General features: G+C 34.6%; 6 protein-coding genes across 7 annotated transcripts; 2 read left to right on the top strand and 4 right to left on the bottom strand.

The window, feature by feature from the left end:
• Positions 1 to 9,010: 9,010 nt before the first annotated feature.
• Positions 9,011 to 33,466, top strand: LOC141835248 (uncharacterized). Of its 2 annotated transcripts, none has more exons than XM_074722683.1 (9): positions 9,011 to 9,174; positions 10,066 to 10,117; positions 12,029 to 12,102; positions 12,953 to 13,039; positions 14,785 to 14,928; positions 15,461 to 15,512; positions 29,715 to 29,788; positions 33,015 to 33,125; positions 33,244 to 33,466. In XM_074722683.1, exons 1-9 carry the CDS (start codon positions 9,047 to 9,049, stop codon positions 33,254 to 33,256), a joined length of 735 nt encoding a protein of 244 aa, XP_074578784.1. In that variant the 5' UTR covers positions 9,011 to 9,046; the 3' UTR covers positions 33,257 to 33,466. The 2 variants fall into 2 exon arrangements, with proteins under 2 accessions (XP_074578784.1, XP_074578785.1); XM_074722684.1 differs by having other exon boundaries at positions 33,015 to 33,146.
• A 3,874-nt stretch (positions 33,467 to 37,340) lies between these two features.
• Positions 37,341 to 40,048, top strand: LOC141835364 (putative WRKY transcription factor 72). Its single transcript, XM_074722808.1, has 4 exons — positions 37,341 to 37,509; positions 38,205 to 38,768; positions 38,847 to 39,316; positions 39,402 to 40,048. Exons 1-4 carry the CDS (start codon positions 37,414 to 37,416, stop codon positions 39,808 to 39,810), a joined length of 1,539 nt encoding a protein of 512 aa, XP_074578909.1. The 5' UTR covers positions 37,341 to 37,413; the 3' UTR covers positions 39,811 to 40,048.
• Positions 40,049 to 40,324: 276 nt separating this feature from the next.
• LOC141835165 (pectate lyase-like) lies at positions 40,325 to 42,006 on the bottom strand. The gene is made up of 5 exons (XM_074722596.1): positions 41,816 to 42,006; positions 41,039 to 41,720; positions 40,846 to 40,949; positions 40,635 to 40,773; positions 40,325 to 40,549 (listed from the first exon to the last, which is right to left on the bottom strand). Exons 1-5 carry the CDS (start codon positions 42,004 to 42,006, stop codon positions 40,325 to 40,327), a joined length of 1,341 nt encoding a protein of 446 aa, XP_074578697.1.
• Positions 42,007 to 43,559: 1,553 nt separating this feature from the next.
• Positions 43,560 to 44,704, bottom strand: LOC141835166 (homeobox-leucine zipper protein HAT5-like). Its single transcript, XM_074722597.1, has 2 exons — positions 44,355 to 44,704; positions 43,560 to 44,182 (listed from the first exon to the last, which is right to left on the bottom strand). Exons 1-2 carry the CDS (start codon positions 44,440 to 44,442, stop codon positions 43,602 to 43,604), a joined length of 669 nt encoding a protein of 222 aa, XP_074578698.1. The 5' UTR covers positions 44,443 to 44,704; the 3' UTR covers positions 43,560 to 43,601.
• Positions 44,705 to 46,596: 1,892 nt separating this feature from the next.
• LOC141835167 (ubiquitin-conjugating enzyme E2 2-like) lies at positions 46,597 to 54,132 on the bottom strand. The gene is made up of 6 exons (XM_074722598.1): positions 53,911 to 54,132; positions 53,257 to 53,390; positions 53,141 to 53,166; positions 49,877 to 49,966; positions 48,623 to 48,711; positions 46,597 to 46,954 (listed from the first exon to the last, which is right to left on the bottom strand). The coding sequence occupies exons 2-6, from the start codon at positions 53,379 to 53,381 to the stop codon at positions 46,826 to 46,828; spliced, it is 459 nt and encodes a 152-aa protein (XP_074578699.1). The 5' UTR covers positions 53,382 to 53,390; positions 53,911 to 54,132; the 3' UTR covers positions 46,597 to 46,825.
• A 3,323-nt stretch (positions 54,133 to 57,455) lies between these two features.
• Positions 57,456 to 64,234, bottom strand: LOC141834791 (lysine--tRNA ligase). Its single transcript, XM_074722160.1, has 17 exons — positions 64,092 to 64,234; positions 63,927 to 64,002; positions 63,700 to 63,762; positions 63,430 to 63,595; positions 63,250 to 63,343; positions 61,841 to 61,926; positions 60,629 to 60,744; positions 60,440 to 60,520; positions 59,804 to 59,929; positions 59,434 to 59,716; positions 59,249 to 59,345; positions 59,001 to 59,157; positions 58,534 to 58,677; positions 58,390 to 58,458; positions 58,155 to 58,298; positions 58,000 to 58,051; positions 57,456 to 57,638 (listed from the first exon to the last, which is right to left on the bottom strand). Exons 1-17 carry the CDS (start codon positions 64,166 to 64,168, stop codon positions 57,634 to 57,636), a joined length of 1,836 nt encoding a protein of 611 aa, XP_074578261.1. The 5' UTR covers positions 64,169 to 64,234; the 3' UTR covers positions 57,456 to 57,633.
• Between the last annotated feature and the right edge of the window lie 138 nt (positions 64,235 to 64,372).

Below are 64,372 nucleotides of genomic sequence, written 5' to 3'. Positions count from 1 at the left end.
AGTGCGTCCCGATCTAATCCAAAAAAATTAAATTAGAGTTGAGATTTTTTGAATTCGGATTAGAGATTTTGAATTGGTTTAAATTCGGATAGGGTCAAATTGGGTTCGGATCGACTCAAGTTGATTCGGATTTAAGATTTAAGAGATTTTTTTAGAGGTTAAATCAAATATTATTTTAAAAATTAAAATATTTTATGTAATATTAGTATAATAATGATAAAATATTGAGATAAAAATAAAAAATATTTAAAAAAATTGGATTAGGCAGATTAAACAGGTTATACGGGTTCATGTTCAGGTTGATTTTAAATTCAAATCGGATTCAAATTAAGATTTTTTAATAATATTTTTATTCCAATCCAATCCATCCGAATTGACACCGCTATAAAAGATCAAAAATTCATTATGTAATCTTTAATTCTTCTTGTTCTACTCTGTGAACTTGGTGAAGAGGGAACACGGAAAAGAAACGATTTAAGTGCTAAACTAATTAAATAAGAGAAATATTTTGGCGGATTTCCAAAAGAAAATTTATAAGTTTAGCTCATTTCTTTCGTACTCAAAGTCCACCTTTGATTTAATTTCTGAATCATATGTCTGAATACATGCATATTATTCCTCTCCTTAATTTTAAAACTTTTTAAAGTGTTTTTTTTCCTTTTAAACTGTGCAACCATAAATAATTTAAGTCAGAAAATAAATTATAATAGATGACAAATAAGTTAAAATAGATGACACAGCAATTAAGTACTGGTTCATCTTCTGTTGCTTGGCATTAAAGTTGCACAGTGCAAAATGATCGGAATAAGACATCGTTCACACGTATTTTCATACACATTTATGGCTATATATATATATATATATATATCACCACATTTGATCACCTTTTCTGTTCTTCGAAACCCTAAACTTTTGTTGTATCACTCGGCTCATGTATTTATTGTTCTCAAAGTCAACTTTGTCCAGCATCCATACATTTCTTAAATGATTCAACTTTTGTTTCAATAATAAATTAATGGTTTGCAAATTGATGATGAATTTGTAGATAATTGATTTGGGTCGAGCATAGGTTGACTTGGGTTGAGCCATGATCTCGTCCCATGCGATCTCGGCGGAGAGGACTTCTTCTCAAATTGATAGAGCACTCTCGATATTTTCTAGGGTTGTTGACCGATATAATCTCCACGGGGAGGAGACAATTCAATGTCATACGCCCTTGTTGGTCGTGCAGTGAACTCACTCACTTTTGAGTGCTTTACCAACACAATGACCTAACATGCAATAGAGGTCGATGGAGCTCTTTTCTACAATTCTTACGATGGCATTATATATCACTCCAACACTAGCTACAATGGATCTACTAGGGTGTTACAAATACGCCACTAGCCGCTACTTTCAAGCCTTTTATATTGTATTTTCTCAATGACTTCGAGAAGATATATAAAATAAATTCAAAAGCAAAGATAGTATGAGTTATACTTCAAGCCAAAAAGAAAATTATGAGACTGCAAATGCACAATTGCAAACTTACTAAAATATAATTGCTATGATCAAGCTTAATTATCGACTAAACTTTTAGACTAAAACAACAAATTCGAATTTGAAGCATTTAGACGCCAAAAGTAATAATGTCAAAGCTTCCATAATTTAATTTTAGAAGATAAAGATAGTTCAAAATTTATTATTGAGTGTAATCAATATATAATGGCCCAATTTAAAGTAAAAAAAATATCATTTAAATTTTTTTTCAAAAATTTTGAATAATTTTTATCATTATATTAATGTTTTTGAGACTATTTAAATATTTATTTAATTATTATTAAATTTTATTTTTTATTTTAAATTAATTTTATTCAATTAAATTTAAAGATAATTTTTTATATATTTTAATGATTTTTGATATCTTCTATCTGAAACATCACAGTCGATTGCCTTTATAGTTGACATGTGCTATGCACGATTTCAAGCTAAGAGGGAATACAAAAAGTAAGATAACATAATTTTATTTCAAAAGATGACAAATAAAAGTTAAATTAATAGAAAGGTGGGCAAGATATAAAACATTATCATGAAATTAATAATGATGGAGGTGTTTGAGGTGTAATAGTCAATGAATCATTTTTTTTTCCAAAGGGAAGAGTTTGTACGTTGATCACGAGATTTGATCGCTTCTCAAAGTTTGTAAGTTATCCGTCATGTGATGAGTAGCTCTTAGAATAAAAATGTTAGATCTGATGAAATTTATATATCTATAAAACGGTATGATACATGATTTTTATTTTTAGACTTTATCCAAAAAATTTTCATACTGATATAGATATCTCCATTTGATAACCCCTTCTAAAAATAGACTTAATATTTTGATTGATCTTATTTAAAAGAGAAAAAAAATGTTTTCTACTAGATAAAAAAATGAAGAATTTACATATGCTTAGAATGCATTCCAAATAATTATCAGTACTAAACTTGAAAAAATGCTAAGACTAAAAAAATAAATATTAATATTAAAAAATTAAAAAAAAATCTTTTTTTTTCTAGAGATTTTTTTAAAAAAATTAAATCTGAAACTTTGGTTCTTCCTAGAACATCCCAATCAAATTATTTCACTTTGATTATGATCACAACAATCTACCCCTTAAAACTATATATCCTAACAATTTACCCCTCAAATAAAGGACTATTAGAACCCCTCAAAATTCGATGAAATCCACATATATATATATCAAAATGGTATAATATTGTCTACTTTGGGCTAACGTCCTCATGATTTTATTTTTAGACGTTTTATCCAAAATGCATCATATCAATATAGATATCTCCATCTTATAACCTCAAGATCTTTTCCATGTATTTCCAATATGGAACTTTGATTATATTTGTACAAAAAAATCTTATAGCTTTAGAGTTTTTTTTTTGAAAAAAAAAATTTAAAAGTTATAGTTTGTAGGATCGTGATCCTATATAAAATTGATTTGGGTCAAGATCTGATCGATCGAGATCGGATCGTAGAATCATACAATCCTATAAAAAATAACTCTTAAAATTTTATGATACATGATTAATAATTAGAAAAAATATCTAAAATAATAATTTATATATAAATAAATTAATAATTTTATATATACATATAACCGTCAACACTCACAACACAGATGACATTATTATCTCATATCAAATAAAATAATGATTATTCTGTAGAGTAGTTCTAATAGAGATTTTTTCAAGGAAGACATAGGAAATCACCCATTCTTCTCTTGATTTAATTGAATAATACTAACCCAAATAAAAATAATATCCTAAAAGTAAATAAATAATTATTTAAATAATCTTAAAATTTTAACAATATAAAAGATGAAAATAACCTTAATAAAATGATTAAGATTTTTTGGAGCGTCCAAAAAGACTTTAAACGATATTTTTTGACCTTAGATTAGGTCGTTGTAAGTTGCACCCAATAACAATGTAGATCTTTAAACAAGTTTCGACTTAATATATTATGAATCTTGTAATTCAATCCGAATAAAAAATTATGACCTCTCAATGTATATAATTATTGTATATAGGATTATATTGCACCGATCACTCCATTACAAAACACAATTCCAAACGCTCCTAGATTGTTTTGCTAGCGCTAGAAAGGAAGCTTACAATATAAGCATAGTTTGAACTTCTTATTTAGAGGGGGATACTTTTGACGATCTTCAATTAGATGACTCTTTCTCGTCTAAGCTCATAGCATATAAAGTATAAAGAATGTGTAAGAATTAACAAATCGCCAAACTAGAGTCTTGCAAAATGCTTTTTGATAACAAAAAGTTACATTATATTCCTAGCTAAACAAGAAAGAAAATTAAATGACAATTTGGGAGCACTTATATTCTATATCGCAAATGGATTCAAGTTGCCTCCAAAGACATGGTGCAATGGTTAATAGATCAGACATCTAGAGTTTAAAATTAATTATGATGAATATATAAGTTTTTTTTAATGAATAACAGATTCGAAAACACTGATAATAGACTATGGAAACACAGCACTTGAAGCTAAATAGCATACAGAAACCTTGCGTTTGAACAATGCTGCGCACCCTCAGAATAAATATTAATTAATCAAGAAACCCATTCACTTCATATTCATCACATGTTTCTCAAGTTTAGCAAGAGATCTTGTCCTTTCTAGCTACTGAGATTTTATTCTGATGCATGCACTCTATGTTTCATTAGGGCTAATTAAGTGGGATAAATCAATCATCTTTAAAATATAATGGCATCCTAAAAGTAAAATACTTAAATTATTATTAAAAAAATAGAGTTAAATCTGCTGACTATAAAAAAAATGAAGTATTGCACTAGTTGTTTTCTCATTTAATTCTTCTAATTTTCTTTTGCATACTTGTTTCCTAATGGACAGGCTATGTTTGTTTTTTTTATTACTTAGCCTGGGCACACAGACACAGGCGAAGGCAACACTTAATTAATGTTGCAGTATCTTGCGTTTGAAGAAATCAAATGACTGCCGTTCCTTTAAATATTCATGCATGCGTGTTTCTGAATTGAATTGATTGGTGAATTGATTGGTCAGTACTCAGTGGCAATGCCTGTCCTGTCCTACAAACTGCAGAAAGGAACATGAGTGAGAAAGGTTGGCGTGTGAATTGTGATAGATGTGACACAGATCCAGCAACCATTGCAGCTGCATTTCTGAAGAGGGAGAGGGCTTGCAAAACTGAAATGGCAGCAACAGTGGTTCCTGTATGTATGTCTTGTACCAGCTGCTGGTAATGGTATCAGCACTGCAGGGAATGGATCACTTTGTTCATCTTGTTCAAGTACAACATCGACCTGAGTAGGGCACATCCTAAAGTCTAAGTATAAGTATTTAAATAAAATATTATTAGAAAATAAAATGTAGGTCTTTTTATATAAGTTTTTTTTTTAGAAAATAAAATGTAGTCTTCACTCTTGTATCATCTTTGCTACTGTGAAAAAAAAAAGGTATAGTTCCTATTTTTCAATTAAAGTTTGATTAGTATTTTATTTTTAATTAAAATCAAATGGATATTACATTTGACTTGAATGATTCAAAATATCTTTATCATTAAGTCAGGTAAAAATTAATTATGATAAAATAATATTCATTTAAAATATAATAAATAAAATATTATAAAATTTTCATAATTTATTTTATTTATTAAAATATTATTTTAAAAAATAAAAATTAAAATAATATAAAATTGATGTTGTAGAAGTTAGATGTCAACTTCTACAATATGTAAAAGTTACAAGTTAGTTTCTACACAATTGAATGATGAGAGGGATTGTAAGGATGTTTCGGACAGTTCATTCATTTAATTTTAATTATAAATGGAGTGTTTATATGATAAAAATATAAATTATGGACACCCTTTTAATTTTTACCCAATCATTTATCTAACTTTTATTAATATTAAAATTATATATTATATTTTTATATTTATCGAATCATATATCTCTTTTTAAAAATACTTCTCCCTTTATACACGTACTTCTTCGACCCACTCAAATACTGAAATGCATTTAAAATCTCATAAAATAAATTAATTTTATAAGATTTTAAAAACACTACGTCTCTCTTAAAATAATATATTTTTTTAAAATCTCATAGCAGATTAAATATAAAGTGAAATTAAAATTAAAAGATGTGATTATATTCTAGAGAGTCTCAATAATATATATAATGATCATTTGGATCAAATTTGATAAGTCTAAAATCATTAATAAATTTTAATTAATGCACTCCCAAAAACTTCCTAAATTTCATCATGCCCTTCAACTTTGATTTCAGTCTTACATAAGTTATTTTGAATTTTTAAAATTTATATAATTTTGAATAAATTTGACACAAACTCACCATTAAACTTAGGCATATCATATTTACTTAACAATAATATCAATATATTTATGAGACTCTCCCAACTATAACCATGTCTAAAATTTAAAATCCAAATATTATACGACCAACAATGAATTTTAACCAAAATTCACTGATAACTTTAGACACATTAGAATCAATTTAAATCAAGACCAATACACGTTTAGGAGCCTTTTTGAGTCTCAATATACTCCCAAACTTTAATTCCACAGTTTAAATAACATGTTATAAGTTTTTGAAATTAAAATAATTTATATGATTTTGACACAAATTCATTATTAAACTTAGACATATCATATTTATTCAATAATAATATCAATGTATTCTTGGGATTCTCCTGACTCTGACCATATCCAAAATTTTAAAATTCAGATACTGTACGATCATAAGTGAGTTTTGACTAAACTCACTAATGATATTAGATTTATTAGAATCAACTCAAACCAGAACTAATGCCCTTCTAGGAGCCTCCTAAATCTCACCATGCTCTTAAACTTTAATTTCATAGCTTAGATAACCAACTGTAAATTTCTAAAAGTTAGATAATTTTATATGATTTTGATACAAATTCACTGTTGAATTTAAATATATTATATCTACCAATGTGTTCATGTGGCTTTCTTGACTTAAACCATAGTTAAAAATTTTAAATTTAGATATTTTACAACTATTAATGAGTTTTAACTTAAAACTCACTAATGATTTTAGACACATCAAACTCATCCCAAATCAGAACCAATGTACTCTTAGGAGTATTGTAAGTCTCATTATACTCTTAAACCTTAATTGTATATCTTAGATAACTTATTGTGAGTTTCTAAAATTTAGATAGTTTTTACATTTTTGACACAAATTCACCGTTGAACTTAGATATATCATATTCACTTAACAATACCACTAATGTCTTCTGAACTCTCTTAACTCTAACTATTTCTAAAATTTTAGAATTTGAACATTATATGACTATAAGTGAGTTTTGGTAAAACTCATTGATGATTTACTCAAAACTCATTGATGCTTTTAAACATATCAAAATCAACTCAAATTAGAATCAATACATTTCTAGGAGCCTCTTGAGTCTCTCCATGTCTAAAATTTCATATTTTGGAATCTTTACAATCATAATGAGTTTTGGCTAAATTTCATTAATGATTGTATATTATTTAGATTTTAAAATTTTAAATACGTTAGGAATTAGGAGAGTTTTAAAAACACATTAGTGTTATTGTTGATTGAATATAATATGTCTAAGTTTAATAGTGACTTTGTGACAAAAACACATAAAATTGTCTAGATTTCAAGATTTTATAGCATGTTATCTAAACTATCCTAGGAGTGCATAGTTTAACTTTGGATTGATTCCAATGTGTCTAAGGTTATTCTTGAATTTTAATCAAAACTTATTGATGAACATATATTATTTAGATTTTAAATTTTTAAGCATGGTTAGAATTAAGAGAGTTTCAGTAATACATTGATATTATTGTTGAGCGAAATATAATATGTCAAAGTCCAACAATAAGTTTGTATTAATTTATTCAAAGTGGTATAAATTTTAAAAACTCAAAATAGCTTATGTAGGGTGTAAAATCAAAGTTGAAGGACATGATCAAGAGGCTTTTAGGAGTACATTGACAACAAAAAGGTTAAATCGTCACCTTGGTGGCCCCTCTAAGATGACCCCCACTATTCTAAAATGGTAAATCAATAGCGTTTACAAGTAGGGCTGAGTATTCGATTAAAATCGAACTGAACTGAATCGAATTAGTCAAAATCAAATCAAATTAAATTTTTTAAAACTAATCGAACTGACCAAATTTTTAAATAAAAATTGAATAAACCGAATCGATAAAATATAAATTAATTCAATTTTCGATTGAATTAACTTAAATAATCAAAATTTTTAAATATTATAAGAAATTATCAATTAGTTAGGGATTTATAAGTTTACTAACTTAAGAATTTATAAATTATTTTTTTATTTTGATTAATTTAATTTATTCGATTTATTCAGTTTAACCGAATAAGAAAATTGAAAATCGAAATCGAACTGAATTAACTGATTTTTTTTAAAAATAATCGAAATCTAAAATAACCAAATTAAATTTTTAAATTTGATTGATTTATTCGATTTAATCAAATTTTTACTCAACCCTACTCATAAGAGTTAGACAATCAAAGGGGCATTTTCATCCTTATTGGAATTCGATTTAGATCTATTAACAACATCTTTGTAGAGGAATCATCTATGTCAATCCATAAAAATGACTTTAGATGTATATTGACTCAGATATGTCATCAGTGATGATCTAAAGTGAAATGATAACCTCCAATATTAATCTCATCTCATATGAGATTTTAATTTTCTTTAGGATTTTTTTTTTAAAAAAAGAAATAGTCTTTTTAAATAAAATGTCTCAAAAAATAATATAGTGAAAAAAAGAAAAAGAAAATTAAAACTTATTTATAGATTATTTTTTATGATATATAATGGAAGAAAAAACTTGTCTCTACTCTTTATTCTTCTTCTATATTTGATCACTCTTGCTTGATTCTGTATGCTTACAATGCTAGTAATTAGAGGAGAGGCTTCGGAGGTGGTCAAGTAGAAGCTGGAAGAAGTGAGGTGAGCCGTTCAGAAGAAGAGGGAGGAGCGGCGGAGCCTTGCGGCTGAAGGAAAAGGCATCGGCTGGCGGCGACTTGTACATGGAGGAGAATGGCGGTGGCTGGCGCCTGGCTGCGTGCGTTTGCACAGAAGAGAGTAGAAATGAGGGCCGCAGCCTTCCTGTGATTGGGGGAGAGGGGCGCGGCGCTGCGGGTGATGCCCCCTCGTGAGAGGCGGTGGCCGCCCGCGAGGTTGGGTCGTCCGCCCCATCGCGATGGTTGCCGGCGGCAGCTTATACGAGTTTCCCGTTCCGATGTCGGATATGGTGGTTTGAAGGTAAGAATATTCTATAAATACTTTGCGGGTTTACTTTTTGGGTTTCTTATGGTTGTAATTCTCGCTCCTTTCTCGGAATGACGTGTCGCGTTCTCCTTCACATTCTGATCTTTCGTGTTCTTGTTTTACTTCCCTTCTTGACATTAGGAATCATAAAGGCGGAAGCTTTGCGACATTTGTCTAGCAGAGACGATCATGGTTGAATCTCCGAGCTTGATAGCCTACAAAGTCGTGTTTTGTGCATTGGGATGTTTCATGTTGGCTACCCTCATCTACACTACGGTGACTGATGGTTCACCTTTTCGAGCGGAGCTCTTGACACCGTGAGTTATCTTGGGACCATTATATTGTTTAGAGTTGTTTCTTGGAGGTAGTCGTGGTATTTCTGAAGTATGATGTGAATGATACAGGGAATTCTTGATCGGTCTTTGTAGAAGTATGAACGTTGGATGCTCTATCTTTTACTAACCGATGGAAAACATTTGAATCTGACTAAATCCACTCATCTCCAGAAGACTGGAACTAGCAGCACTGCTTAGTCTGTATGAGTGACAAGAAGATTTGGAACGTGAGTGGATGTTACGGATCTTGTGCTGAAATTGATGTGATTGAGTTACTAACATCATCAAGTGTACTGTTTGCATACATGAAGATATGAAAAACATATTTTTGACTAAGAGTGGATCTGTTTGGGTGAGGGATTGAGGCAGAGAAAGAAGGTTGACGATGTTTGAGAATAAATGAACTAGCTAGAAGTTTACTAAATTGGCTGATAGGAGTCCAGGCGATCTCTGATATGGTAGTTCTGAGGAAAGTTTTGTGAGTCAGTTAAGTTATAAATCAAGAATCAGAACTTTCTAATTTTTTTTGGAGTGATTCACCTAAAACTTAGCGGTTTACTTATTTATGAAGTCTACATAGTTAATCTGACTGCTGATAGTTTGATCAATAATTTAGTGGTATACTTGCTTGTGAAATCTATATAGTTATTCTAAGTGCTGATAGTTTGACCAATAATTTAGTGGTTTACTTGCTTATGAAGTGCATATGATTTATTGAGTGCAAATAATTTCACCAGTAATTTAGTGGTGTATTTGCTTGTGAAATGCATATGATTTATTCTACGAACCTACTTTTGCTCTGGTATCAAGCACCACTAGTATTTTTGTTATTTCACCAATAAACTTGACATGTGCTTCTTTCTCTTGCTTTAGGTGGATGATTGCAACTTTGATAGACTTCTATGTTAATGTTGTTGCTATAGCAGTAAGTACCATAACTTGAAGATCTGGATTATATTAGTTCACTGTTTTTCCTCCTAATTGCAAAGCATCCCTTTCCATATAAATTTGGATTGTCTACCCTTTTGTTTCTTGACCTATCATTTGTTGGTTATTCATGATTTTAAATTTTCTTAGCAGAAATTGCACACACATAATTTCCAGGATTTGAATTGATGCTGATCTAGTCCATTGTTGTTTTTTGAGTTGGAAGTTAGACTTGTTGTAAATCTAGAGTCTCAAGATTTTTGATACTTTAGATTCTTTGTTTACACGTCCGTACTTTTATTGATACTGACAGTTGTATACCAACACTCCGAGGGTATCCTCAATATTCCTATTGGTAATATGTAAAAATTTTAAAAATAGCTGTGCCAGTAATATGTTTTTATCCAAATCATAATAACATAAACCCCAAGGTGCAGAAAGTTGCATAGTATTGAGGACAAGATGAATTACACATATTGGTTAAATATAATATTATTTACAAACTAACATTCAAAAGATATTGCTGATGCTAAAACTTAGGGAAATCTGTGATTCCAAATCGTTATTTATTGGTGCTGCCAGCCAAACTACTAAACTTGAAAATCAAATGTGCAAAATCAAATGCATATGTTTGGTCATGGTTGTACTTGCTGCATTTTGGAACCATTGCATAAAATTGAGAACATAAGCATACCATAGTTTATGTTTTTTATTATAGTGTTTTGTTATTATTAGCAGGTTAGTGTTCTTCCCTATTTGTTTATCTTCTTGGCCATTTTGGATAATTATAATGCAACGTTCCTATCATTGCAATGGGTTGCTTGGTCTTCATGATACTATCAGTCTCCCATATCAGAACATTTTAATAATAGTCTACGTTGCTCAAACATGGGTGTGGCATATGCTCTAGTGTTGGGCATGGTCTGCTCCATTTTTGGCTTTGTTAATACAAGTGGTCTGTATCAAAATATATTATATGGTTCGCAACCAAAATATTATAACGGAATACTTCTACAGTTTGTTGTTATTTTCATGTCTTCCAATTGTTTCTCTTATTCCCACCTTTGGATTGTTTACCTGCTGCTGGTGCTGCCATGCTTTTGTTTCTCTTATTCCCACCTTTGGATTGTTTACCTGCTGCTGGTGCTGCCACGCTTTTGTTTCTCTTATTCCCACCTTTGGATTGTTTACCTGCTGCTGGTGCTGCCATGCTTTGTTTCGTCTTCATAAATGTTGGTTGGGCATATACAAATAGAAAATGGAAATTTGACAGGGCATATCAATCTATCCAACCTTGTGTTTGGTCCATAGCATTTCAGTGACAAAGGAAGAATAGTTAGAGAATCATAGAGCTGGCTACTTGAAATATCTTTTCTGTATCATCTTGGAATAGAGATAGTATCAAATTGGCATGATATGTATTTGATTCAGTGCAACTGATAAAGATATTATTGATACTCTTAACCTACTGTTGCATCAAGTGGTCTGGTGACTTGTCTTCAAGAAATAGTGTCCTAATGCAAATTATTTTGAATTAGGACAATGACAATGTATGCTTTCATCCCTATCACGCAGAAAGATTTTTTTTAAAACTATAATAACTTCTAAAATTAGATTTTATCATTTATGAAATTTATTGAGTACACATTTTTAGTACGTAACCATGTGACACATTAATTCCCTAATTATTTGTTTATTTGACTGTATTAATTGCTGCTCCTTCCCTCTTTCCTCTTCCTGCCTATTCATCTGCCCAAGTAAACAGGCCTAAGATTTATGCTTGCAAGAGATTAAACTTACAATGGTATCTAATTTAAATTTTTGATGCCTCTGTTATCAGCAACAATATACCATTAAATTCAAGGCTGTTAATTTGCGCATTATTGTTTTCACCTTAATGTCATGTCAGGTTTGGGTTGTCTACAAAGAATCAACTTGGATAAAAGCACTTATGTGGGTGGTTCTTTTAGTATGTTTTGGCAGGTACCATAGTAATGGAATTACTGTTAAGTTCTAGAGTGAAATTAGTACATCTTATCTATTTGATTTTTAGCATATCTTTTAATTCATATCCTTACTATAGTAATGGAATATTCTTGCATTGCTTTTGATTCATATCCTCACTATAGTAATGGAATATTCTGTTCCTGTGTTTTGATATTGATATATGTTTTTCTCTTGAGGGCATTCAAGGCAATTATTTGCATGAGAAAATTTCACTGGGCAGTTTATTTTAGGCTTTTCCATGTTATTATTCCTAAAGTGAATAGTGGATGTGAGCGGTAGAAGGAGATCGAGGACAATCTTCATTAACATAATCAAAGAGATCACAATGATCAAGTAATCTAGGTATTACAAATGATACGGGCTTTCATATAGCTCAACGATGTTCATTTTTCCAATCCAATTGTTGGATATAAATCTTGTTTCATTCTAGACTAAGTGATGACCTCATGCTTATTCGTGCCAATTTGATGTTTATGTTCTTCATTTTTTCTATCATCATTATTATGGATTATTATTTTACTATAGAATCAAACTGTGTCAAAAGGCACGATATATGCCTAATGCTTTTTTGTTAAGACTATTTGACTTAGTGAAGTATGCGTATGGTCATTTATGCTTTGTCTTTCCCATAGGGTTGTTGACCACAAAGGCCTACCTTGAATTTTATACTAATTTTTCTCAGGATTCATGATTTGGAATGTTATAATTTAGATAACCCTTTTTCTCTTTATATGATTATTCAAGCAACATTTTTTGTCCTGTGAGAATTTTGTAGCAAGTCAAATCTTCATGAGCTGACAGCTAGTCTTTTTTATTTGAATTCCAGTGTGGCTACTTGTGCTTATATTACCCTGAAGCTGTTCGATATTTCATCTCAAGATCCAAAAATTTCTCTGAGACAACTTTTGGTGAGGTATCACATTATTAACATTAATTTGACATACAAGTTCACAAAGATTCTCTAGTTGTGTCATCAACAACATGCTTGTAACTCTAGATCAACATGAAGGTATTGCAAGAATTCATAATTGTGCTAAGATTTTTATAACACAAGTCACAAAAAAAATCTGATTAATAGGGTGCTCCTGTAACAGGATTTCTACACCTTTAGACACTCCAAGTTCCATCTTGCATGTAATTTCCTTGAAAATTTTTGGGCATGTATGCTTTCTTCATGACTATAGCATTGGGAATTGGGATAAGGTAACTTTGGCCTTATGCTCAAAAGTGTAATTTTCTAGGTTTCTACACAAACGGGTGCAATTGTTACTCCCTCACTAAAAATGATATATGTTAGTCAGGATGTTATGCCAAGAGAGGATGAACTAATATTAGTTGCCTTCCTATTCAGTGCCCCATCAACATTCTTTGTCAATCCTGTGTGACCACATGGTGCTGATTTTGGATGATTGTGGTCTGCTTGGTGGACTTGTAGATGATGGATAAATCATTTGTATTCAATTCTACGCCACTGGTTAATAAATGCATAACTACATAGTAATCAAAGCCTTAAGGAGAATGTTAGGCTAGGTTTAGTATCTGAATTTTCATATTTTTCTTATAGAAATAATTCTTTGAAAAATATAAAAACCGTATTTGCTGAAATTGAAAAAAAAACAATGAGAATTTATATGAAATTGTTCTAGTGATTTAATTCGTTTTTATTTGATTTAACTAATTTACTAAATGTATATATTATCATTAATGGCATCAAATTTGCTAATAATATTTATAATACTTTGAGTAAAAGATATTATTTTGATGAGATACAAATTCACTTAGAGAAATTTAATTAAATCATTTGTGAATCATAGAACATACAAACACAAGTGTCTCTAGAAGTAGGCAATGGGAAAAAATAAAACTTATCAAATTCAACTATTTACAGTAACTCCTATCTGATCGTAGCCTATGTACATTATTATCACATAGATCATTTATTTTTGTCTACTAGGATGATTCACTAATGTCAAACTATGGTAAGCCATGCATGATTTTTTATGTATTTACTATGTGGTGCCAAATTTATCTCCATGTAATGATGATTGTATCAAATGCTTATTCATAAACGGAAATATATAATACTTATTTTACAATGTGTTTTTGCCCCTTATTGAAGGATCTCTAAATTTATATAGAGGTACTTAACGATAGACTTGCATCTGTGAAAGTTTTGGAATCCATGCAAATAATAAAGTCTCATCAGAGGGGTGGTTTTGATGATGTTCAATCTATCTGTGAATCCTAAATTGCCTAATTCTTTGAAAAAGGGTGTTTTTTTATCCCACAATTACTAGTTCTATAGTCGAAATTGTGAATATAAATGACTATTCATCTGATTAACTTGTGAAGGAGTGGGACTAGCAGAGGATGGTATAGTAGCAGTGTTAGCATGGATTAAATGGGTAGATTGTTAGGAAGCATAATCCACCCTTACTTTACATGCTTATATATTTTCATTTCAGAAATGTTGTAAAGTTCCGACAGAATTAGGATGGGAGAAGTCCTTGTTCACTATCGCATCATAGGTGGTTCAATTTTAAGCATCTGTATGGTAGTAACATAATGAACTAAACTAAGCAATGTTTTCTTGACTCCTTGTTTCCCTTCATTGTTTTTTTCATACTTTTATACGATGTTATCTCTGATTGCCTTCAGGGAGGATCATGAATGTCTTACAAAATGCTCATCCATTGTTCTTGGGAGAGTTGTTTTTAGCACCTTGGGTATATTTGTGTTAGCAGTTGTTGTTTATACTGTAGCAACAGATGGACTTCCTTTTCGAATGGACTTGTTGACACCGTGAGTATTATTGCCTTTTGCTTACCTTAAATTTTGATTAGCATTTTATTAATGGTCAAGAAAATTTGTCTACTTTCAAGAAGGATATGTTATCACATGCAAATGAAATGCTGCAGATTATCTCTCTTTGATCTTTACAGGTTAAATGGTTCATTTCTAAGATTATGAAACATAGGAAGGACGAACTTGATTGTCCCTTTCTCCCTTTGCCTTGTCTAGATTCTCCACCATATTATGTATACTCATGAAAATTCTGAAAACTTAGCAGTAGAAGTATTGATAAAATTAAAATAAATAAGTTGTTTTCTGCATTTCCCAATTCAGTTCCCGGATAGACTGGGGATATTTTGTTTAAATAATTGACACAGACGATAGCACTAAAAATTCAACATTTAACTTTTGATACACTAGGCAAGTCATATTAATCCTTAGATAAAGTGTTGGTTGGTTTCTCTGTTTGTTGTCCCATAAAACTCTAAGAGACTTAGCAGTGTGTTAACTCTTAAACTGATATTCATCTTAATGTGCACAGGTGGATGGCTGCTACCTTGATTGACTTCTACATTAATGTCTTTGCTATATCAGTAAGTATGTCATCTATGAATTTTCATGGTATTTGTGCCAATCAATTTGCATTTGAGTGGAGATATCTATGCTTAAAATGTTCATCCATGATTCAGATGTTCATTGTCGATCTTTGGGACCATTTCTAGATCCATTGTAGGGGAAGTTTTATCATGGTCATAAGATAATTCATCTTTTGCAGTTATTACTTTGACCTGCCTCGCAATACACCAATTATTTTTGCTTTATTTTCTTGGTTTATAGTTGTACAATATAATTGGCCACATGATCCTTGGGCATTGATTGTGGTGATGAAAATTTTCAGAGCTTCTTAGTATGTTGGTTGTGGTTGTTTCTTCAACTCATTCATTTAATTCAGTCAAATTGGATGGTGGTAGCAATGCCATTTTTTCCTAGTTAATTGATTTGGCCACATGATCCTTGAGCACTGATTGTGGTGATGAAAATTTTCAGAGCTTCTTAGTATGTTGGTTGTGGTTGTTTCTTCAACTCATTCATTGAATTCAGTCAAATTGGATGGTGGTAGCAATGCCGTGTTTTCCTAGTTAATTGATTTGACATGCCTACTTGAAGAGTCATAAACAAGAGCTTACTGATTCTTTACTCAAACCACTTGCAACAACTACTTTGTTCATTTGTAATCTGTTATTTGAGATGAAAAGATTTCTTATCTTATTGAAGAGTGAGGCATATTTATATATAAAGCTAGGAATCTATCTTAGGAAATTATAAATTAGGCTAATTGACAGTTATATTAGCCAATATATATACAGATATATTATCTAATATATCAAGTTGAAGCATAAATATTAATCATGCCAACTTGTTACAAAAATAATCAACCTGAATTGCATTTAAAGTTTTTGTAAAGATGCCCCCTAGTTGTTCTCTAGTCTTCACATATCCTGTAGAAATCAAGTTTTATTGAATTTTCTCACGAACAAAATGACAATCAATTTCAATGTGCTTAGTTAGCTCATAAAACACAAGATTCGATGTAATATGAAGACCAACTTAGTTATCATATCACAATTTTGCTAGTATTGAAATTTTAAGTCCTACTTCAGTCAAGAATTGATGTATCCATATTGTCTCATACACAAATTGTGATGAGCTAGGGTTTTATTAATTTTTAATCGATTCAATTTTGGGCTTTTACATGAAAATAAATTATTTAATGAATCGATTTGATCTTAATTGTCCTATATTGCATAATCTGAGGTTTGATTCTAATTTTCATGATTTAATGGTGATTTTTGGCATTAATTTGATTTTTATTGATTTTAGGGCTTAAATCGGACCCGACTCGAGCTCAACCGCGGTCAAATCAAGTCAAATTTGTCAAATTGATCAAGCCAACATGGAGGACATGACTCTAGATCGAGCCTGATCAAAATTTCAGAATTTTTTGGAAACCCTAAGAAGCCCTAAAGCCTAGATCAAGTCTGCACCGTTGGATTCAAAATCAACGGCTGAGATTAATGATTAATCAGCGGTATATAAACTTAACTTTAGGGATGAACAGTGGCTGCCCGCCACTGTTCATCGTCGTCCGAAACCGCGCGTCTCCTCCCTGCTCACGCGACGTACTCCACGGCCAGCCCCGTCCATTTCTTCCCTCCATTGTGTTCCTTGATCCTTGAGGAGTCTGAAACCGGTTCGTTGGGTATAAATCCGGCAGCTGGACGGCGCGCGGTGACGGCGAGGGTTTCTCCGGCGCTGTTCACCCTGTGTTTCTGCTTGTTTCCGGCCAGTTCTGCTGCGTCAATCCGAAGCCGCGCGAGTCGACGAGGGGTTCTCCTAGGATCGCGGAGCACTTCCAAGGCATCAGCAAACTCATCGGAGCAAGAAGAAGCAGAGGAATTCCAGTTTTGCAGCTTCAAATTTGCTTCTGCACAGCTTTGTCTCAGCCCGGAGAGGGTTTCTCCGGGGTTTTTCAGAGCTGTGGACAGCGAGCAAACCACACCAGCGATTGGTTCGAGCTTCTAAAAGGATTTTCGATGAGGAGGGTTTCCAAGTTCGAGCTTGTTTGACACCAAGCTGAGAAAACACGAAGGAAAAGGGAAGAAATGGATGCGATTTCTGTTTCTGATTTCTGAGTTTCTGCATTTTGTTTCTGATTTCTGTTTCAGCATTTCTGTAATTCAATTTTTTTTGTTTTCAAATGCTTTGAAACTTTGTGAATTCAGTTTAATTAGGTTAATTCTTTAGTTTTTGTTTGAATTTTGATTTGTTTTAGAGTTTGCTTTGATTTGATTTATTTCCTTTCAAACTGATGATGAAATTCCAGCATTTCTGATTTTCTGATGTTCCGTGCCAACTGAAATCCACTGTTCAATGCCAACTTTCTGTTTCGTGCCATAACTTAGTGCCCAGTTCAATTTGCAATTAGTGTCATGTTGGTTTTTTATTTCTTTAAGTGAATTGTTTCTGCATTGCTAGTTGTTTGATTAGAATTTGAGATTAAGCTTGCAAGTTGCAAATTGCAAATTGAATTTCTGAATTATGCCATTTTTGCAGTCATTTCATGCCAATTAGGTTTAATTGCTATTGGTTTTTGCTTGCATAGTTGATTTTCTGTTTGCTTGTTTTTGGTTGATTTCATTGCATTTGCAAGTTTAGTTTCAATTGCAGTTTAATTTTAAATTTGAATAGTTTTAGGTTTGATTTAAATTTTGATTGCATCTTAGGTTTATTTGATACCTTGGTTTTAATTGCATTTAAGATTAGTTAATTGCATTGCATTTTTCATTTATTTGTCATTTTTTCATTTGCATTTCATTTCAAAAACCCCAAAACCCCATTTTATTAGAAAACCCAAAAAATACGACACACCTAAGCTCAATTTAAACAATTTTCTACTAGTCCTTGGAAAAACACGACTCGAGGCCCCTATACTTCATTTATTTGAATTTATCGTGGGTTTTCGATAAAATCTATAAATTCTAATTTGAAGCCCTATCGTGACACCTAGTTTAGGGCTTTTCAAATTTTGGCGCCGTTGCCGGGGAATAACTAGTAGGAATTGTTTGTTTTGAGCTTATGAATAATCTGTTTTATTGTTACTTGGATAATTGTTGGTTTCTAAAATGTATGGAAATTCATTTTATCAACAACCATCTTTTCAACAGTCTGAACAACAAAATTTTTATTTGCAGGGCCAATATCAAGGTTTTCAGGAACAATTTCAAGGTGGACAACCTCAAAATCAAATCCAACAGCCTTATCATGGTTTTCAACAAGTGATCCACCACAATTTCAGCCCCAATTTCAGAATTTTCAGCAACCCTGATCAAAATTTTCAGCCTCAAGATCACAGCATCAACAATCAATTTCAGCAACACAGTTTCAACCTTCAAACCAAGATTTTTCACAGCCCTATGGTGGTTTCCAACAGCCCCTAAATCAAGGTTTTCAAGGCACAAATTTTCAGCAACATTCATGGAATTGTCAAGGGAATTTTCAGCATCAAAATCCTTCATTTCAAGCCCAAAATCAATGTCAATCGTCATTTTCTCAAAGTGGACAGATTTCAAACAATTTTCAGCAGCCAACCTATTTTCAAGATCAACAAAACTCATACCCAATCCAAGAAGACTATGAAAATTCTATTGAGTTTGTTCAACAACAACAAAGGCTTGAGGAGATGATACAACAAATGGCGATACAACAACAAAATCTTGAGAGGCAATTTGGACAGCTTGTAAATAGCATGAACCAAATACAAGCTCAAAGATCAAGCACTCAAGAATCAGAATTTCATGAAGAAATTTCAGCAACTCCTTCTCCCACACAAATCAGCCCCGAAATGGATTTTACAGTGTCACGGGTTGAGTTTGATTTGGAGGATGCATTGGTTACTGAGGAAGATGACATAGAGCTTATTTCTGATGCAATTGCAGTGGAAGATGTTCAAATGGGTGTAGGGGATTGCACTGAGCCCCAGGGACCACCATTAGTGATTGAGGTATCAGAGGATTTGAGGAGAGATATTTAAGTGTAGGGGATTGCATGGAGGCAATACCCCAAGAATCACTTCCAGTTAGGATACATTCACTTGAGTCAGAGCAGGAAACCTCATCTGAGGAGGATGAAGTTGTGGAGCCACATAATCAGGAATTAGGGCTTATTTGTGATCACTCCAGTATTTGCCATGCTTCAGGTACCTCCTATTCATCCATGGATATTATTCATGCCCATCATTCAGAAAATGTCATAGAGGTACCAATTTTTGATTTTGTTGGATGTGAGTCATTTCTTTATGCATGCCCTAAACATTTTGATATTGTTATTCCTGTTCTTTCTTACTCCACATGCGTGTGGAAGATTGGTTCTATTTTTGGCCTTGCAGATTTATTTGAAAAATCAGATTGCACACTTCCACGGTTGATAGAGTCTCCATTAATGCTGAAAAAGGCAACAACAATTCAAGCAACAATCGAGCTTCCCAAGTGGATGCTCCATCTGAATCACCTTCGACCACCTGAGACATCATTCAAGGAGGTGAAAAATTTTAAGAAAGCAAATCAGGACACTCATGACCATATTATGAAGATGCTTACCTCTCCCCGATCCATTCCATTACCGGCGTGGATCTTATTACTGAATCTTCTACAACCGCCAGGATGAAGGGGAGTTTGTTCCAACTTTCACTTCTTTTTCATTGTTAATACCATATGTTGCTTTTACTTTGCATTTTCAGTTTAAATCAGTAATAAAATTCATTTTCATGAGCATTTTGGATTTTGCATGCATGGTTTAGGGTAGGGAATAAGAACCTTGAAAGTGTACCCCCTAGGATTTCTTTATATCATGTTAGAAGCTCTTGAAAGAAAATTACATTTGATTGATTATTCTAGGATTTAAATCCATGGATGAACACTTTGGAATGCTTGCATGACCCTTAGTAATGGAACCTAGATTGATGAACTTGAGAAAATGCGATTTTTATACCTAGTGAGGTTAGCCATTTTGTGTGATGCACCTAGGTGATTGCCACACTAGAACTTGCTTGTTTTCTTTCAAGGCTACAATATCTATGATGGGTCCACATTTATTTAGGTTTAAAAAAAAAAAAAAAATCCCCCCATAAACCATCCACCTTTATGCTTTATCCATGTTTAGCCATTTGCATTTGAAATTTTTCTTCCCCATTTTCGATTCACTTTTCATGCTTTCTTGGACATGGGTATTTTAAATGTTATTGATGTTCCTTTGCCCGAGACGGTCAATGATTTAAGTGTGGGGGAGGAGGTTTGAAATTTTTGAAGAAAAAAAAAAAAATTTTTTTTGAGAAAAGAAGAGAAGTGTGCCAAAAGGAGAGGTTTTGTGCCAATTTTGATTAAAAGCAATGTGAAAGAAAGAATTTCAAATAGAGCACTTGAGAGCTTCATTGTTATGATGTTATGATGATTTTTGTGATGATATATGAAGTTGAGAATTTTTGCAAGGAAGATAAGAGATCAAGTGCCAATTTCTCTAAACAAAGGTTCACATGAGTTGTTCTTAACCTCTCATTGGTTTCTGGAAATGTTTTTGAATCGCTGAATTGAGATGGAATGATACGATATCAGAATGAAAGAATGAAATGATCAAAAGTGGAAGAATGAAGCTCATGAACCAATGGAAGATCAAGTGTTTCAAGAAGTCAAGTAGTGTATCAAAAACCTTGATAAGATGATGAATTCCGATGAAGCTTAATTCCATTCAACCATTCCGTAGACAACAAATTCAGATTCTGAATGAACTTTCCAAAAATCTGATGGCAGAAATCAAGAAAAATCAGAGCAAAGAAAAAAAAAAAAAAAAAAAAGAAAACAGAAAAAAAAAAAAGAAAAGAGATGAGAAGGAATGTGTCAAAGAGTGTATCAAGATTCTGATCAGTGAATGGACCAAATGTGTAAAACCTACTTCATTTCAGTAGCTTCCTAAACAACCAACTCAGATTCCCAAGCTTCAAGATGCTGCTGCAACAGAAAAGAAAAAAAAAAGTAGAAACAAAACAGAAAAAAAAAAAGAAACCAGAGAAAACAGTTTCAAGAATTGATCAGTTGATTCTTGCTATTTTTGAGCTACTGATTGAGCTCTAATTGCAAACAACAAATTGCATGGCTATTAGCATTGTCAATCAAGCTTCACGATGCAAAAAGAAGTGAGGCAAAACAGCAAGAAAGGAAATCAGAGAAAAAACAGAAAAAAAAAATCAGAAAAACCAGTTTGCAGTTTTTATTTTTCAGCTGAGTTTTGAGCAATTTTTACGGCACTGATCCGAATCTGGATTTCATGGAAATTTGCATGGCTATTAGCCTCATCAATCAAGCTTCATTGTGCAAAAAGAATGGAGGCAAAAGAGCAAGAAACAAGAGAGAAAAGCAAGATTTCGTTTTGAGAAAAAAACAGTTTTTCAGCTCCATTTTTTCAGCCATGTTCCCTAATTTGCTGCTATTAATCCGAATCTGGATTTCATGAAAATTTTGCATGGATATTAGCCTCATCAATCAAGCTTCATGATGCAAAAAGAATGGAAGAAAAAGAGCAAGAAACAAGGGAGAACAAGCCAAATTTCAAATGCAATTTCAATAATTTTCAGAATTAAGCATGCATTGATACATTGAAATTGTGGTTTCATGTGAGGTGAATTTTGACTCCTGAGGATTGGATGCTATTTCTTATGTCTTTTGAAACCTAAATGTGAAAGAATGGGGCTTGATTCGAAGAAGGAATGCAAAATGGCACGTTTGGGTGATGAAAGAAAAGAAGAAGAAGAAAAGAGGAGTTTGTATCAAGAAATGGAACCTCAAGAGAATTTTGATTTTTGATGATTGGATGTCATTTGTTAGCTCTTGTAAAACCTAAATGTGAAAGGTTTGAGCTTGATTCGAAAGGGAAACGCAAAATGGCACAATTGGGTGAGAATTGAAGTTAAATGAAGAAAGAAGAAGGAGCATGTATCAAAGGGAATGATCTTAGAGATTTGGATCAGAATTGGCTCAAGGATTTGAAGAACACACTTAAACAAATGGGATACAAAAGAAAGCAAGAAGAAAGAGTGGCAAGGTTCATTGATTTACATTTAAACATACTCATGTCTACCACTTCATTCACTTTCTTCTTGAAATTTCTTTTCTCTTGAATTTTCATTTCTAAATTCCTATTTCATTTGTTTCAGTTCATGATTCCTTTACATTTTCAATAAGCCTAGTATATGTGGATTCCAAATCATGAATGGTAGTGGAGAGTAGAAAACAAGCAAGCCTATGGAAATGCATGAAACCTAAGTGCTTGAGTGAGCTCCATCTCCTTTTTGATCATGAATTAGAATTAGGGTGAGAGCCACTGATTTATCTATTGAAAACAACCTCGTGAGATTCAGTGTGATGCATTTTTCTCAATTAGTCAAGAAGGGTGAAACTTACTATGCGGTTAACCAAATACAAGTCTAATCCATGGATTTAAGTTTTTGAGACTTTACAAGCTTAGATAATTTTCTTTTAATTGTTTCTAATCATGATTGAGGATGATCTAGGGGGGTACAATCCTAGTTTATTTTGTTGACTTGAGCGGGACGCTCAAGGGTAAGTGTGGGGGAATTTGATGAGCTAGGGTTTTATTAATTTTTAATCGATTCATTTTGGGCTTTTACATGAAAATAAATTATTTAATGAATCGATTTGATCTTAATTGTCCTATATTGCATAATCTGAGGCTTGATTATAATTTTCATGATTTAATGGTGAATTTTTGGCATTAATTTGATTTTTATTGATTTTAGGGCTTAAATCGGACCCAACTCGAGCTCAACCGCGGTCAAATCAAGTCAAAATTGTCAAATTGATCAAGCCAACATGGAGGACATGACTTAGATCGAGCCCGATCAAAATCTCAGAATTTTTTGGAAACCCTAAGCTGCCCTAAAGCCTCAGATCAAGTCTCACCGTTGGATTCAAAATGGACAGGCCAGATCTGTTGATTAATCAGGGTATTTAAACCAAAAACTTAGGGATGAACAGTGGCTGGCTGCGCACTGTTCATCGTCTCCGCCCCGCGCGTATCCTCTGTTAGGGAGCGTAACTCCCGGCCAAGCCCCATCCAAAACTTCATTCTCAGGCGAGTTTCTGGATTCCCGAGGAGGCTGGAACCGGTCCGTTGGGTATCATCGGCAGCTGGAAGCTCGGTGACGGCGAGGGTTTCTCCGCCGCTGGCACTCCTCCTTTTCTGGCGTTTCCGGCGAGTTGCTGAACAACCCGAAGCCGCGCGTCGACGAGGGGTCCTCCGAAGCTCGCGAAACAAATCCAAGGTTTCAGCAAACTCATCAGCGCAAGAAGAAGGAGAGAAATTCCAGATTGCAGCTAAACAACCTGTTTCGTTCCATTCTCTGTTTTGAGGAGAGGGTTTCTCCTCAATTTTCGGAGCCGTGGACGTGAGCAGGCAATCCCCAGCTATTGGCTCGAGCTTCCGAAGGGATTTTCAAGGAGGAGGGTTTCCAAATTGGTTTCTTGTTTGACATCAAGAAAGAAAACACGAAGAAGAGGAAGATTGGATGCGTTTTGTTTCTGTTTTTCAGTTTCTGCAGTTTCATTTCTGATTTCAGTTTTCAGTTTCTGTAATTCAGTTTTTTTTAATTTCAAATGCTTTGAAACTTTGTGAATTCAGTATTAGGATTAATACTTCAATGTTTGGATTTTGATTTGTTTTGATTTGTTTTAGTGTTTTAGAACTTGCTTAGACTTTGTTTAGCATTAGATATCTTCTTTAGTTTCTGATTGCCCCTTTAGCCACTGTTCAGTGCCATTTTGGTTTACTGTTTTGTGCCGTTTGTTAGGTAGGAATTTGAGTTTTGAAGTTTTGTTTGCTAACTTAGATTTAAGTTTATAGTTAGTTGAATTTTGCTTCTACATCGCTTATGAATTAGGATTTTGATATTTCTAGGATTTATTTGCATTTTTAGATTTAGATTTTTGCATTTTTGATTTATTTGTTGATTTTCATTTGCATTTCATTTCAAAAATCCCCAAAACCCCATTTTTATTGAAAACCCCAAAAAGAACGACACGACCTAAGCTCAATTCATTCAATTTTCTACTAGTCCTTGGAAAAACACGACTCGAGGCCCCTATACTTCATTTATTTGTATTTATCGTGGGTTTTCGATAAAATCTATAAATTCTAATTTGAAGCCCTATCGTGACACCTAGTTTAGGGCTTTTCACTAAGACACCTCCTCTTAAAGATAGGAAAAGCATAGGTGCAAAGGGCAATGATGAATAGCAGCCATTCTAATAAACAATCAAACAAATATTAATTTTGCAACAAGAGACAGTGTCAGAATAGTCCATACCATAGATTTGAGCATAGTCCTTAATGACAAGACGGGCTTTCAATCTAGCAATTGACCCATCTGGATTGACTTTAACTATGAGTACCCATTTGCATCCTATAGTCCATTTCCCTGACTGTGCCATTGTCTGCATTCATCTCTATCATTGCATCTTTCCAACTAGGAGGAGGAGTAGGTGAGTCAAGTGAAGCAATAAAGGAATGAGAGGAAGATGACAAGCTATTATAAGAAATACAAGACGTAGGATAGGTACACTAGCGTTTACTTTGCGTAATGCAATAGGAAGATCTCACTTGAGACTGGATCTGATGAGAAGGAGTAGGTGTAGGACATGATAGAGGTGGAGTTGGTAGACTTGAATAATAGGAGGTTTGATAGGAGTTGGTCCGAGATGGGTGCAGAGGATGTGATAAAATATACCAACAAATCATCATCCTCCCTCTAGCGAGTCGGAGATGGTGTGGACGAGAAATAAGATGTGTCTTCCATGAATGTAACATCAATTGAGATAAGATATTTGTTAATACTGGGACAATAGCACCTATAACCTTTCTGAAGACGAGAATAATCAAGGAAGATACACTTTAAATACTCGAGATCTAATTTAGTGGCATGTGGATGAACATCCCTAACAAAACAAATGCTACCAAATACTTTAGGATTAACAGAAAATGACGACTTTTAGGGAAAATAATTTTGTAAGGGATCTCACCATAAAGAACAAAGAATGTCATGCGGTTAATGGGGAAACATGTTGTAGAAATTGCATCAACCCAAAAAGGTTTGGGAGTATTCATTTGAAATAAAAGGGTCGTGCAGTTTCAAGAAGATGTTTGTTTGTACGTTCTATTACACCATTTTGGGATGAAGTATCAATACAAGATGTTTCATGAAGCATGTCATTCTGACCCATATAAATTGGAATAAATCAGATGTATATTCTTTAGCATTATCACTTCGCAAAATATGAATGGACATATAGAACTGAGTTTTAATCTCAACGCAAAATGCACAAAATAAAGAAAATAACTTAGAATGATTTTTCATTAAATATAGAAATTAATCATTCATAAAAGTAACAAAATACTTAAATCCAAGTTTAGACAAAATAGAATAAGGACCTCAAATATCATAATGAACTAATTCAAAAGGAATAGTAGCATGTTTATTTAATCTAGGACTTGAGCTAAGACGGTGATGCTTTGCAAACTGACACAACTTACAATCTAATGAAAATACTTTACTACTATATTATGGACAAAACTTCTTGAGCAAAGGAAGAGGTGGATGACCCAACTTACAATGAGCCTCGAAAGAAGTGACACTCGAGCAAGCAAAAGATCTTGGGAGTGGTGTGTTAAGAATGTAGAGGCCTCCAGACTCATGTCTTTTACCAATAATTTTCTTCGTCAAAAGATTTTGAAATAAATAATGATCAAGAAAAAATGAGATGCAACAGTTAAGATTACGAGTTAATTGACTGGTAGAGAACAAATTAAAGGATAAATTAGGTAAATATAAAATAGAGGAAGCAAAGGGGTAGGATTGATAGTGTCAAACTCACAAACACAAGATGGAGATCCATTAGCTAAAATAACAGTAGAAGTGTAAGCTTTGGACGAAAAATTAGAAAAGAGACTAGAATTACCTATCATATGATCTGTGGCGCCAAAATCAATGATCCATTTAGAGGATGAGGAAATAAGACAAGTGTTGTGGTTACCTGAATCAGGAATAATAGCGACAGGAAGATGAAGATTTGAGTGATTCCTGATATAGTGAGAACTTGACAAATTCATTTACAGAGATAAAAACCGATTTATCAGAGACTTCATTAGTGGATGCAATATGAGTCAAGTGTTTTTGTTGATTTTTGTACTAAAGCTTTCTACATTCAAACTTTATATGACTTGACTTACGATAATAGTTGCATATGATACTACTAGAATTTGGTGTTCGAGTTTCAAAGTCTTGTGAGTCTCCTCCTTTATTTCCACTGTGAATAGTTGATCTTTTATGCACATAATTAGTATTGTGACTTACCAAAACACCACTAAATAGAATGGGTGCAGTACTTTCTGTATAGAGAACGCGACTAAATACATCTTGTAAAGAGGAGACTTCGGAATCAGAGAGAACTTATGATTTAGTGGACTCAAAGTCAAGAGATAGGCCAACGAGGAAGTTCATGATAGCTATCTGTTCTCGTTGGCGTCGTTGAACCTTTACATCAGGGCTAAAAGACAGCAACATATTAAGCTCCTCATATGTCTTCTTGAACGTCATAAAATAATTGATCAGAGTCTGATCTTGTTTTTCCACACGATAAAAAACTTTACAAGTCTTATACATGCGGGAGAGATTCCCTTTCCTAGAGTATATTCTAAATAATCCATCAGTTCTTTAACAAATTCACAGTGATTGATCAAACTAATTACATCTCTATCAATACAATTCCAAAATTGAAAGAACAAGCGAGCATCCTCTTTGAGCCATGTTTGCTTCGAGTCATCTTTAGGAGGATTATAAGTTAAATAACCATCTTTATCAATACTTTGTAGATAAAGACGAACAGTCTTACTCCAATCCATATAGTTCTCATGATTTTAGACACCACATCCATCACAGTAAAAGACATTTTCAATCATAAGACTTTATCTCAAAGGAGGAGGAGGAGGAGGAAGGCGATCAAGATGTAGCGACTGTGGCTGCTCGGCGAGGAGGAAAGCAGGGTTAGAGGTGGCGAAGGTGTTGATGAAGCTGAGGTCGTGGTCAACTTGAAGATAGGTGTTGTTGCAGATCTACCTCCATAGCAACCTCGCAAGGTGCTACTGCTCAACAAAGGGAAAAGAGGAAGTCGTGGCAACAAGCGAAGTGTGAAGCATTACTGTTACCTGTGGCAAGATGGAAGCGAGACGAAGGCGGTGCATGATGCTATCGGAAGTGGCAGCAGGCGAAGGGACGCCGACGGGAAGGCGAGGGGAATGGACGTGATTCAGCTAGCATTGGGGGCGGACGTGTGCGACGATTGTTGTGGCGAAAAGCAGCCCCGGCGTGCTTCGATCTCATGCCATCGGGGGCTTTGCCGACTTCTTGAACTGGATCTGGGCAAGATTGAGAAGGCAGAGGCGCGCTCGGCGGAGCAATGATGGAGACGATGAAGAATCTACTGCGGCCTAAGCCCAATCCCCACCAGCAGCTCTGCGAGCACACGTATGTGGGGATAAGCCGCGGAGATGAAATCCAAATTTTGAAATCCTAATTTCGAATCTCTAAATGACTCCAATACCATGTTATTTATGATGAAAAGATTTCTTATCTTATTGAAGAGTGAGGCATATTTATATACAAAGCTAGGAATCTATCTTAGGAAACTATAAATTAGGCTAATTGACCGTTATATTAGCCAATATATATACAGATATATACAACTAATATATACAGATATATACAGCTAATATAATCCTTTGATTTTCTATCAACAAAACATTTCTGTTCACCCAAAGTTTCTGCCTTTGAAATTTTCCTGTTTTGGTAGTTCAACAAGTGGCCTTTGTGCACTTAGAGAAAGGAAAATATAGTTAACACTGCACCTGCAAGAGGTGCGGAGGTGTTTCTCACATGCATTGGATAAGTATCTTTGATTTTGGGTCCTTGGGCCAAGATGAAACATTATTTTTTGTGTTGAGTGAAACATTGGTCCTTCATGGTGAAGAGAAATAGATGGATGCTGTATGATTTGGATGAGAAAACAATGATGTGACTGTATGGATCAAGTGCATCTTGCTGAAATCGAGTATGAGCCATGCCTCTGAACATGACATTGGCATTGATGGAATCACTTGAACAAGGCCCATTTATATCCTTTCTCTCCACTATGTATACCTAAATATTTCCCTCTCGTGCCAAGTTACATAATCTCTTCATCTTTCAGAATTTTTCATAAACTCAACTTCTCTTTTATCATTCCATTTTCAAGCTTTGTTGCTTTTGGTATTTGTGGAGTTCAATGTAGACATGTAATTGATTGCCTATTTATTTTGTTTATCTTTTGTCTGTTTTGGCTTTAAGTTAATCATATTGGATTACTGTAATAACTACAGATAGATCCTAGTTGGCAGTATTCATGATTGATAGATACTAATAGATAATCCACTATGATTATATCAATGACAATTAATGGCTTGCATGACCACAACGCTAGGCAAATAGAAACTACATGTAGAGAGATGTGTGCTTTTAATTTAAAGCTTGACACAAAGGGTCAAGCTGTTGCAAGTTAAGAAGTACAATTATTCAAGAAAGGAGCAGCTGAGCTTTCCATCTGGTGATGGCTATTGAGATGATGTGGAGCATGATCTATATTTGATAGCCATGCTTCTCACATTTAGATTGCATAATGAGCAAGAGAGAGACAAGTCTAAGAAATTGATGATTGCAACACTAGTATAGTTGTTCTACCGAATCTTGTTGTAATGGTAGAAATACTTATAAAAAATTCTTGCATATGAATCAATGCTGAGGGTGATTCTCCTAGACCATATCCAGCCACTACTAGTCCCAAAGCTTTGTAGTTTCTTACCTTCACTCAATACTGGCACATACTGGCATTGAGGTCGTAATGGTCCAGTCTGAGATCAAACAGCTTAAGATTCACACCTTTATTCTAGATAATGACAATTGATCGATTAACATCACTTGGACAGCTGTAACTTATGTCAAATAGTCCTGTCTAATATGATTGGAAAGATCTAACTCTATTAGTGTATCACATTATTTGTGAGCATATGTTAATCAAATAGGTTATGGAGCTTTCTTGTTGGTTTAAATTGAATAACAAAAACTGATTTAAGTTTTTGTACAGGTATGGGTTGTTCATAAGGAGCCAACATGGATATCTGCATTTATTTGGATTTGCTTGCTGATTTGCTTTGGCAGGTAACTTATATGGTACAAAAGAAGCATATATTATGTTTCCATTGCTCGATTTCTTGATTTTTCAAGTAGTTATGCAAGTAGTGATTTGAATAAACACCAGAATTTATAATCCTACTGCCTAAACCACATCAAGGTGTTGCCAGGGACCTAAGGGTCGAAAGAAACATAGAAAGTTGACTCATTGCATGTTCAGCTTCTAGAGTTATTGCATCTAGACAACTTGCAGCTTTAATTGAACTTGAATAAATTTGTGCTGCTCGTTTTCTACCTGTATTCCATCTAAATTTACCTTTTTCAGGGAATGTACCTATAGGAGGTGATCATCTCGGTATCAAGGAGAACTGATTTTCCGAAACTTTGCCAATCCATAACGACTCCATGATTGACCTTATTCTTTTTTTGATTGATATGCTAGGGCATGGTTTGCAATACTATTCCATGCCAGCCTATCGGCATGCTGAATGGCCAAAATAATTGTCCAAATAATGGCTAAGACATCATTCCACCAACCGATAAACAAGTGGAGTTGATATGAGACACAAGTCTCTGTCCTGTTTCTTCTGCGAATTCCCTTCTGCACATAGTACCTTTTCGTGAATGCCACTTTCTTCATGCAGGCACTTTTTGTGCATGCCACATCTCCTGGCTCGTCAAGGGTCCTCTTTCATTTCAGTATTGTCAACTTGTCAATGGTCCTTTTCATTTCAGCATTGTCAACTCAACAATGACAATGGAACAACTCCTTGGTCAACACCTCCAGATCCGACATACATGACCACATGACGGATCCTCTTCCTCAAGCTGCATTTGGACAATCTTTTTCATCCAGCTCCATCCAGGGTTTCTTAAGCTCCTCCTCCGGGTAAGCATCCTCTTTTCCTCCTTTTGATGGTGATTTGGCACGACGTAAGTCTTGGCATGCCAGGGTAGAACCAAGCACATTTCATTTGGGCTGGGAGGCTGATTTCCTGACTCAAAATGAGACTTGAAATCTGTTCCTATGAACATAATCATCACTTCTCCACCTCCACCTTCTTCTCCTCTTCTCCACCTTCTAATGTTAAGGTTAAACACATGTAAATGACACAAGTCTCAGCATGTTGCCACCAAATGGGCACATTTTGTTCCAGTTGGGGGGATCAATATTTGTCGGCTTGGAACTGACTTTAAACCTTGTTCCTATGAATATAACCTTCTCTTTCAAAATCACTAGCACCCCTGCAGAAATAGGACCATGATGATAGCCTTTGGCATTGGCATTGTCTGATTCTAACTTTTCAGCTTCGTAGAGAACTTAAGTACAAAATCTTTATCCTTTGTACTAACTAATCTGCCTCCATTCCCATTTTCAAGTACACTTGCAAGCATTAGAACCTCAACCTAAAATACATGGGCTAGGCCTGGATTGAAAGATTGATCTCGATTATTCCTGCCTGTGTACTTTAACTAATGCATTTGTTGGATATGGATTGCGAGCAGGTTGAGTGGGGTTTAGATGACCATAACAACAAAGTTTATAAATCAAATTTTCCATTGACTTATGGCAAAAGAGTGATATTGATCAGATGCAGCAGTGCAATGGAACAAGTCAAAAACAATCTAAAATAAAAATTTATAAGAAATACAAGAATAGGTATCCAAATTATTATGTATGCCCAACTGTGGTTAAGGTCATATTTTTTAATTATATAGTTATTGATTTTCTGTCCAGTATACTTATTATTTTCCACCAAATTATTATTTTATGATGACATGTGACAATAATGCTATTTGTTCATTTTTTAAATTAATCCTTTGCTACTTTTCCTAAGTTTTTTTTAACTAAAAATGAATAGCAGTGTAGATCAAAGTATGATTTTCTCTGTTCACTTTGGAGAAAACAAGGTGATGTCCATGTCATTGGAGACATTAGAAATCGGGTGTCACAAGAGAAGAATTGGGCAATGAGATTGTGGGCGTGGTTGATATTCACAACTAGAGTTTTTGTTGAGGATGTAAAAAAGAAGCTTATAAATGGCGTAATATTACATCTCAGGGACTTTTCATTCAACCCGCATTTAGATGAAGGAAAAAGTTAAGCAGAATTTTGATTTATTTTCCCCATTCCTTGCTTCCTCTTTAAGCGTATCTATCCAAATAAAAAAGGTGGATCAAAAATGTTTTTCCACATGTTTTCATTTGATTTTTTGCATTCATCCCATTTTCCATCAAAGTAGAGCCTTCTGCATTATAGAAAACAAGTTGTTCTTTTCTTAAAGTTTTACCTTCTAACCTTATATGTTCTCCAATTTCCAAATACATGTCATTGTTATTTTTTTCATACATTTTTTCTCTAAACAAACCAGGTTCACATTTGTATGTACATGTTTTGCATGTTTACATCTTTATTTGTGAAGTCTACCAACACAGTTCTTATATAAAATTGTTGTCTTCAAAATTATTTTTGCCATATGTATGTTTGAGATGAGATAGAAATATTTTACATAGGATACAAGCAGTATGGTTAAAAATGGAAGCGGGTGTTAGATGTTCTTTATAATCATAAGGTGAGTGTTTGAAACGAGCACACAGGCCAAAGGTAAGAGTTGTAGAGATGAAGATGTTAAAGTGGATATGCAAATATAAATATGGATAGGATAAAAATGAGAATATTAGAGAGAAAGTAAAGGTTGCACCTATTGAGGAAAAACTCATCAATATACGTTTAAGATGGTATGAACATATACTTAGGTGATCAATCCTAATTGGCCAATATGAGACCATGATAAATATGCACATTAATCGAGAAAGAAGAAATCAAAAAAGATTTGTTTAGCAATGATAAAATAAGATAAAATTCGTTTAAATATAAATGAGATTTAGTAGTGGATCGAGCCTCATGGCATAAGAGGATCTATATAGCATATCCTATTTAGTGGGATAAAGGTTTGATCATTATTTGTTGTTTATTTGCCACTACTAAATCTCATTTATATTTAAACGAAGTTTATCTTATTTTATCATTGTTGTTGTTTATTTGAGATGTCTTGGAAATCATTTTTTTTTACTAGACAAGGTAATTTGGGGTGAAGATGTGAGGGCTAGAGAGAGACCAAAGGAAACTTTCTACTTTTAGATTTTCAGGGTATAGGGCAAGGAATTCACTTCCCAAATGACTGTATTTGCAAGTATTTTAGTTCTTGACATGCATCACTGATATTGATTATTGTCGACCCTTCTGCTTCAGCATCACAACGTGTGCTTATATCACCATTCAACTGTTTCGGCTCTCCTTGCAAGAACCAATGTACAAGGTTTTATTTGACACTCAAGCCAAACATGGAAGTACATCCTCAAAGTAATGTTCAAATGCCTCTAGGTAGGTTACTTAAATTGTTTCTCTTCGTGTAAATTTGTGGTTTGCTGATAAAACTGCCTGGCGCCATCTTCGGCTATATCTATCTGTATGTTTACAGGCACAAAGAATAGCCAATCTTACTGGATTCCACCATTTCAGATGCTGTCGCAAAACTGTAAACATATTCTCATATTCTTGCATAATTAAGGCTCTTTGTGCATTCTAAATCTTGTGTTTAACGTTTATCTTCTTTCATGGAATATGAGATCATAAGTTTTAATAGCATTCATCATCCTGTATCGATCACTGTTTCAATAAAAATCTCAACAATAACTTCTCTATGGCTGCATGACAGCATGCAACAGATTCTTGAATTCCTATTCACTTAAGTGTGGCACATGACAGGAATAATTTCTTTCATACTCCCGTTTTCTTGTTCAAGGATTTCAGTTGTTAGTTTCTTTTTCTTAAATTAACTTAGCTGTGTAAGTTGCATACCTGAATACTGCATGCAAATTACTTCTTAAGAGAAAAAAACTTAGAAGTTAAACTTATATGGTGAATGTTCTTTTGTATATATATGCACTTTTACTCACTGCTATTACGAGAGCAATATTAATCAAACTATTAGTGCAGTGCCAAAATCCTTGACTGATATATAAACATAGTCAATGTTTTCATAGTAGTCGAGTCAGATCATTCATGAATCATCTCATATGATATGCTATAATTCACATGTAAAATGATATAGTTTTTACATATGAATGGGGAATGAAGAGAATCATGCCGGACTTTCGAAAGTCAACTCTGTGGTAACACAAAGTTGACAATACTTAAGGTGGACTTTGATACATTGTTAGATCGATATGTAGAAAGACAATAATGTTGGAATAAATGGTGACTAACTGGCCATGTCGTGTCAAAGTCACCTTTCATTTGTCAATAATGAGTTTTAATGTCAAAATAATTTAACAAGAAAAATATTTATTATTCATATCAATTCAATTGTTAATTAATTTTGTACCGTCATTGATGTAAGATACTATACTATTATACTATTAGACAAAACATTATATTACTTATTCATAATTCAAGATCTATCAAAATAATTCATAATATGAATCTTGATTTAATAAGAGGAAATAATGCACTCTGGAGGCACCCCACAAAATCATCTACCTTATATAATTTTTTTCTTCTTCATGTTGTGTAAGTATCGAATTTTCCACCTATTAATAAGCCCCTTAATATTCAAGTCTCATCTCTTATTTTCAAACTTCCCATGTTAGCCGGAACCTCGATCAACTTCTAATTAGAGAAGTTTATATTGTATTTTTGTTTCAGAGTTCTTCAGAAGTATTGAATTCTCTGCATATACAATTCCTCCATTGTGTGAATGAAGCAAATAACTACAACAACTTACAATATCAATTTGGATCTGTCATTGTCAAAGAGTCAGATATTATCAGGAAAATGAAGAGCATCTGGGATAATCAATGGAACTATCACTAAACAAGAATATTTGAGTGGTTGTGTTTTGACTCAATCTAGTTTCTCCTATTTCCACCTCATTATGTTGACCTAAGTTAGATGATGGCCTCATTGATTGTGTCTTTTATCTGTTAAAAAACACAAATGACAGTTGACTTCCTTGATGTTGATAGTTGAAAACATTTCAACTTTTTAGGTGCCAGCATTCATAAAAAATACTGTAGACCCAAATGAAAATTAACTTCATTGTCCTGTCTATCCTTTGTACTCGAAGCCATTTTTAAAAGCAATATATAATTAGGGTGGTCCAGTTCCTCCTGGGTGCTGCATCTAACAATGGTGAAATCTGACCTACTTCAATATCATAATTGCAAATTGGATGCTTTCTCCAAGTTTCAAGAAACTTACTAATTAGGTTTTGAGATCTGAACTGGAGATTGTTAATTGCAGCATTGATTTCAAGAACTCATATATCCTATCAATTGCAGATTAGTAACTCTATTATATCTGTTAAGATTCTTTGCTTGTTGTAACAGATAAGTTTTAGGGTTACAAGTAACACAATATGAACAATAGTATTATTGACCTCCTTACAGATAAGCTGCTGGTTGTACAACTTGCCATTTAATTTATATATTTAACTCAAATAGTTGATCAACTATTTCAATGTTTTCACTATTTGATGGTTACATGAGCTAAATCCACCATTACAATAATGTCCTACTCTTCATCATATCCTACACGATATCTTGTATTAGTTTGCGATTTACATCATGAACTATAGTTGACTGGATAAATAAATAACTATATTTTCAGTGTCTTTTCTAGGGTTTAACTTGATCCAGTTGAGCCACCTTGATCTCATGTTCAGCATTAACTCTATATTAAATCTCATGGTGGCTAATAAAAATATGACAGTTTGATTACTGATTAATTAGATATATGATAAGGCAAGTAGAGTCTAGCTCCATTAAATGCCTTCAACCACCAAACTCTCTTAACAAGAGTTGACTAAGAAGCTCCAAGAGAAGACCTCAGATCTGAACAAAAACTCTTTTGATGATGATTTCAGTATTGTTATGATCTTAATATGAATACATATTGTCGAAGTCAAATTGAAGAACGATAAGTAGCCCCTTGTGACTAGGCCGGTAGAGTCGTGCTACAACCGATTGAATGGCTCTCGATATCTAAGGCAATAGTAGTGTGAATTAGAGAGTTAGATGAGTTTCATTGCTATGATACATTGAGATAATAGGGAGGTTGAGCTATGTCTTTTCTTCAAGATACATGCTTTTCTCGTAAGGCCAACGTCGAGCAACTCTCCTAATTGTGTGCGCGCAATGTAGGTTCAATATGTAGAGTCTAACAATATTGGTGAGGAGTAAGATTTGAGACATGACACACTCTCATCGGTTTGGTAGGAAGTTGGCCTCTTTTCGCATACATACATGCCGATTCGTCTTCTTCTTTTTTTCAAATTTATGTCACTTCTATTATCTTAAAACAATGCAAAATATTAAGTAGTAGTGGTCTAATTGATCATGCATTCATTTGACCACCTTTGTCTTATCATCAAGTTTCAACTCCTAACCCTAACCACCATGTGCAATCTGACTTTGCTGAGGATGTTCATTCAAATCACCTCTTTTTTATTAACTCTTTAATTTCCTCACTGATCAGAAGTTTAGTTAAAGTTTGAATTCAATTTGTGCAATGCAATCACATTTAAATTTTATATGATAAATAAAGTATGCGCGAACTAGAGAAAGATCATTTACTTTTACGATTAATCGAGTGAAGTTTGAATACCTAAATTTATAGAAAAAACATCACTAGAACTTTTAGGCTAGCTAGCTCAATATACTTTACTTTCTTATACAAAAAAAATTATTTAGCTATTTGAGCTCCCATGGGAATATTTCTATCTTGTTTAATTAAACAATATTTTTATTAATTAAAAACAAAATAATAAACACCCTTAACATAGGCATAACTTGCACCTCAAAAGCCCTTAATATAATTTGGTGTTTTCTGCAAATCTAATATTTATCTTTTATAAATATTAAAAATTGTTTAAAAATTTATTTAGATATGGTACTGAATTTCACTAAAAATATTATTTTATAAGACAAAATTTTGTTTTTGCCCGTAATTAACTTAATTAATTTCACGTACGTCTACTCTATATTTTTCATGCCACAGGTGAATTGAATTGTGGGTGGGTTCATTTTCAAAAATAGTTTTCAATAATAAGCCACAATTATTGTAATTTTGATGTAAAATAATAATGATAAAAATGAATCTTATTCACCATAAACACAATTATTATTAGCTAATTACCGAGCCTGCACTAACCCTAATTAAGCCTGTACGTTAGCTGAATTAATTAGCGCGCGGGGACTTCCATGGACGCCCGTTTGGTGGTCGACGGCGCCGATAGTTGACCTCCGACGCCGGTGGGCCATCGCCGCCAGCCTTGCAAGGCTACCGGCCATGACCCACCATCCCCCTTTGACCCCAAACATTTGATTAAACCACGTGCACGAGATCAAACAACGTGTTCCGTTGACTTGGCGTATGCCCTAGCATCATCCGCGTCACAGACGTTGAAAAACTTTACTATATATTTCCATTTTATAGTAAATTTTATCAGCCGGCGATCTTTCTTTCGGGGTTGTTGACGTTAGTAGCGTGAGTTTTTGGATAATTTCTAATGTTGTCTTCTATCCGATCCATCTTCTTTAAATGAGAGCCGGAAGGGAAAGTAATTCAGACACCAATTTAGAAGGTTGCAATGGAGGTGCTGCTCAAAGGAGGGCATTCTTCACTCAAAGAGGAGCTAGTAATCAGCAGTACTGTGGATCTTGAGGAAGGTGCAGAGATGGGAAAGGTTTGGCAATCTATAGCTTCTTCTGTTCCCAATTATTCCATGAATTAATTCAACTGATTTCTCTTCTTCTTAATCTTCCATGAACCGACCGGAAAACGATTTGCTTTTGTAGTTAATATGATTGTTCTTAATGATTAAGTTTCATGCATGCTGGTTTATAAGATCGTAATTGGTTTGATTTTTAGGAGACTTGTTTTGATCTCTTTATAAGTACATGTCTTTTTTCATATATATCCTTGTCAATTTCTTGAGAATATATATGATATATAGCATTCAGCCTGATTAATTCAGATTCTTAATTATATATATATATTTAAGATAGAAAGTTAATTAATGATTTAGTATCCCAAGGGCTTTAATTTCAAAATATATAACAAGTTGATATCAACCCCCTTTCAATTTTCATTAATACACAACTCCCAAGAAGATAAACCAATCTATAATATATATATCATAATGATTTGTTTTTTGTCATTAATTTTTTTGAGGATGAACAAATTTCAAATTAAAATTAATATATATGTAGATGTATATATATCCTTTTTAATTAGCAAGATAATTTGCATGTAGAGACTCCCTAACAAGGTTAATTAGCTTCAATTGTGTGTGTTTCTTATTAATTTATTATATTTCCTTTGTTTTGATTCATTAACTATCACAATTTTGTTGAATTTCTCAATACAATTTATTTACAGGAGGAGCAGCTGCGATCTACAAAAGCAGAAATGGGCGAAGTGAAACAAGAGAATGAAAAGTTGAAGTCGATCTTAGCGCATATCGTAAGCAACTACCAATTGCTTCAGAAGAACTACTCTAATTATGTTGAACAAGGGAGACCTAAGCCACCTGCCGTAGAAGGTAAAGATGAGGAAGAAGAACACGATCTAGTTTCGCTGAGACTGGGGACGAGTTCCAGTACTCCTGTGCAAAAGAAAACTGAAGAAATCAACAACAACAACGACGACGACGACGGCGACGCAGCTAGTGAGAAAGAAAAGGAAACAGATCTAACTCTCGGCCTCGATTTCAAGATCGATAGTTTCAGGCAGAAAACTGAACCAAATCCTAGCCCCGCGAACAGCTTCGAAGAGACAAAGGAAGAAGACAAACCTGGGGAGGAGCCATGGACAGCAAACAACAACAAGGCAGCACTCAAAGACAGTCCCCAAAACAACAGTACTGGCGAGGACGAAGCTGCTCAACAACCTCAAGTGAAGAAAGCTCGTGTGTCAGTAAGAGCACGATGTGACACAGCTACGGTAATATGCACGCATATTCTCATCATATTTAATCATGGAATTAATGGCAATTAGTTGTTCTATTTTGGATCGGTGTAGATGAATGATGGATGCCAATGGAGGAAGTACGGACAAAAGATTTCAAAAGGAAACCCTTGTCCACGGGCATACTATCGCTGCACCGTCGCACCAGCATGCCCAGTGAGAAAGCAGGTGCAGAGATGTGCACAGGACAAATCGATATTGATAACTACGTACGAAGGCAGTCACAATCATCCTCTACCGGTGTCAGCCACTGCCATGGCTTCCACCACTGCGGCGGCGGCGAGCATGCTCATCGCCGGGGCGTCGACCTCCTCATCAGCCACCGACAACACCAGCACCGTCGTCGGCCTCGATTTTGGTCATTTTAGGAATGTTCATAATTCAGGATCCTTTAGAGAATCTTATCTTCCCCTTCCTTCTTCCGTGTCTTCTACTCCTTCCTATCCCACGATCACCTTAGATTTGACGGCGCCGCAGCATTCAAATTCTACTTTCCCGCTCAACCAATTCAACCGATACCCGAGGTATATATATATAATTCCTTTAAATCTAGTGAAATAATTTTTTCTGCAAGCATTTTATTATTGTTCTTTCTTCTTCTTCTTCCAGTTACTCCTCTCCGAGCTTCAACTTCTTGTCCTCACAATCTTCCACCTCAAGTTCGACTTCATCATTAGCTTGGAGCAATGGATTCCCGGGCTATAGGTCATCTCAAGTACCACTCGTCAAGAGCCCCTTCAATCTTGGAAGGCAACCCTCAATCCAAGACTCTTTGTATCACCACATCTTGCAAAAGGCTATGAGCCTAAACCCGAACCTGAACCCGAACTCGAACCTGAAACAACAGGATAAGGATAATAATCTGTTATTGACTGACACCATAGTGAAGGCGATCACCGTCGACCCCTCGTTCCAATCGGCAATTGCGGCCCTTGTATCATCGCATGTAGGTGGCAACAATGGTGGGAGAGATCAAGGTGAGCTTGGATCGAATGATTGTGGATCGAGCTTGAGTTAATTAGCTAGCTAGCAAGCGATGGAGTAGCATGGAAATATTGTCCTGAAATTGCATCCTAGACTCGAGGCTTCTCGCAATTGGAGATGTATAAATTAAGAGATCGACTTGAATTTCTCCTATATATGATAAATAATTTTATTTGTGGAGCTAGGGAGGGGCATTTTTAGGACAATATTTTCATTAACTATCTGTATTTTGAGGAGTAAAGTTGAAGGGACAGGACAGACAAGTAGTTTTTGTGAAGTAGTGTAACTGTAAAATAAATATAGCATTGCATGCATGCTTCAGATAAATGATTTGAGCAAATCTTTCACAAAATTGAAATCAAACACAAACAATTGAGGGAGTAGATCGAGTAGATAAAAACTTAAACAGATATACAGAAAGCAAAATTGGTGTGCATGCAGTGGTCCATCCAAGTCGAACACAGGCCTTGTGACCTGAGCTAGATGAAATATTAATTAATGTCGATCGATCGATGGATCGATCGATGGGTCGTCCGTCGTGAAGAAGCTCAACAAGGGCGGCCGCGGACGCAGTCGAGAGCGCCGGAATAGCGGGTTAGCCTAGTGACGAAGGTGCCGGGCTTGGCCTTGATGAGATCTTTTTCGTCGAAGGCGCTCTTGTTGGGATCCACTCCTGATGGTATAAACACTGCTCCGTTCATCATCAGGTCACCTTCTGATCTCCAGTTCCAGTCCTTCCATACGTTTTCTGGAGAATACTCTCTCTTTGTCACCTGCAGCAACATAGATTTGCTTGGATTGGGTGTTTGACAAGCTAGCTAGGGATCGATGATTGAAATTAATTAATTAAATGCAGACCTCCTTGGCGAAAACGTTTGGTGGAGCAATGAATCGATTGCCCTGGCTCAGAATGGTGGGGTGCTTGCTGCCGCCAATGGCATACATCAACCAGTGCGTGTAGTCGTTGTTCACGACGTGAAAGAAACCCCATCGACACCTGTAAGTTTAATTTAAACTCGATCAATCTGTAGTTAATTATATTGGTGGATTGCATGTGTGCTTAATTTGCCTTGGCATTCTCTGAACGAGTCCTCTGCCGAAGTGGTTGAAGGCGACGGTCATCTGCATGATCGCATCCGGTGAGTAGGCATCGCTGGCCCCGAACAGCATCACCTAATTTAAGATCAGTCAACTCGATCGGTGAATTCTATTAAAAGGAGATATATAGTTTGATGGATGGATGGACGTGAGTATATACGTACATCGTTGTGCTGGGTGAAGTGGGAGTTGGAGATGGTGATGGCGGTGGATCCCATGATGGCGTCGATGAGACCGTCGCCGCAGTTGGCCATGGAGACGTGGTCGATCCAGATGTTGCTGGAGCCGAAGATGGAGATGCCGTCGCCGTCGCTGCGGGTGCGGAAGCCGTAGTGCGTCTCCGAGTCGCGGATCATGCCGCCGTCGCCGGGGACTATGTCGTGGATGTGGAGGTTGCTGATGATCACGTTGTGGATGAACTGGAGCATCATGCTGGCGCCGCCGACGATCCGGACGTTGTAGCCGCGACCGTCGATGGTCTTGTTGCTGTTCACGATCAACTCCTCGCTGAGGCGGATGATCATGTCGCTGGCGAAGACGATCCACAGCGGCCGGTCCTGGATCACGCCCCACCGCAGCGTCCCCTTCTTCGGGTTCACCATGTCGTCGTCGGCGGGGTTCGTGACGATGTAGAACCGCCCCTCCAATCCGCCGGTGGTGTGCCGGCCGAACCCCTTCGCGCACTTGGCCATTTGCTTCCTGTTCTTGCTCCAATCGCTACGGCACCGCCAACAACGGTCGATTGGGTTCGTCGCTACGCAGGGCTCATTCCTACTGTTCTTCTTCTTCCCCCGCAACCCTCTTCTCGTGTTGTTCGCCATGTCGTCCTCCATGTCTATCGCTTCCCTGCAAAATATATATATATATATATTAATTTTTCCTTTTATATATTAACCCTAATTAAATATATATATAGTAAAGACATTCGATTAATTACGTACGTGTGGACTTCAGCATTGAAGGTGCTGGTGATAGACTCGGGGTCAGGGTTGTAGGAAGCTCGATTTGTGGCTGCTGCAAGCTCGGCCTTCTTCTTCCAGTAGTCATCGAACTCACCAATGTGGGCAGCGGAGAAGATGACGAAGCTTAAGAAAAGAAGTGAGAAAAACAAAAACCTTGGCTTTGACTCCATTGTATTTGAAATTAAGAACGATCGATGATATATAGGATATGTATTTTTGATTTCAAGCAAACTTGTAGCTTTATAGCAGCTACAAATGGAGCTCGAACAAGTGATAGAAATTATTTGACATTAATTGTTCTATATATATATCTCTCAATATAATCTATTATGAAGGGAGAGGGGAGGGAGGAACGAACAGGAGAGTCGAGAACGAAGCTCAAATAGCTTGTGTGTGGAGGAGAGGGAGAGGAACGGGAGGTGTCAGATAATCTTCTCCCCTTTTTTCTCGGTGAAACTCGACGAGTTTTTTTAAGATTTCAACATGTGGGAGGTGTTTTAGGGTTTGACTTTTCCTTCATTCCTTAAATTTAGGAGAGCTCCTAACTTATTCAATGGTTCTTAATTAAAATTAAGAGGAGAAATGAAATTGGAGTTGACCTATTCAATATAATCAAATCGTAGTGTATATAGGGGTGAGCAAAAATTCCGTTAAACCGAATAAACTGATTAAACCGAACCGAATTAAAAATTTAGTTCGATTATTTTGGAAGTTCGATTATTTTTTTAAAAAAAATCGGTTAATTCAATTCAGTTTCGGTTTTTAAATTTCTTATTCAATTAAACCGAATTAATCGAATTAATTAAATTTAAAAAATAATTTATAAATTTTAAGTAAATAAATTTATAAATCCCTAATTCATTAGTAAAATTTTTATAATATTTAAAAAAAAATTGGTTAATTCAGTTGGTTAGAAAAAATTTGATTTATTCGGTTTTCGGTTCGGTTCGATTCGCTTTGATTTTAATCGAATACTCACCCTTAAGTGTGTACGTCAAAGTTTAAAAATTAGATCCATAGATTTAGTTGTTTATATTATTCCAATTAAAAAAGAAAATTATAATTTATTTACTTTTGAAAATGCCCCGTGGAAATATATATCATTTGAAAGACTCGTCATCAGCTATTAAATGAATATGCCATTTACAGTTTAGGACTAAATTTTTTTAATTAATTTTGACTTACGACAGATCGAACGGAATTAATCGGCGTGTTTAATTAACACACAATGGACGGCGACGAGATCTTGTCCGCGGCACGTGTTGGGAGTCCATAGATACGCGTGTGCTCCGCCACCTTTGTCTGTTTGTCCATAGATACGCTGTATGCGGGGCCACCTATGCGAGCTCGACACGCGTCCAGACAAATGGGGCCACTCCGGTGGTGGAATCGTACTGTGGGCCGATGTTCCATGAACTAAGACCATGTGGCGAGACAGGTCTTGTCTGATGCGACGTCGACATAGTGATAACAAACTCGACCATGCATTCGTGGACCTCGCTCGTAATTGGACTCTCAACGTTATCCCTTTTTTGTTGTCTGATTACTAAATATATGTTTTTTTAAGGAAAGGAAAACGTGCGATAAAACTGCAGCTAAAGATCCTTTACCATGAATCTACCAGAACAGATCTTCTATTGTGCCACGTCCTGCAGATCTGCTTAAAGTTGAGCAGAGGAATAACATTGAAAACTCGATCGTAACTTTTATTATATCGATCGGAATTAACAGGCAAGGCTAATTTGATACATTGGGGAATTGCAGGTTAAGGCCAAGACCAGAAGGGTTGGTCCTCCACCTGTAACTCATAACTGCATGGATTGTGATCTGGCCTGAGGAAGCCATAACCAAAATCCTTGTCGCCCAAACGGAGGGCATTCATGGGTCTCTCGCACTCTAATCTACTGTTGAAGTTCTCTTGTTTGCAAGAAGCCTCGGCCTCCTCTTTCTTGAGAAGCTTGTGGGTGAGGAACAGCACCTCAGATTTTAGTTTCTCATTCTCCTTGGCCAGGTTATCATGATCGACCTTGAGTGTGTCGTAGCTCGACTTGAGGGATTCGTACTCCTTTTCCAGATGCTTGGTCTTCGATCGAGCTCGTCGATTCTGGAACCATATGGCTACCTGTCTTGGTTCCAGGCCGAGGTCATTGGCCAGCTGCAGTTTCCTCTCTGGCTCCAGCTTGTTTTCGAGTTCGAAGTTCTTCTCCAGCAGCCGCACTTGATCGATCGTCAGCCGCCTCTTTTTACCCAATTTTGGAGTGCTCAACTCATCCGAATCAGTTTCGTACATGTCGAATTTGATATATCTTCCTTGTGTCTCATCGGATCTCATCATGAACTGTGAACCTGAAGTGTGGAATTGTTCAGAAGAGATCAGGCAAGAAGTTAATCATTAATCAAGCAATTTGTCAAAATAGCATACTCGAACAGCAACATGATGGAATCCTTTGAGCAATAGATGAAACTAGAGCTTTAGTTTATGTTAAAGAAGAGGAAAATTGAATAATTAAGCAATTACCAGCAACAAGTGCCTCACGATCTCCATTTGCATAGGTCCTTCCATGCTCGAACAAAACTGACATGCTATCAATTCTTCCTCCAGCCATCGATCTCTATGATCAGTAGATCTAGAGGACCCGAATTCTGTCTGCCACGCCACGCGCTGTTCTCTAATGGATCTTATGAGGGAAGAAGAAGTTGGTGATCATCACCATAACTGAGCCTTGAGATGGGCTCTGAGATATGGCCGGGGTTGCTCCACCACATCTTCTTGTGTCCCCCAGATGGAAAGCAAAGGACCAAAGCAGAGCAAAAAGATGAGGAGGAGGATAAGAAAAAAAGGATTTTGGATGAGCACAAGGGGGAAGATAAAAGGATTTGCTATAGTTTCTGGGGCTCTCACCCTCAGGGTGTTAAATAGGGTGGAGTAGAGAAACAAAGGTGTTTGTTTTCTTGTGGTGTATGTTATGTGATGCTATCTTGGTTTTACTGGGAGTTGAGTTTACTTCTTCACCATCTGTAAATGCAGACACTGGCTTTGCATTCTCTGTTAGGACCACAAGCTAAGGAACTCTGAAATGGTACATGTTTGGAGATGAGAGACTTCACAGTTATTTCATGACTGGTAATTGGTAAAAGATGTCAGGAATGTGATAAGATCTGTGAATTAGAAGTTACTAGTTAGGATGGAATATAGATGACTATGTGTGTGAAACATGAGACTTGCTAGATGAGTCAAACTAAAGCACAAGATATTGGAAGTGATTAAGTGAATGGTCCTTGGCGTTTGCTTGTAAGCAAGCTCAGCTCAATTCAAAAGGAGATTGCTACCATGAACAGAACTATTGTAAAAGGGATGTTCACCTAAATGGCTAGTTGTGATTTTCATGAAAAAGATCCTTTCCTTTTGGACTAGTTTTATTCCCCCACAATGTAGCATAGCATAGCATAGCCTCCATGTGTTGATATTCTCCATTGGACTGTCAATTTCGATTTGACCAAGAACTGGCATCTCACCAGCTTGCACTTTAATTTGTATGTGGTAGATGAAATAGAAAGTAAAGTATGCATGGAGATTATGTGTTTCAGTTCTTTAGCTGAAATGACTTGTTGAAGCTTAATTGCCAATAATCACTTCTTTTTTCCTTGTGGCGGATCAATGGCCTGCAATAGACAATGTCAACAAACAATTATATATATTAGTAGGTTTTTCCAAAGATCAGTGAGATGTAATCAGAGCTACTTGCTCAAAGCATATACCAGAGTTCAACAAAAATAAATCACTAACAACAAGCATATCAGGTCGTTACGATATTAGAATAATTGCTCCTTGTCTCCTATAAATATCATATCGTGTAAAACCTAATCTACAAAGATGCACAAAGAAAATCTAAACAACAATTCGTAAACAATATACTAGAGTTAAAGTGGCGAGCATTAAAGAAATGACACATAACCAGTGTAGGAGTTGAAAATCGAAACAACAATTCACAGACAATTCGACACGAGTGATTGAGTTGAATATCATGGAAGAATTACATTTTGCAGCACCAATCAAAACACATGATAGTGAATTTCAAAAAGAAACCGGCAGGATAAATATCAAGTGAAAATGCCTACATTTGTCAAGGTGCGTGATGCCGACCGTATAAAATCATTGGGTGATAAATTTTACTTTTTAGTACAGTAGTATAATATCAGAGCATTTAACATAAACTGAAATCTCTAATCGGACATGATTGTAAAAAAACATTAAAGATACTAATAATGGTGATAATTTTATCCTATTTCTGAAAATTGTATAAGCATTGGGATAGAGAAGGATAGTGGAATCTTGATTGACCTAAAATTCACTTTTTAATTAGCTTCTAGAGTACGTACATTATGGTAACACTAATTTCTATTCTATTTCACCTGAATGATTTTGGAACCGATCATCCGTCCAACCCAATTACTATTAACTCAACAACAACTAATAATAATAATAATAATAATAAGATGGAAAACAATTTTAATCGAAAGTACAAAAACTTCACTTTTTGCTTGAAAATCTAGAATCTCATTTCAAACAGATCAACTTACCAAACACATTTTCATAAACTTGTTTTTTATTTTAAAACAATACAAAAATTAAAAGCGAATGAAATTAGTCTGATCAAGTAGTCTTAAATAAATCTTCAAAGATAAAACAAATATTAAGAAAGGATTTTTCAACGGAGGGCATTAGTATTCACATCATCCATCAAAGAACAGCACGAAGATTTAGAAGATCCGAAAGGACGAGCGGCAGATGTCTATATAATGGAATGGAAAGCATATGTGACAGTCATCACCAATCCAGCAAACAAGGATCATATTACAGGGTTTGAATAAGAATGTAGAGAGGCAACAAAGAAGACAATCGTTTTACTACAACCAGTGAAATACAACCTGCATATAAAACAAACAGCAACATATGTTGTCGTAGAGGATGTTTCCATGATATGGTCATCAGTCTGCCGTCCAGCTCTGTTCGACGATCTCACGAACTTTTCTGTTGTATTCACGCTTGTTCTCGCTGAACATCCGTGCAGCTTCAGAATTTGCAGGTGAGTTGGGATTCGGATCACAGAGCAACGACTGAAACAATTTTTTTAGAAAAACAAAAAAAAAAGGAATACATTAGATCCTGATAACTCTTACACTACAATGATGTCTCGATGCATTTCAATTCAACCTATCTCAAAACTATACATGTCTGTCTGCTGCAAATCAGAGTTTTTGTGTAAACATACAATTAGTCAGATACATGGAAAAATGACTGCTTCCCCAATGTTCTAAACATTTATTTATAAAAAGAAAAAATAGTAATGAGTATTGAAATAGGTTCTATAGCCACCTTAAGACAAGATCGCCAGTCACTCCCCTGAACCTACTCAAATATATATATATATATATATATATATATATCAAATATATATATATATAGGGGGGAAAGGTGATAACAAAAAAATGGAAATTGTTAGCATTAATTGGTGATGGCCGAGAGAGAAGCTAACAGGAGATTAAGATTGCAATTTGCAGGAAGAATAATGGAGAGGAAAATGGTGATGGGAAATTATATATATAGTTTCAACAACAACAAAAAAGAGTAGTTAGAGCTAGAGGAGTCAAAAGTGAGATATTCGAATCATTTATTTTTCATAATCTTGGGCTTAAATTTTCCTCTTTTCTCTATCTTAATTAAGATACCTCTTTCTATTCAACCATCCTTTCTTTCTTATATTTGTTTAGTTTGCACAAATTAAGATGAGATTAGCTATTGTTTGCTTTATCTAATGTAGCACTTTGCTCCCAGAGTTGGTGACAATTTTTACTGATATTTTTTACCAAAGTAAAAAATCACTAATAATTCTGTCTCCTCTTGGCATTTCTCCCATCTCAAAATAGGATGTTGGACGAATCTCACTTTGACCTACAACACTATCGCAAACATGTGCAACTGCAGAAAATTCTCAAGTCTTTGCTCTCTTCCAATATCCTCTTTCTTGAGTATATTTCAGCTTTTGCAGTCTCCTTTTTAACAGTTACAGCTCTTGGAGCAATATCCACCATTACTCAGCCTCTTGCAATATCCTCCTAGGGTAGATGGAATATGCTAAATGATGTATTCTACTCTGCAACATCTCATAAGTTGTTATTTCATCCTTACAACTTTAGAATCTTGTGGCATCTAAATTTGACGAGGACTTAACAAAAAATACATAATTTCCCAGAAAGAATGTCACCAACTTAATCTTTACAGATGTTATCAACTTCAGTCCAGTCATCAACTCTTTCGAAATCATTCCAAAGCATAGGATCATCAAGCTATTCAACTGTTGCACAGTACCATGTGTTCATCATCATTATCTTCAAGCGTCTATGTTAGTTATACTTTTCTTTTTCTGTGAGAAGGCAAGGTAGACATCTATAATATATATACTCCAACTTAAAAGGGAGTGTGTAATGAGTTTAGTGTAACATTTGATATTTTAATTATAAAGATTTATGTCGATTCATAAAACAATGATATAATAGTACTCTTTATAAAGTGTTCTTCCCCCTCAACTGAGGTGATGGTGAAAATAAGCAGCGAGGACTTCTTCAAACCCAGTTTATACTTGTGAGTACACATGAGAGAGATTTTGAACTTGCATATGCAAGCTTCAAGGTGTAGGAATCTCCAAAACAAACCCCAAGGAGAAGATAAATAAACTTGAGTAAATTGACAATTGAGTAAATTTGAGAATTGGAGATTTCCAATACCTGGATAGAGGTAAGAATTGCAGCCACATCATAGATTGGACTCCATTGGTTTTGTAAAATATCCAAGCATATGCTTCCATCAGCATAAACTAAACATAAATGAATATGTATCAGATAAGAACAATGTAAAACCATGTATGTATAAACAGCAACAGAAACTAAATCTTGCTATTTACGTTGCAATATTTTGTTTATCCTGGTTGGATACAACAAAGTAAATCTTCTCAGGCCTAGTTTACTTGCCTTTGCTAAATTTTGATAAAATAAATGTAATAGTATCCAAATCCAATGGAATGCATGTTATTGAAGCCTCCATTCCACCTTACACCATCCCACTTCCCAAGGAGCATGGTTTAAAAATTTGATTCGGTACTGAAAGTATTGTAAAAAAAACTTTAAAAGTTTCACGTCTTATTATGATGTTCAATACTTTATGATGATTGTTCCTCTTCTTGCTATCATATCCATTGTCTAGTTTTCTTTCTAATTTAGATCCTTACAGTGATCTATTACCATCAGAATGAAACAGCCAAAATCAATTGCATCCCATATCTTTTTATAATAGGACTTGTAATTTCCCATAAATTATAAAATTTCTTAGGTGCACAGAGAGAGGAGTGGATATCACTTACAAGATTAATGCTTTGATGTTTGTGATATATGTTCCACGTTGAGTGATTGACAGCTCAAGGGAAAGGGAACACTTGGTTCACCCACCATTGAGGAACTCCCAGTTAATCATTGGATTACATGATCAACAAGAGGAATAAGCAGTAGGTGAAGAGGAATCAAATGAAAGCAGAAAAAACCTTAAGGACCTTAGTAAACCTTTTACCAATGATGTAGAATTGGAAGCAAATGTTGATGTAGATTTGGAAAATGGTGAACTAGATTCCCAATGATGATGAAGATGAGGATGTTGATGTTGTCGCACATGGCCCGTCTTGCCTTTGGTTTTGCTTTCACTACTTCAAAACTCGTATGAATAGACTAAATTTTAATGTTATAGACTCTCATGATGCTAGAATCCCAGTTCACAAATCCTTATCCAACCCTATGTAGAAAAGTGAGTTCAATTGCCATGGGTTTGCTGATACCAAGATCCCTTTTGTTTGGACTAACTAACTTGTGATGACAAAACAATGCAGTCATTTTATCTTGAAAATCAACAAAATGATGTACCACATATATATGAAGTTAAAAGGAATACAACATATATATGAACATTCAAGAAAAGGCACTAAATGCACTTACTATTAGGATGAAACATTCGAGAAACAAAGCGTACAGTTGGTGGTTTATTAGGATAATCCTCTGAAAACTGAAGTGTCAGCTTAAACGTGCCTGGCAAGATCAAATATTTGTATATTTGGTAGTTAGAAGAATGAAAATTAGCATCAAGTACATATATGATCTAGCAAATGAAGTATGAGCATAGAAATAAATATTTAAGTAGACGACCCTCGTGCTGGTGGAGATATGCAGCTGAACCAGACAATCAATAAAATAAAGAAACATAATAACATCTTCTGTTATTCACCCAGTCTTGTCAAAGTTATCAGGCATTGCCAAAGTTTTCTGTAATGCAAGATGCTAGACACTTGAACAAGCAAAGCAAGGATGCAAGTACAGCATAGCATAAATAATCAGGAAATATGTAATCACCAAAACTAAAGAAAAATCACATCATAAAATGATCAACAGCTAGAATAATGGTATGATCAGCTTATATAACAAAGGGTGTGCCAGTTGATTGTTAGTCAACTATGCTATAAGGTATATAGATCCACTAACATTGAAGGTGAAGCTCAGTAGCCAACCAGAATCAGTAATCCAATAACATTGTTAAGAGTAATAGGTTAATAGATATCGGGTGTAATGGGTTTGGTCTGACATTTGTAATTCTAGTTTAGGTTTTTTAATGTGAATCCTATATATACACATGGAATGGCTATTGGATGATGATATGCAATATAATATTTTCCTTTCCCTAAATTCTACAATGCATCAAAGCTACCTTTTAGGGTCAAGGTTTCCCAAAGAGGTATGGGAGAGGTTGTTCATCCACCTTTTCTTTCACCCTTACTCTGCCTGCGACAAATATACCAAGCCTCCTCTATTTGAACATCAATTTTTCATGATATCAACATCACTTCCACATTCATAAATCTCTTATCCAATGTCATGCAACTACTGTGCCTTCTTCAATGCACAAGCTAAGGGCTGTGCAATTCTCACATCCTTTCCTTGACCAATTAATCAATTGAGTTCCCCTCTCGCACAAGAAGCTCCATAAGAGGCAGACAACCTCAACAACCCCATCTGCATCCAATGATCACAACCAACATAAGACTCCTTTGTACAACCAGATCTGGCAAGCACTTCATACAAACAAATCCAGCAAGTGCCCTTTGGGTGAGTGATGCCATCTGCCGTCAATCAAACCCCAACAAATAGAATATTACCAGCAAGGAAGAGGAATATTTTGTTCCTTTCTCTACTATGATAATCATGTAGATGCACAATGTATATTTCCACCAAAGAGGGACCAGAGCTATGCACCAGCAGCTGTCATGGCGCCATTTCGCAAACTTATAGCCACAAGAGGTTGACAATTTGGGAGCATATCTTCTTCTAGCTTCCTAGAATCTATTATTCGGCTGAAAAGTTCCCCCTTGCCAAATTGCCCTCCCGCGAGCAATGAGCACGCCAAATAATCCAATAGTAAGTTTTCATCTCCTCTTTGGCCAAAAATTAGATATGAGAACTCTGGCTCACGAACTTCCTATCTAGCTTCTTCCTCCCTTTCACAACATCCCAACAGCTTAACTTTTTTGCAAAAAGATTTGATTTCCTTGTTTTTTCTTCTTCTCCTCTTTACAATTTCTCACATATACACCACATAAATGTCAATGAAGACTTAAACAGAGAATGTTCTCATCTCATTCTTCTACATCCAACAAAGATCTAGTTGTGCTTTTCATTTCCAGTGGATACCTAACTGGAGAAAATGTCAAGTGTTTATTTTACAAAGTTTAGTAAAGGGTTTAACTATGTTATCCATCTGTTTTCTCTAGAACCTTCAATTGTTTTCCTTTTCTGCTCTCAGTTGTTGAACATCAACTATTTCAAGAGTTTTGTTGATCTATGATCAAAGGGAATGGTTATTTGCCTCATTAACTCCTTAAGTTTTGTCAGTAGTATGTTTCTCATTATAATCATTGTGTTCATCTTATGTTCTGCTTATGAAAATTTATCTAATTTATAATACTTATGTCGATCTTGAGAACCAAGCATTAAAAGTATTAAGGTTAATAAATATTAGTTAGTGTATTTAGTCCCACATTTGTACTTCTAGTTTAGGGTTTTATCATGAGTCTTATTTTCATACTTAGCTAATGGTTATTTCATCGTGTTGTGCAACATGATATTTCCCTTTCCCCAAATTCTGCAAATATCAAAAGTTTTCTATGTAGAACTGAATTTGTAACTTCTATAGTTAAGACATGACTTTCTATGGCAAATGAGTGTGTAACTTCTATATTGTAGACAATCATTTTTGGGGCAGGGCTTGCCTACTAATTTTCTATATTGTTAATATAGATGTTGCTAAAACCACACATTAGTTAAGGAAAATAACTGTTTGAGATATGTTCTTGTTTGACGAATTTGTTGTGTAATTTGATGTGCTATATAAAGGCTTGTGTTTTTTATTAATCAAGAAAATAGTTGTAGAGAACACTTTTTTCTCAAGTAGAAGACTTTGGTTCAAAAGGTAGTTCACTATTTCACTTCTTTTCTGAAGGTCAGTCGGCTGATGTACATGTCCTATTATCAAGGCACTCACCTAACATCATTTTAGGTCTTCAAATCTTTCCTTCTGTAAGTTATTAGTGAAAACACTGTATCAAATTGGGTAGAATCAGATATCAAGGTGAAAAATGGCTTAAGGTAATGGAGAAAATTCATTGGAAATGGAAACAGATAACTGAAAATAAATGAAAATTTCCATGGATAATAAGCGCTTAATACTATCAATAGTGGGAAAACATACTGTTATTAGGCTTGCACTTTTCTCCTTTTGAGCACTTTTGAAAATTTGCAAATTTAAGAGCACAAAGGACATGTTCAACTCCCATACTTACAATTAGGAAAGTTAATTTGCTTAAATTATCAACAAAAGAAAATTGTTTATTTTATATAATGGATCTGCATCAGTTACAGGATGAGAATTATATGCATCTCATCAACTGCAGATATACAAGAACAATTTCTTCACGAGTATCTGGAAAAAAAATGTTAAACTAGATCCAAGAACACTAAAAGGAAGATAAAATTTCAGAATTTTGATTAAACCAACACATTAGCCAATCCAGGAACAAATGCAATCTGACAGAAACAACCATGAAACTGAAACAGTATGTTCTGATACATGTGGATTCTCCGAAATAATTATTCATTCTCAGTGTCTTGGTTAAACCAGTTCTTAAAATAGAAATTATAACTCCAAAAGCATACCTCCATCCCAAGGTGTGTCATCTGGGCTGCAATTCAAAGCAAAGGAATAAGAATCAGTAAAACCATCCCATCATGCAAAAGAAGAAACCACAACAACTAGTTCATCTCAAGCATACCCAAATATAACAGCATTCCATAGCATGATGTTATTATCATGAGGAGCACCACTGATGCCTGCAGGAGGATCCTGCTGTAACCTCTTGAAGTCTCTCATCAGTCTCTTCCTAGCAGGAGTTGACATTTTTACACCCTAGACAGCACAAATTGCCATATTTGAACAAAATAATCAGTATGTAGGAAAATGGTTGCTTCAGTTTCTCCGCAGCACAAACCGTGCACAAGAAGAAAATTGGATCTAGAGAGAAATGACCCCAATGGGTAACGTCAGGTGAGAAGTTGGACCTTTTTTTTATAGACAAGAAGGAACTCAAACAGAAAAGAGAACAAACATCAGGTCCAACTAAAAAAATTCACAATTTCTTGAAATTCATTAAAAAATCAGCGCGCATATCGTCTTTGGATGACAAAATCAAGAACAAGTTCCAACTTTGAAAGATGCGAAAACAAGCCAAGATGATTCTCCATTCACCAATATCATCACATGACATATCCCGACAACAAAAGATGTAAAGCCGAATTAGGGCTTCATGCAATCAATTATATGAAGAGAACATCATCATCCAACAATCAGCTGCGATAAGACTGAAGGGGGCAAAACCAAGATAATCAAGAGATCAACAGAAAGAAGGCGCCTGAATGGGTCGCTCTACCTATGACACAGCTGCGACACCGAGGAACAGCAGAGCAGCCGCAGTTCCCACGACGCCTGGAAGACGGGGGGAAAGCTACTCGGGCGTCGTCCCACGATAAAGCCGGTCCCTGCCCCTCTTCCCCCTCGATTTCAGTCAAGGAATCGCCATGAGAGACGAGTCTTCAATCGTTCGGAAGAAGAGCGGATAGAAATTGGACCGCAGCGTTCGCAACCTACCAGGAAGCCAATCATAGAATGGAATGGCAATTGACCGGAAAACCGACACGTTAGATTACATAAATACCCCTCTGTAATATTTTCTTCGTCCAACCAATTGACTCTGGTTAATTTTACGCTTTTATAGTCTCGCAATTCATAATGCGCATCCACGATTTGATCCCCGGTTACAATGTATTTGTAGAAATTTTTTTTCAAATGAGGATCGCAATCAAAAGATGCTGGCATCTGGGTTGGCCGTTGCATGCGTTTCTCGATTTACCATGATGGCTGGTGGAAAACTTATTATTTTTTTATAAGGATTGAGTCAATGCGACTAACTTGGATTATCATTTTTTTTATAATGCGCAAAAGAATCTTCAAGACATTCAAAAGAATTTTGAACGTCTAAAACAATACATGTGATCTTTTTTATTTATTCTTATTTTTTATTTATTATTATTTTTATTTATGATTAAGTCATTTAAGATTTTCTCTTAAAAATTTAGGGGTTGAATTATAGTATTAAGCATAAAAAAATTTTTAAATGAAAAAAAATTAGTTGCTCATGAAGTGTGTTGGATAAAAAGTGCGGGATAATAATCCGGCAAACTCCATAAACAACTAAATTTTTTTCATTTTAAAAATATTTTTTTACTTAATACTATAACCTAACCCTTAAATTCTAATGCTTTATTTGGAAGAAGGTGAGGGAAGGGTAAATAAGAAGAAGGAGATTTTTGACCCTTGTTTGGGATGGAGTGAGTTAAGAAGGAGAAGGGGAGAGAAGGATAAATTTTACCCTTGCATGTTCATGAATCGTTAGAATTTCTTACACTTCGATTTGGAGTATAATTAAGGAAAGGAAAGGGGAACTCAAAAATATTTTATTTTAATTTTATCTTTATTTTAAAATATTAATTACCAAATTAACTCATCTATTTAGATATTTTGTCTTTGCGTCATCGCTTCTCACACAACACACATAGTCATCGCCTAGTATTCAACCGCTTACACTCTACAACATCGATGTCGATCCTCGTCGCAAATCTCTTCGAGGACAAGATTCAATAGGACAAAGACAGATAACCTAATCTTCTTCTCCTCTAAGGACAAAGACTTATTTAAAAAGTGTGTTGTCTATTTTAGGGTCTTTTATATCCCAACTTCTACATACAATATTGATAGAATTTTACAATTTCTCATCTATCCTCAACATGCGTTATCTTTTTAAAAAATAAATGTATTTTTATAACTTTATATATTTAATCTTTATTCCCTTCTTTTCCTCCCAAATAAAGTAACACATATTACGTACTTAATGAACCTTCCATCCCTTTCAAATAAAGGAAATATAAATACTTTACTTCTCCTCCCTTCCCTTTCCGTTAATGAATCTTCTCTCACCTCATCCAAACAGAGCATAAGTGGGCGTTCAGGTTATGATCGATTCCTAAGTAATGCAACATCACTATTACATAACTAAATTGGTTATAACTTGAGAATGTGATTATCTTGACAGTCCAAGATTTTTTGTGATTTCGAAAGTTAACAAAAAATATTTCCATGATTATTCTTCAATTTTAAAACTGAATTAATTGAAATGTATAGTAAAATCTAATTAAAATCGATTTAATTAATTTAATAAATTTTAATTTAAATATTTATACATTTAAAAGGGGTAATTTATTTTAAATTTTTTTTTAAAAAATAAAATTAACAAATTATATTTATTAATTTAACAAATTATTTTATTAAAATAATTATTTTGATGAATTATTTTATTAAAATATATATAAATTTATTTTAAATTTTAAAAAATTAAATTAATGAATTATATTTATTAATTTAATAAATTATTTTATTAAAAATATTTAAATTTATTTTAAATTCAAAAAAATATAAATAAATTATATTTATTTTTATATATTATCAATTTATTATCATCATTAATATTATTAATATTAATGTTATTAATTTAATTTAATTCATTCTGAAAATAAATTTAATCAGGGTAATATAGTAAACTGATTATGTTTTATTCCCTCCAAATAAATAAGTTGAACCAAACAATATTAGATTATATTTTATATTCAAAATCTTGGTTATGTGATTATCGGTAATCACATAATTAAGCTTATGTATGATAACTTGAACCAAATGCAACAGAAAAAATCTTAAATGTCTTAGTCGTAAATAAAAAATAATACTGTTACTATATTAGGTGTCTGAAATACTTTTCGATGTCCCGAATCTTCTATCGCGAACGAGTTGCGGATGATAAGACATGCGAGATATCATAACTATATATCTATACCTGTCTTCTCTGGTTCATTAGGAAAAGCACAAGTGACTCTTTGTCCAATAATTAATATTCTAAATATTCTATGAATTTGCACCATATATACTCAGTAAACTACTGAACCTCTTACCATAATACCCGAGTACACCCTGCTCAAAGGCGCTTAGATTTACTTTTCTATTAATTTGAATCGATTTATTGGAAGTACTTTTAAATTTAATTTTTAAAAAAATAAGTCAAATCGATAAACAATAAATTGATAAAATATAATAATTTTTTGCTTCTATAAATTCTCATTAAAATTCCACATAATAGATGGTCTATTACATTGTAAAGTCATCAATGGTTCCAAGTTGATGAGGAGGAGGTTCCATGTTCATGACTTCATAGCTTTTATTCCGGCATTGGGATCTTAAGAGAAGGTGAGGTCAAGTAACGTTAGTGGATATTGTAACATGATAAGTTACAAACAAGTATGGGCAAAAAATTAAAAGCATCTTTTATCTTTACTATCATTAAAAAAAATGTCATGTGTTAAAAAAATGTTTATCTATTTTTTACTTTTTTTAATTTTAAAATATTCTTATTCTAATAGTATTGTAGTGATTTTAACTTTACAATGTTATTTAGTAATTTTAAAATGTTGTAGATGAAAAACTTACATTTGGACACATTTCGATGAGAAAGATATATAAATATGTTGACACAAATTCACATTGATGAGGATAATTTATTTCAAAATATTTTTTAAAAAAAGTTACATAATTTAATTATCGAGTGAGTTTAATTAATCTTACATCCTATAAAATAGTTTTATGCTGTCTTATAGAATTTTAATGATTTATTTATGACATAATTAGCGATATGACACAATAAGCAAGAGATCTATAATCAACTTGAGATATCTATCTGATCCTAGTCAACAATAAAAAGGATAAAAATAAAAAATTCAATAAATGTCAAATCAATATATGCATCTCTTTAAAAAACTCAGAAATTTTTTAATGATCAAATTTCATTTGCCACTGAATCATTGTTTATGATCGAGGGTAAAAATAAATTAGTAGAAATAATTCAACAGTTGTTGCTACAATGAACTAGCAAAAACACTCAAAGCACACGTCAATGATAGTCAACACAACCAGTACAAATATCCAAAAACCAGAAAGTAATGTAGGCTTCTCTTCCAAGTATAGTGCATTCTCAATCTCCAAAAGATCAATCTTAGCCTGCAAATGCTCAAATGTTTCAGCTTAGAATCCATATTAAGGGATAGAGCACAAGGGCAAATCAAAAGATTATCCAAGCAGAATAGACTAGTTAAGTGAGAATTGAGCAAATCTGCATACATGGTGGTTTAGTTTAATTAGAAGTTTGTTTCACTGAACCCTGTAAATTATAGAAAAACTGATAAGAGTTCATGAGCAACTCTCCTCACCTCCAAGGGTATCCACCATGCCTGTATGGGAGAAGGAATGAAATCTAACTATACAATATATGGAAGCAAGCACCAATTGTGCCTACAGCAGGTTTTTTGGACCAAGGACCTTTGGATACAGAGTAGAACAAAGTTAATTAATGAGTAAATACCTTTGGTTGAAGGCTCATCTTGTGGCTTCATGGCAGGGAAAAGGAGAACTTCCTGCACCATATATTCCAGTATGTGCATAAGTTATTTTTGTATCAAGAAATGTTGATAAAAAAATTTTCAAGGCTTAGGAACTGTATAAATTGATTAAATCTACCTTTATATTCTGTGAATCTGTTAGCAACATTGTAAGACGATCTATTCCCATACCCCATCCACCAGTCGGAGGCAATCCGTATTCAAGTGCAGTGCAAAATGTTTCATCCAAAGCCATTGCCTCATCATCACCAGATTGTCGGTCCTGACATCACCACCAAGTTAGAACAGAGCTTTAGTGTCTGGTTTAGTTTGAAATTTAGTGAGCCAAAACAAACAGGAAAGGCAAATAGCACCTTAAGCTGTTCAGCAAAGCGTTGACGCTGGACAACTGGATCATTCAATTCAGTGTATGCATTGCATACCTGCACAGCTTGTTGATACCATCAGCATTTTGTGATAGTTTGAATAAAAAGAAAAAGAAAATTCTTGTTACAAACCTCGTGTTTGTTAACGAACAATTCAAAACGCTCAGTAAGACCTGGTTTCGATCTATGCCACTTTGCCAATGGACTCATTATCTCCGGGTGATTGATGATGAATGTGGGATTGGTGCATTCCTCCTCCAGGAAATGTCCAACAAGCTATCAATCAAAGGAACAAAAGTGACTCAATCTTATTTGTATTTAAGTAGGGTTTGCCCCAGTGAGATGCTCAAATGCATAAATTCTTATCATAGAATTGCATATTTAAACTTCAAGCCAAATGATTGTTTAGTAAAATATTTTTTAAAAAAAATCTTCTGCTACACCCTTTTTCTATAACTTTCATCTTATTCTGCACTTGAAGACATTCCCTGATCATTATAGACATGCGATCATCAAATTCATAAGCTAACAAATTATATGATAGATCAAGAACGCTCAACTTTATAAGATAACATACACAGAATGAATCAAGTACCAACCTTGTCCAATAACCTTGTCGTTGTCTTTGGAGGGGGGCACTGAACATCGAACTTTTCACAGGCATTCACTAAGTACTTGTTTGCTTCTTCACTTGAAAGATCTTTTGGTATAGAAAGGTTAGCCCTTATCTCCAATTCTTCAATCATGTCCATCCGCCTAAAGGAATAAAGAAATGGCTATGTCAATTTATATACTTCCAGATATTGCAAAAAAAAAAAAAAATCATGATAACATGTTTCGTGGTCACCTAAAGGGTGGAGTAAAGTCAATTTCTATTGGATCCTTGTTCACTCCATGTGCGTGGTATTTGATCAAATAACCACCAGTTAGAAACTTGACCATTCCTAGTCAATCAACTCAGCATTAGAAAAAAAAATCCATAGTGATTAAATGTGAATCTCCTCAAAGCATAAACCATTCCATACTGATTACCTGATAACATTTCTTCTGTGAGAGTCATTAAATCATTGTAATCCGCAAAAGCCATATAGAATTCACATGTTGTGAACTCGGGATTATGAGTCAAATCAATACCCTCATTCCTAAATTGTTTTCCAATTTCGTAAACACGATCCAACCCACCAACAACCAACTCCTTCAAGTAAAGCTCAGGAGCAATACGCATGAACAGTTTCATGTTCAATTCATTGTGATGGGTAACAAAAGGCTTGGCAGCTGCTCCTCCAGCGATCATGTTCATCATAGGTGTTTCCACCTTGTCAAGAAAAAGCAAGAACGACAGCTTGTCAATAAAGCTGCAGAAGTACCATAAAATTGAATATGAAAAGGAGTTAAATCTAACCTCCAAGAAATCAAGTTTGTTGAGGAAATTCCGGATATAATTGATAATATTGGCACGAGTCTTAAATATTTGTCTGACCTCATGATTCAACATTAGATCCAGATAACGTTGACGATAACGTGTTTCCTATCATTCCAGAACATTTAAATCAAAGTCAACATAACTATTTGATCAGTCAAAAGAAATTTTGTCAACTCATCAAGATATGGAAGCACATACGAAGTCGGATTCATCAATATATCAAATTACTAAAAAAACTGATAGGAAGTGCAAGTGAAATATATTATTATCAACTAAAAATACATAATAAGTCTCGTCATAACTTAGAGAAGATGCCAACACAAAACAAAAATGAAACATGAAGATATTGGGGCCTCCATTATGAAAAAGCACCAACCACATGCGACGGAGAACTATTATCTCATTGCAAACAAAACAATTAGGTGTTACATACTTGTATGTGCTTAACTTTAAAAACAATTGCCATTAAGCACCCACATATCCGTGAAAACTCCAACATGTAACAGTGAATTTAAAAGCAACACACGAGTCTAGCAGTCTAATACAGCTACGTGCTATATTCTTCCACTGATGCTATTAGAATGACTAAAAAGACAAGGGATAGAAGAAAGAAACCTGATCTTTCAAAACATATGTTTCAGGATTTCTTGTCATTCCAGGGACCCAAATGTCTGATGGTGTCTTTGGTTCATTCTTCTGTAAGTTGTAATCATTTTATGAATAAAATGAAGATCCAAAGTCAGATCAAATAAATTAAAATTCATAGTACTATGATGAATAGAGTAGTTGTCCAAATGCTTGCACCTTAATCGCAATCTCAGTGCCAGGACCAGGTTTCTGCCTTGGCATCATGTGCACACATGGGGAGAGAACAATAAATGTTTTGGGGAAGATACTAAGCTCTCCTCTTTTACTCTTACCTTGAAAGAGACAAACAAATGTTTTATTACATTGTGAGACATAGTTGTCCCTAAACAAACAAAAACCTGAACACACTTGAAATTTAAAAGTTAACTGATTGCTGTAACCTCAAAACAAATTAGGCTTGTCGAATATTTTGCAAATTCATGCAAAAATAACAACAAAAATGCACCCCAAGTGAACATGAACATACATTTTCCCTTACAGCCAGAACAAGTTAAGCACGAATAGTCAAAAACAATTATATGCTTTACATTTTAGTCTATAGTTATTTAAGGCATGAGGCACCTAAAAGTGCATAGGTGCCATGGGGCCTAAGGTGCATGGCACAAGGTGAGGCACACACCTTATCGAAATAAGGCACTCTAGGTATAATTTTTACAATTCAAACATATATAAGAAATTTCTGCTAAAATATTTTACTAACAAAATTATAGTCCATAAAATATTAAACAATAATGTAAATATAAAATTCACTAGAAAATAAATACATTATGCGCATGATTCAAATTTTAAAAAAAAACTTCAAATATCTAAATCATCAAAATCTTCATCATCTTCCTCGATCATATCATTATCATCATCACCAAATGTTTTATATAGTTGAATCTTTATTAGTTTCCTCAAGATTGATTTCTTCCTCCTCTCACAAGGCGCACAGGCGCAAGAGGCTCGCTTGGCTACATCTTGCGCCTAGGCATAGCTAGGTGAGCGCCTAGGCACAGCTAGGCAAGCGCCTTTATTAACTATGCTTTAGTCATACTTAGACAATTAGTTACCAAAATTCCAAGTTTAATAGTGCAACATAATCCTAAAATAGGTGTAGATGGGTATGTAGGATTGTAGAGATATCATATCATTAGAACATTTACAAATAATCATGTCGATGCAACATGCGTGAGAAAGACCAAGAATGCATTTAATTCCTTTGGCGCACAATTTCTTTATGTAAAATTACTATCAAGGCACCATTCATATGGAGATAATAATATAAGGCAGCTCAAGAGTAATTGGGCTGAAGCTCTAAAGAATGAGAATGTAACTTCAAAGTCCCCACAATTTCTCTAATTAAAAAAAATGATGAAAACTACAAACCAGGATATCCACAAAGTCCAACAATGTCACCACGTTTTACACCAGTGTGGTGCTTGGTAAATTGAACTTCATCCAACACTGAATCCCTAGTTAAAAGTCAAAATGGAGATAATCAACAAACTTGATAAAAAAAACATATATATTGTTAACAATTGAGCAAATATTAAAAACAAACTTGATGAATTAAAAAAAAAAACAAGCTTGATGAAATAAAAATGAATTGTTGTATCATCTAAGATATCATCGTCATCACCATCATTAGAGAAAAGTAACCTTGATGTTAAAAATATGAACTGTTGAATTAGAAGAAATGTTGTGTAGGTTTGCCCCAACTATTTGGGGTTGGGTACACAAATCGTATTCCTCCATTGTGCTCAAAGCAAGGCAATATTCCCACTAATAATCATATAAATTAAATCATTTTTTATTCAAGTGACTAATGATTTCTTTAATTTCCCTCTACCTTTACACATTATTATATATCTTTTATTCTGGAAATAAAATGGCAATTTAAAAAAAAAAGTTAACAAATTAACTTTTTTTCCAAAGATGCATCTTGATATTAAATAAAAAAAAGTATGCACAAATAATTAGTTAATCTAGATACCATGTGTGCCTATGATGGTGAACAGTGAATTTAGTGGAAAGATGAACAACAAAGTCCAGAAAGGAAATTGAAAGCAATTACCGCATTGCATGAAAGGTAAGAGTAGTAGTTTTTATACATTATGTACGACTGCATTCCAAGAAAAATAATCTCAGTAGCAATTCTAATCTCCAGTCAATAAACAAAAGCTACCTTAAATCCCACATTCAAAACCAAGGAGAGGGCGAAGTACTACGGCCCTAAAACAATATTCTGTAAGGAGAATATTATATGCAAGATAAAAACATAGAGAATGATCGCAAATGCTTGAGGTTTGTTCATCTCATGCAGATATAATAATGTCTCGTGGAAGCAACTATACTAATGACTAATGACAAATAATCAATCTTCAGAAAATGGAAAAAATCACACAGAATGCAAGAATGACAAAATAATCTAGGGATAATGATTTCTTTGGACACAGAAATTGCCCCATCATGTTTAACAAGCAATATTATTAGTTGAGAGTGATAGAAAATATTGAACATGCATGTGGAAAACACATAATAATATTGACAACATAATGCTGGATTTACTTTGGCAGCAACGTAGGAGGGAGAACCATTCATATATATGAATGTGTTATTTTCCCTCTCCCTTCCCCTTACCCTCCTATCTTTCCAGCCAAATAAACTCAGACCAAGAGCTGATTTTCAGATATAGACCAGCACAATTCAAATTTTCAGTATGTTCTACAGCAGTCCATAAAGTTACTTAGAAAAACGAGACCATAAGCAGTTCAACTGAACATAGCATGTGATACCTCGCATCAGCCATGACTTGAACTTTAAGACCACCTTCATATAGGTCATAAAAGAATAGTTTTGATGAAGATGTTCGCTTGTTCATGATTCTCCCTTGAAACAAAGATCAATAACGACATAAAAAAACAAGCACATAAACTAAATGCATGCGAAAGAATTGTACCAGAACATGGTATTACCTGCTAAGCTAACTTCAACATCCTTAAGGTGTTCCCCCTCACTCAATGTCTTGTACTTCTCAATATACTCTGACATTGCCATGGATACGTTAAACTTATGCGGGTAGGGATTTCCTCCAGTTGCTTTTATCAATGCCAATGCCTTCAGCCTATTCTCATAATATTGCTGCGATAAGACGGAGATGCACATAAATTCAAGCACATATGAAACAAAAAAAAAATCTTTTTTTTTTTTGCTGGAGAATCAAAAGAAAGTGAAGGCGAGAGAACCGTCGGGTCCATATCTTCATCATCAGCGATAATCTGCTTCTGCGACTGAGGCGTTGCAGCAGCCTACAAATTTAGTAGCAAAATGTGAGACCTTGAAAACAATTATCTACTAAAGATCAAACTTTTCTAGCACAAGCATCAAGCAGAAGGAAGCGCGGAAATTAACTCATCGTAAAGAACGAATCATAGCGCGCAATTCTTCAAGGGAAATAAACACAAAAAGATACCTTCTTCTTCTTTTCTTCATCTTTAAGCCGGTTCTCCTCTTCCTTCTTCTTCTTCTTCAGTTCTTTCTTCAAAGCGCTGAAAAAATTGGAAGAACAAATAGGAAATTAACAACACACTCGAAGAAAAGAGAACGGGTTGAAGAGGGGGAATCCTAAATAACACACTTCTTGCTTTGGACGTCCGTGGCGGCCGAATCCGTGAGAGTGAGATTGGAAGCCGCCTCTTCGATACTATCTGCCATGGTCAGAGGAGGGCAGGTGAGAGCGAGAGAACGACGGCGACGCCGCGAAGCTTGAGAAGACCGAATGAGAACAGTATGGCAGGGTTTTGGGAGGCGTTAGGTTTTGCTCGCGTTTTCTGGAAACTTTTCAGAATGACCCAAAGGTTTCTTATTATTTCAAAACAATCATTAATATTTTATTAATGTTAAAATATTTTCTAATAT

Source organism: Curcuma longa, chromosome 9 (assembly GCF_044706935.1).
Source record: "Curcuma longa cultivar G26 ecotype Majalengka, Jawa Barat chromosome 9, ITB_CL_G26_1.1, whole genome shotgun sequence".
In the NCBI taxonomy this organism is placed as follows: Eukaryota; Viridiplantae; Streptophyta; class Magnoliopsida; order Zingiberales; family Zingiberaceae; genus Curcuma; species Curcuma longa.
This window is presented reverse-complemented; position numbering and strand designations above follow the sequence as displayed.

What these genes read in the sequence shown, in the direction of transcription:
- LOC141835364 (XM_074722808.1), top strand. Translation starts at nt 37,414, where the DNA reads ATGGAGGTGCTGCTCAAAGGAGGGCATTCTTCACTCAAAGAGGAGCTA. An exon ending in CACGATGTGACACAGCTACG is followed by an intron (nt 38,769 to 38,846) that starts GTAATATGCACG and finishes GGATCGGTGTAG; the next exon opens with ATGAATGATGGATGCCAATG. An exon ending in CAATTCAACCGATACCCGAG is followed by an intron (nt 39,317 to 39,401) that starts GTATATATATAT and finishes TTCTTCTTCCAG; the next exon opens with TTACTCCTCTCCGAGCTTCA.
- LOC141834791 (XM_074722160.1), bottom strand. Translation starts at nt 64,168, where the DNA reads ATGGCAGATAGTATCGAAGAGGCGGCTTCCAATCTCACTCTCACGGAT. An exon ending in ATGAAGAAAAGAAGAAGAAG is followed by an intron (nt 63,763 to 63,926) that starts GTATCTTTTTGT and finishes CTAAATTTGTAG; the next exon opens with GCTGCTGCAACGCCTCAGTC. An exon ending in GCTTTGCTGAACAGCTTAAG is followed by an intron (nt 58,299 to 58,389) that starts GTGCTATTTGCC and finishes TGGTGATGTCAG; the next exon opens with GACCGACAATCTGGTGATGA.
- LOC141835248 (XM_074722683.1), top strand. Translation starts at nt 9,047, where the DNA reads ATGGTTGAATCTCCGAGCTTGATAGCCTACAAAGTCGTGTTTTGTGCA. An exon ending in TTAATGTTGTTGCTATAGCA is followed by an intron (nt 10,118 to 12,028) that starts GTAAGTACCATA and finishes ATGTCATGTCAG; the next exon opens with GTTTGGGTTGTCTACAAAGA. An exon ending in CTTTTAGTATGTTTTGGCAG is followed by an intron (nt 12,103 to 12,952) that starts GTACCATAGTAA and finishes TTTGAATTCCAG; the next exon opens with TGTGGCTACTTGTGCTTATA.
- LOC141835165 (XM_074722596.1), bottom strand. Translation starts at nt 42,006, where the DNA reads ATGGAGTCAAAGCCAAGGTTTTTGTTTTTCTCACTTCTTTTCTTAAGC. An exon ending in TTCAATGCTGAAGTCCACAC is followed by an intron (nt 41,721 to 41,815) that starts GTACGTAATTAA and finishes TATATTTTGCAG; the next exon opens with GGAAGCGATAGACATGGAGG. An exon ending in CAAACGTTTTCGCCAAGGAG is followed by an intron (nt 40,550 to 40,634) that starts GTCTGCATTTAA and finishes ATGTTGCTGCAG; the next exon opens with GTGACAAAGAGAGAGTATTC.
- LOC141835166 (XM_074722597.1), bottom strand. Translation starts at nt 44,442, where the DNA reads ATGGCTGGAGGAAGAATTGATAGCATGTCAGTTTTGTTCGAGCATGGA. An exon ending in TCGTGAGGCACTTGTTGCTG is followed by an intron (nt 44,183 to 44,354) that starts GTAATTGCTTAA and finishes TCCACACTTCAG; the next exon opens with GTTCACAGTTCATGATGAGA.
- LOC141835167 (XM_074722598.1), bottom strand. Translation starts at nt 53,381, where the DNA reads ATGTCAACTCCTGCTAGGAAGAGACTGATGAGAGACTTCAAGAGGTTA. An exon ending in TGGAATGCTGTTATATTTGG is followed by an intron (nt 53,167 to 53,256) that starts GTATGCTTGAGA and finishes TTTGAATTGCAG; the next exon opens with CCCAGATGACACACCTTGGG. An exon ending in TGACACACCTTGGGATGGAG is followed by an intron (nt 49,967 to 53,140) that starts GTATGCTTTTGG and finishes TGATCTTGCCAG; the next exon opens with GCACGTTTAAGCTGACACTT.